We start from the raw sequence: 72,089 nt of genomic DNA, 5'->3' as shown, positions 1-72,089 counted from the left end.
TTGCCCTTCATTTTTTGAAGCAGTATCTTCTGCCACCCTTTTGCCAATGTGATTGCTTTGTAGAGTTGGCTAACTTTTATTTATACTTCTCAGCCCTGATGAGATTTTTTTCAATCTGGGAAATATTATCTTCAGTCTCGGGAAATTCTCAGCCCCTATACCCTCAAATATTTTGTCTGCATCTTCTTCTCTGTTTCCTTCTCTTGGGACCACTATTAAATTTATATTGGGGCATTTTGATCTGTCCTCCAGATCTCTTCACTTCTTTTGCATGTTTTTCATCCCTTTAGCTCCTTATGTCACATCTTGAAACATATCTTCAGCTCAGTCTTCCGGTTTCCTAATTCATTTTTTGCTGTGTACAATAGGCTATTTATCCCACTGTATGTTTTTAAATGTACCTGCAAAGCCTTTCCTCTAGGAGGTGGAATCTAACTCTTCTCCTCTTGAGTTAGGTCTAGTTTTGATGATGGATCTAATTAATTGAATATGGTGGAAGCGACAGTGTGTAAATTCCAAGACTTCATCATAAAAAACCTTATGCTTTCTTAATCCTTGCTGTCTCTACAATCACATACTATAGAAGAAGCCACTGCCATGTTGTATGACTACATCAAGCAGCACTATGGGAACTGAGGCCTTTGGCCAATAACCACATGAATGAACCATCCTAGAAGCAGATTCTTCGGCCCCAGTCAAGACTTCAGATGACTGCAGAGTTTGGCTCATGTATTAACTATAACCTCATGAGAGATCCTGTACTAAAATCAACCAGCTAAACTATGCCTGAATGATGACACAAAGAAACTATGAAATAATAAGTGTTTACTGTTTTAAGCTACTAATTTTTAGCATGATTTGTTAACTAAAACACCCATGGACTAAATTATTTTATTCTAATAACTATTTCTTCATTTATGAAGTTTCTAATCTTTTCCTAACCACCTGTTCTTTTTTCACTGTGTTCTGTTCTTATTTCATCATATCTGTGTCCTCCCTTATCTTTGAAAACATTTAGCTAATTTTTTGTTTTCTTTTTCTTTTTTTTTTTTAGATTGCTCTATTATCTCTTTTCCTTGGATGTTGGTTCATCCATTTTCTGAATTTGTTACTCATCTTTCATGGTGTTCAACTTCCTGGGCATTTTGTAATTTTTGTTTGTGAACTTATCTTTTAGGAAAATTGACTGATACGTGTGTGTGTGTGTGTGTGTGTGTGTATCAATATATACTCAGTATATGTTGATGCCTAGTACATATAGTACATAGCAGGTACTGTTCTCAACACTGAAAACACAAAAATGACCAAGGCCCCACAGGGTTCACTGGCTAATGGAATGACAGACATGTAGACACATAACTGTAATAATATACAGTATGTATATAGTTTATTTATATTACATATACACTCTAAAAACCCAAGGCAGTTTTAAGGAGGACTTGATACTAAGGCTCAGGCTTCTCACCTCAAAGTAATCTGCTCACTGGCCCTGGCCCTGAACACACAGGATGATACCAAGATCTTGTCATGCTGGGTGGCATTCCTCAGACTCTTAGCCATAAGCCTAGGTACAAAAGCAAGGTGTTTCTGCTGCCCCCTCCCACCTTTAATGGGGAGTGTGTTTTCAGGCCTTAGCTCTACACAGGTTGTATAACTGCAGCCCCAGGTTCTCCGGCTAATGGGATTCCAGTTGGAGCCTGTTGATTAGTCCACTTTCATTCCCACTCCCCACAAGCCTAACAGCTAAGGCCTCCAAATTCCAGTATGACCTTTTTGTTAAATTACTTTAGAGAAACCTCTCCATATCTGATAATGGAAATTTACTCTTGTTTAAGAATGGCTATGTGCTTGTAAAACTTTTCTCTTATCATTTGTGAGTATTCAAGGTAGAAAGGGGAGGCTGCAGCCTGTGGCCAATGTATTTGCCTTATACCAGAAGTCTTATTTGCTAACTTTCCACATTTATTTTTCCTCTCTCCCCAATCCCACCTTAAGCTTCTAAAAGTCAGGGACAAGCTCATGCTCCTTTTTCTTATTCTTCTTCTAACTGGAAGAGAATAATGCGTTCAACATGCAAGCTGCTCTAAATATTTTTGATTGACAGTTAAGGGGATGATATGATGGGCAATCTGGGAAGAAAAAGAAATAATATTTCATCAGGCCTTGTGACCCTTAGGTCTCAAGTTTGGAACCCTCTAAGTAGGTTGTTCTTAAGCTTTTCTGGATCATATACACTTTGAAAACCTAATTAGATCTCTGCAGAATAAAAAAAAATGTGCAACACACAAATTCATAAAATTCTGCATTCTATTTCAGGAATCTAAGCAGTTTTTTAAAAAATCTTAAAAAATAAAAATGTTTCTTCTTTTGGTGGTGTGAGTTATTTTTTTCCTGCTGCTTACCAAGGATGCTTTTTTAAATCATTAGGAATAACCCTGTCCAGTGTCTTCTCTGACAGTTGCGGAAGCTGAGGGCTTGCAAGCCTGTGTGGGGGCAGCCAGAGCAAATATTGGACTGACTGCTTGCTAGATGTAGCTTCAGGTCCAACTGCTTTCCATGATCTAGACTGCTTCTCCTCCTAATGTTAAGAACAGGTACACCACTATGTGGTAGCATCACAAAAAAAAGTTAGAATTGACTTTAATCTTGTCAACAAAGGATGATAATTTGTTACAAATATGGAACACATACTTCACTTGTTCTACAAATAATCTTTGTACCTGATCTTTTGTTGTGGATCAATAAAGTCAACTGGTAAAAAAGGGACCTGCCTCAGGCCCCTTAGCCAGCTGAGCTCATGCCATGCTCCCATCTGTTCAAGGTCAATCCAACCAACATTTATTGATGCCTAGTATATACCAGGCACTGCTCTCAACACTGAAAACACAAAAATGACCAAGGCCCCACAGGGTTCGCTGGCTAATGGGATGGCAGGTGTGTAGACACATAGCTGTAATGAAAGAGAAGTGCTGAACTAGAGGTCTGCACAAAATAGAGGCCCAAAGCAGGGGCTTTTAACTCAGTGCATTTGTGATGGGGAGGCAGGAGGGGTTGACTAGTGCTGCGGAGAAGGGAGTCAGTGGCAAAAGATGAGGCTAGAATAATTGATAGAGGCTAAATTCTAGAAAATTTGTTTTGCCATGTCAAGGACTTAAGATTGTATCCTGAAGGTAATGGAGGAGTACTGAAGAATTTTACATAGGAAAGGAACACACTCAGATTTCAACTTAAAAAGACTCTTCCAGAAAAGAAAATTACAGTTAGTTTGAAACAAGTAGAAATTGTTTCAATCACATCCTCAATGCACCCTAGAACAAATCTAGAGATTAACAAAAATTACAACACACCTTCCAAAAAATAGTCCCAGCTCCTTAAAAATGTCAAAATTCACTTATGAATAATTTTCAGTTAAAGAAGAAATAACAGTTCAATTCAGACTACATTGAAAATTTTATACATGAATTTAGGAGATGCTCTCAAATCCAGAGTCAGAGAAAAAACATACAGCCTTAAATGGTTTCATCAGTAATTTTAAAAAGATAAGAATAAACTAAAATTTCAAATCAAATAATTTAGAAAAAGTAAATAAGATGCGATTAACAAAAATAAAATGGAAGTGAATGTATTTTTAAAAGAAAAAGAATAGAACATAATTTTAAGACAAAAAATAAAAATTCAAAATTAGGAGTAAAAATGTATATAAATCTACAGACATGAAAATATTTTTACTTAAACCAGAATTTCATGTGCCACACTACAACAAATCTAAAACATCAAATCTCTGTAAAATAGATAATTTTCTAAGAAAATGTAGACTACCAAAATTATATCCAAAAGTTGAACAAGCAAATGCTATGGAAGAAATTGGAAAAGTTTGCCAAGAGATTAGAATCAGAAGGTTTTATGGGCAAATTCTTTCAAAATTTTAAGAAATCAACTATCCTTTTGTTACATAAAATGTTCCAGACCATATAATTTCTTTGAAGGTTCTCGTTTAATTTGCCAAGTTAGCCTAATGCCAATACAAAAATCTGACAGAGACAATAGGCAATACAATGTCAATACAAAAATCAGGCAAAGCACAATAAAGTCTTACAAAACTTCAGCCAATCTTATATTAGAATAGATAAAAAGATCAAAGTATATCAAGGGCAGGTTAAGTATGTTCATCATTCCCAATATAGCTGAATTTTTTTCCTGATATTTAGCCAATGCAGTAAGACAAGAAATATGAAATGTCAACATTGACAATAAGACCAAATGAACACTGTTTGCATAATCAACAACCCAGAAAGCTAAAATTAATAAACCATTGAAACTAATTACCCAGTAAACTAGACAATTACAAAATAAATATATCTAAAACAATAGCTTCTTAAATAACAACAATAGCCACCTAGTAAATATAACGGTTAAAGGGGTCCATTTCAAATAGCAACAAAAATATAAAGTACCTTAAAATAAATTTAACATACGGGCCTGCTATAAAGAAAACAACATGCTTTACAAAGATCCATAAAGAATATTTGAAACTAGAAATGCTATATCATGAGTATGGAAGATAAGATGTAATACTGAAAGCTGTAAATTCTCCCCAAGTTAATGGAGTTTTACTCAAAACCACAATGGGAATTTTTAGAATCTGAAAGAAACAAAAGATTCTGAATTTCAAAAATTCTTCTGAAAAATTTAAAATGAGAAGAACTTGAACTTCATCTGCCAGAACAAATTAGAAATCTAGCAAATAAAACGATGCAAAGTAAAACAGAACAGAAAGCACCAAAACAGACCCAATCAGATAACGATTTCATCTAATAAAATGTGACATTTCAAATCAACAGGAAAAGATAAAATTATTAAGAAGTGGTTTCAGGACAACTATGTAACTATTTGGAAGAAAATGTAAATTCAATCCTTACTTCACATGGCATGCCAAAATTTCAAATAAATTTAGAAAGTCAAATGTCCAAAATATAATAATAAAAGAACAAAAACATAGGTGAATATTGATCTGATGGTGAATATGAAAAAGTTTTCTATAAATAAAATTAGGAAGGATGGTAAGCAGACAGAAAGGGAAAGAGAGAAGAAATATTAATAGACTTAACTATAACAAAGTTACTTCTAGAAATAAACATGACATATACAAATGCCAAAGGCAAATACTAACTTGATAAAAAAAATTTGCAACATATAACAGTTAATATGCTGATAACCAGCTTTAGCAAATATATATATGAAAAATTAAAATATTGTTAAAAATAGACAAATGGCATGAACAAGCAATTCAAAAATGAAAACTGCAAATAATGTATAGTATTTGAAAAAAAAGTTTAGCTTCAATTATAACCAAAGAAATTCAAATTAAAACAAGGCACTACGTTTTGTTTAATTTCAAAAATTGAAATACCCAAGGCTGGTGAAGACATAGGACAATGACTTTTGATACAGTTGACCCTTGAACAACACAGGTTTGAAGCGCATGTATCCACTTATGCATGGATTTTTTCCAATATATATTGAAAATCCTTGGAAGATTTTTCAACTATTTAAAAGACTTGCAGAACTGCATAGACTAGAAATACCGAAAAAATTAAGAAAAAGGTATGTCATGAATGTATAAACCATATGTAGATACTAGTCTATTTTATAATTTACTACCATAAAGTATACATAAATCTATTACAAAAAGTTAGAATTTATCAAGACATATGCACACAAACACAGAACATATATGGTATCATTCATAGTCAAGAGATATGTAAACAAATGTAAAGATATAGTATTAAATCAGAGCTGCAAAAAATGAACTGCAGTACCTACTGTACTACTGTAGTCATTTCATAGATACCTCCTGTTGCTATTGTGGTGACTCAAGTGTTACAAGTATCCGCTTAAATCGCCGCCGTGTGATTCTAATCATCTTCGGGTGAGCAGTTCCTCTCTCCAGTAAATTGTGTATCATAGTGAAAAGTGATCTCTTGTGGTTCTCTCATACTTTTCATCGTGTTTAGTGCAACGCCATAAACCTCGAATAACACCATGGGATACACACGAAGTGCTGCTAGTGATGCTGGAAGTACTCCCAAGAAGCAGAGAAAAGTCGTGACATTACAGGAAAATTTGGATTGCTTTGCCGTAGACAAGGTCTGCAGCTGTATTTGCCTATTTCAGACAAACAATTCATCTTGTAAACAGATGATGTCATCTTACATTATCAGTAAATACAGCACAGTACTGCAAATATCTTTTCCTTCTGATTTTTTAAATAACATTTTCTTTTCCCTAGCTTACTTTATTGTAAGAATATAGTATATATACACATAACATAAAAATATGTGTTAATCAATCATTTATGTTATCAGTGGGGCTTCTGGTCAACAGCAGGCTGTTAATAGTTAGGTTTTCAAGGAGTCAAAAGTTATACCTGAATTTTTCAAGTGCACAGGCCATCAGTGCCCCTAACCCCCATATTTTTCAAGAATCAACTGTGTATATTCTGTTAGCCGAGCTTTATATTAATATAACACTTCTGAGAGGCAATTTAGTAATATGTATCAAAAGCCACACAAATATCCACCCTTTTGACCCAGGTTTTCTACCTCTCAAATTTTACGCTAAGAAAATGATCAAAGCTGCTTACAAAGATGTGCATACAAGAATATTCTTTGCAGTATTACGTCCATAAAGGAGAGTTTGAACCCTCTAAAATATATAATAGGGCCTTGATTATGTGACTTGCAACACATTCAGCTATACACTCATGAAAATTTTTATTGCAGATTCTCTAACAGCATAAGAAAATGTTCAAGATACTTAAAGAGAATGTTACAAAAGAGTATGCGTAATATAATCTTAATCGTGTTTTAAAATTTTACTCACAAAATTTGTTATTTAATGTCTGTCCTGTTCACTCTAATGGTCCTAGAAGGTTCTCATCTCTGGCTGCAAGTTAGAATAGTCAGGAATGCTTTTGCAAAATATCCCTGCCTGGGTCTCACCCAAAATTAAATTAAATCAGAATCTCTGTGGGTGGTTTGGTTTTAATTTCTCCAAGTGATTCTAATGTGCAGTCACTGTCAGAAACTTTCTGTTGTATAGAGCTGCGATTCTCAACGTGGTCCATTTTGCCCCCAGGGAACATCTGGCAGTATCTGGGGACACTATTCTTTGTCTCAACTTGGAGTAAGGGATGCTACTGGCATCTAGTGGGTAGAGACCAGTTTTATGGACTGAATTTGCCCCTCCTAAAATCCTTATGTTGAAGTCCCAATCCCCAGTAACTCAGAATGTAAATGTATTTGGAGATAAGGTCTTGAAAGAGGTGATTAAGTTAAAGTGAGGCCTTTAGAGTGGGGCCCTAATCCAATAAGGCCAGCACCCTTATAAGAAGAAGAAAGGAACCAGGGATGTGGTCGCACAGAGGAAAGGCCACGTGAGGACACAGCAATAAGGCTGCAGCCCACAAGCCAAGGAGAAAGGCCTCAGGAGAAATCAACCCTACTGGCACCTTGATCTTGGACTTACAGCCTTCAGAGCTTTGAGAAAATAAGTTTCCATGGCTTATGCCTCTCAGCCTGTGGCATTGTTAGGGCAGCCCTAGCAACTAATACAACAGGAATGCTGCTAAACATCATACAGTGCACAGAACATTCCCCACAACAAAGAATTATCTGACCCAAAATGTCCATAGTGCCAAGATTAAGAACTCCCTAGAGCCTAGGTCTGTGCTGTGTGTAGATAACCAATAAATATTTTCTTACCTAGGTGAATGACATATTTAATAGGTAGAAATCATCAGGACTTGGTCACCCATTGAATGTGACAAGAGAGGGAGAGGGAAGAGTCAGGAATGGCAGCCAGATTTCTGGTTGGGGTGACCAAGTGAAGGGAAAGAGCAGAATCCCGGAAAGTGGACAGGAGGGAGTGGGGGATAAGGTGGGAGCTGAGGGAGTGGGGGCATCCCGTGCAGGTGCTCAGTGGCTGAGCAGAAATAGGTTTCCGGAAATGAGAACTAGGCAATTGCTAGCATACAAGCCATAGTTCAGCAACCGCAGGGAGACAAGGCTGCCTGGAGGAGCATCTAGAATGAGCGAAGTGCCAGCTATGGAACCTTGATGACTGTAAATACTTAAAGAGTGGGCAGAGGAAAAGGAGGACAGAGGCACCACGGGGGCTTTAGTGCAAGAGCAGTTCATGGAAGCTGCAACGGTGAGTCCTACGGACCTATGTCACTGAGCTATCCTACCCAATTATCCAACCAAACACGAAGGTAGGTGTTGGGGAGATGTTTGTACATGTGGTTGGCCTCTATAATCAGATAACTTTAAGTAATGGAAATTAGTCTCAATAATGTGGGTAGATCTCATCCAATCAGTTGAAAGGCCTTAAAAACTAAACTGAGGTTCCCCTGAGAAAGAAGAAATACCACCTGTCAAGGGCAGCTTTAGCTCCTGCCTGAGAGTTTCCAACCCACCAGCCTGCCCCCCAGGGTTCTGACTTGCCAGCCCCTTGTTCTGTTTCTCTGAAGAACCCTGATGGATACAGAAGCCAAAGAGGGGCTCCAGGAGAAGGGAAGCTGATGGCTCCGTTCTGCACCCTCACACATTGGCTGCAGCACATATGACTGAAAAATAAAGGGTATTCCATACCCATGGCAAGAGCTCAGAAGAGAAATCAAGAAAAAAAGAGGAGAGGTCTAGGAGAGAGGGCAGAGGAAAGCTTCAAAACTGTGTGCCCACTGGGCACAGTGGCTCACACCTGTAATCCCAACACCTTAGGAGGCCAAGGCAGGAAGATCACTTGAACCCAGGAATTCACGACCAGCCTGGGCAATAAAGTAAGACCTTGTCTCTACAAAAAAATAGACAAAACTAGCCAGGTGTGGTGGTGAACACCTGTGGTCCCAGCTACTGGGGAGGCTGAGGTGGGAGGATTGCTTGAGCCCAGGAGATTCAAGGCCGCAGTGAGCCATGATCACACCACTATGCCCCAGCCTGGGTGATAGAACAAGACCCTTTCTCAAAAATAAATAAAGGAAACCGTGTGCCTACCTGTGGAAATGAGAAAGACAGGACAGGGCAACATGTAGAGACCAAGTCAGGAAACAGGCGACCAGCTGTCCCTCCCTACACCCATCACCACTTGAGCGCTCACCACACCCTGAGAGCTGTCAGCAGTTTACACGCACTAATTCTCATTACAGTCCTTCCAGGGGGGAGTTTTCATCTTTATTTTATACAGGTGGCAAGTGGACCACTGTGAGAGACCAAAGAATTACCCTAGACCTTTTGCTAGCATGTAGAAGAACCCAGAACCAAACTCAGGCTTCTCGGATTCCACACTTCTGCTATTCACCACAAAGCTGTTATTGTGCAAGCCGCTTGGTCTGGTGGAAACGTTAGGAGTGGAGAAATGGAGTTCTAAGGCCAACTCTGCCCTGACAGGCTGCCTGGTGTCCACGGGCAGGTAGCAGGTGGTAAGAGTCATCTGCTGTCATGGAACAGCCCAGGCTTCAGGGTCATACACCTAGAGCTGCATCTCAAGTCTACCATTTACTAGTTGGGTGCTCTTGGGCATATCTCTTACCCTTCCCAAAATTCAGCCTCCCCATCTCCAAAACAGCGATAAATTATATCTTTAAAAGATGGTATTTTTTTGAGACAGCATGCACAAGGCACAAAGCACATAGAAAGTGCCCAAGAATTGGGAATTCCAGTCCATTTTCAGTGTTTCACTGGTCCTTGGTTTTCTCACACATTCCACCTCCTGCAGGGTTGTTGGGCTGGTCCAATGAGATGATAAATGCAAATGTACTTGACAAATTCAAGGCATCATCACCATGGAAAGACAGGATACACACACTATATTTTATACAAAATTTAGCCACCAGTTGTACAACCCCGAGCAAGTCATAGAAACTTCCTGTGCCTCAGTTTCCCTGTGTGAAAACCAGGCAAAGTGAAAGCTGCTCCACCCACCCCCACACTTAGCCTTACGAGGACACATAAGTGCAATTTGTAATAATTATAAATTGAATTTCAGGCCATATGGTTATACTGGATTTCTAAACAGCCAGATGACATTCCTAGCCTCCTTCCCCAAAATCCTATCATGGAATATCATCCCCATCACTCGCTCTAACTTTGTGGAATTCTCTTTTGCTGTTTCAACCCCTGATTTGATTCACATCTCCTATCTTGCTCCCGCTGTCATTTTCTCTCCCAGACTCAACACGTGGCTGCACCGATATCCTCCCTCTGTTTCCTTTCTTGTTACTACATGTCCAGTAGCATTGCATAAAAGTGCTCAAAGGGAAGGGTCAAGCTCCGTTTCAAGTCTGAGGTCTGGGATTACATCAAATCCTTAACGTTTATCTGACCTCGCCATCAGCCAAATACTTCCCAATTTAAGTCTCAGTCACATCAAGAGAAGACTGAATAGTACGGGCTGCAGAGTGCCCTGCTTTCGCCTCCATTTTTCTTACTTAATTCCAAGGGTATGGCTCCCAAACCCACTTAGGCCCTGTAATGGTCACAAGCAGTGTGGCCATTGGCAACCAGGCAGCATTTCACCTGAGGCAGCTCAGGGGCTGCGGGGCTGCTGTCAGAGCAAACAGACAGCCTCCGTGGACTGGAGGGAGCAAGGCTCACACAAAGGGCTTTTTGTTTCAGTTAAATAAGAAGTCATTTTGAGCCCAATTTCCAAAGTGCCTCACTCTCCATGTGCCTTGGGCACACAGTGAACATTATTATTGTATGGCAGAACTCCCCTGTTCTACCTCACACAGCCCAAACTTAGAGGCAGGGGATATTGGCTTAGGAGGTGCCCCCTGGCAGCAGATGGGGTGTGCATCTGTTCTCTTGACCCTTGAGCAGAAATTTATCTTATTGCCACTAAATCAACAATGCATAAACAATAGGGTGCATCCCTAGTGCCTAGGACAGTGCCTGAAACCCCAGGGAAACATGATGAATATTTGTGCAGTGAATAAGAAAATGAATAAAAATAAAAGGAATAAAAAGTTCACGTGGGGGTTAGAAGGAAAAATAGTTTCAGATTTTGTTTTGTTTTGTTTTGCTTTGTATTTAAATGAAAGAGGAGAAGAAAGAACTATAATTTGAGTTCCAAATTAGAAGGCAACTAGACCCAGGAAAGAGTAAGTCATTTGTTTGACCATTTGGGGGCATAGCAGTCAGCCAGCAGGTACCCAAAACAGACAGTGCAAGGCACAACTCCAGAAATACTTCCAGGTCCGAGAAGTCTCTGTGACTTCTGCCCCCTCAGCCTCCACTCTTCACTTCTGCCTTGTTTTGCTCTCCCTGCTCTGCGTACACAACCTGAATGAGGTTACTTAGCCCTGACAGCTTTCTCTGGGGAGCAATTAGAGCCTTTAAGATCTTACCTATGCTTCACCAGAAGTCTTCTCATTAAATAGTTACTTCAAATGTTCCCAGGGCTGAAAACATTAAGATTTAAAGGGAACAATTGACTGCTTTTTTTCCATGCCATATCAGACTGTTGTTTAACATGGTGAGAGCTACCACTGAGGTTATTGAAGTAGAAAAAGGGGGTTATATGTTGCTGGAGAACAGAAAATTAGCAGGGAAGTTAAAAACAAGACAGGCTCTGGGACCAAGTAAGTCAAAGTGATGTCTTCAAGGAATCAGGCTTTGCAGAGGTCCTGCGGCCCAAAAGTCAGACCCTCAATACCCTCCAGGGATTCCAAAGCAACTCTGTTCTGCATCCCATCTCACAAAATAATTGGGAGCTACCAGCAAGATGCCTGCCACGAGGGGGCAGCTTCCTGGAGGGGGGCCCTTGGCCTGCCTTGAAGGATGGTGAGCCCAGCAAGGACAAAGTGTGGCAGGGTGAAGAGCAGTGTTTGAGACAGCAGGGCCCATCTGAGCCTGGAAGCTTGTTTTGAAGCAGAAGCTGAAGTTCTCCTTTCTGACCATGCCCCACCCTGCCGAGAGAACCTTGCCCTTCATGGGAAAGTGATTTGGGGAGCACCAAAGTCATCTGTGTCTTAGTTGTGTGGGGCATTGAGCTGCCTTGGAATTGTGACTCATCCACTCATGCATTGTGGTTTAACATAGGGTTCCAATGTATTAAAATTTATTCATAATTTCTAAATGGTATCAGGTCAGATTCGAAGATGAAAATAAACATCATCTCCTTCAAAGTTGAAGTCAATTAACCCAGGACAGGAAGAAGAATTCTAAGTGAGCAAAGAAAGAGGAACACATTTGTTTGGTGTCCAGCTCAGGATACATGGAAAACATTCCTTGGTTCCTTTTAGTGCGGATGGGCTTCTGTTTCCCAGAACTGCCCCAGAAAGAATTCTTCACTTTTCTAAGCTGCAAGTATACATAAGCATCAGGATAAGTCAGTAATTAAATCCCTACACAAAGCAAACTCAGATTTGTGTGTGTGTGTGTGTGTGCCTCATAATTTCCCATGTAGGCCTTGTTCTCTTGGCAGGGTGGAGCCCTGTTAAAAAGACCAAGCTGACATAAGCTTGCCTTCTAGCTTCCTGGGCTCCTTCTAGTTTCCTGGGAGCTGGACCCTATGCCCAGCACTCCCCCTTGCCATTCCCCAGTTGACATTGCCATGGTTGGTGATCACTTCATGACAGAAGCCACCTTCCTAGGCATCATTCTTTCCAGGGTCCCTGGAAGGTCATCTAGGCCTTTTGTTCTGAATAAGACTTCGAATTTTCATCAGACCTTCTGTACACATCTCCTACAGGGAACATTGGCTCTATCTTTGCCAATCCTTTCTATAATGGGGGAAAATCTCATGATAGCATTCTTGCCTCCCCAGTGTAGTCACAACTCAAACTGCCAGCCTCTCTTGTAGTTAGAATGCAGGCCTGTGACATAGTTCTGTCTTTGTACACACCTGCATAAGATTTTGCTTTAGAAATGAAGAAGTGAGCAGTGTAAGGAACTGGGCTTAGCAAGGGAATCCCTTCGCTGACACGGTAGCATCAGTTCTTGGGAAGCAGCTGTGCACAGGGTAGAAATGACAAGTTCCTATCATTGAGTTCTCAGTAGCTGCAATGGTGGTTTCATCTTCAGGCCAGTTCTACAGTGTGGTTGGGGCACTTTTTCTGGAAGCTTAACCTGGAATTTGCTTTCCCTGCCCCTCAACTCCTAATGATCCCAAATATTCAATAGATCCATTTTATTCTTGAAACAGGTGTTGCCGTTGTCTGTAACCAAGAATGTTGACAGTGGGCATTTCAGGAGCTGAGGGCATTTCAGGGGATCATTCTTCTCCTGGTCTTCAGTGACAGGGTGGGAGGCAAGGATCATCCCTTCCTGGGGATATAGAAAATTCGTTCATTCACTCAATGTATAGCAAACTTGTGAGTTAGGAGCAATCCTTTCTGAGAATCAGTGATGTCTGCGATGTAAATTCCTTTGACACCCACATAAAGCTACAGCACAGAGGAGCTTCAAAACACACAGACTTAAGCTTCCACACACACCCCTTTGCCCTCCTTCCCTGGCCCTCTCTTGATCTTTACTTCAGTCCTCTCCAGGCAACCAGATCTCTCAGACCTTCTCCTCCACTAACCTCAACCAAATTTCCAATCAACCTCTTTAAGGTTTAATGACCAAAATGGCTTGGAATGTTATCCTTTGCCAGAAGTATTTGTATGATACAGGAACTAGAGCCTTGGACTAAAAGGACGATGTCTCCTAGTGAAATTTCAGGCATCAGCCAGTCAATAAAGAAAATTTGTGTTTGATTTGCTTCAATTTTCATCTATTTGTTTGTTTTTACCAATGAGGATTTCCCTGGGAGACTACAAAGCTGTCATCTAGGAAGAAAGGACTCAACATTTATGGGCCATCTACATATATGCAGGTGGTGTGAAGGATGCTTTTTCCAACATGACCACACTTACCCTGGCCCTCACCATTCCAGCCACACTGGCCACCTCGCTGCTCCTCCAACATGACACATGCTCTCTGGCCTGGGCCTTTGCACTGACCAGTCCCTCTGCCTGCAGCACCCTTTCCCCAAAGATCTCCATGGCCCACTTCTTTATCTTCAGGTGTCTGCTCAAATGTCTGCAAGTAGACACACCTTCCCTGACCACCTGCCCTCCACCCATCATGCTTGGTATTCTCACTCCCCCAACTCTGCTTTATTAGTTCCCCACATCACTAATCGCCACATGGCATACTTACTTAGTAATTCACTGTCCAGCTGCTCCCAGCCCCAACCACCACCACTAGAAGATCAGTTCTAAACAGGCAGGGATTTTGTGTTTACTCACTGCTCCTCTCCCCAGCACCTAGATCAATTATCAACACAGAGTAAGTACTCAACAAAATCTGTTGACTAAATTAAATTCATACAGAATGATGCAAATATCATTCTAACTTTCAGAAAAATAGCGATGTTTAGAAAAATTAAATTGTTTAAGGTTCATTAATCCATTAAGCCTTGCACCCAAACCTGAATCTGTGCAGCAAGAAAGACCGAGCTTCCTCACCCCTTCCTCCCTAGGCAAGTTAATCAGAGGGAGTATTCAGGGTCATGCCCTCAGCTCCTCAGTGGCCATCCAACCCCTTCCTGATGGGTAACACTTGCATAGCTTAAGGTAACATCAGTTTCTACAACTGGTAAACCTTCATATATAAGTGGGTTAACCCAATAAAAGAGTGTGATACAGGTATGCTTGGTAGGAACATTCTCCTCCAAGTGGTGAATCAGGGACCCAGGCTCTTTCTGATTTATGGATCAACTACCTTCAACACATGGTTCTCAAGGTGGTCCTGGAAATCACTTCCATTCTAGCCATGGAATGAGCATGAAGATCACCTAAGGGGGTAGAGGAGAAACACTTCTACTCACATGACATTGGCCAGCTCTCAGTCACATGGCTACACCCAACTGCAAGGGAGTCTGGGAAATATAGTGTGGCCATGAGCCCAAGAAGAGGAGAAAAGAGGTGTGGTGATAAATAACCAGTCTCAGAGGATCCCCTGTCATCTTCTGTTAGTAACCTAGGTTTTAGAGTAGGCCAACTGCTGAATGGAAAGGTACCAGGAAAGTGTTTAACCACCTAGACCTGGAATTCAAGCAATATTGGGCTCATGTTCCAGGCTCACCACTGACTAGATACTTAACCTTAGTCTAGGTACTTACCTGTCTGAGTCTCAGTTTCCTCAGCTATAAAATAGGGACAGTACTAGTAACTACCTCATTGGGTTGTGGTGAGGAACAGCTGAGATCATGCCTGTTGGGTATGTAGCAGTCCTGACCGGAACTGTTATGAGGGAAAAGATGCTCCAAAAAGGGGTCCCAGCTTCCTCCCCCAGTGCTCTTACATCCCAGCAGGCCAGCAATTCAGAGAGCCACTCTGGGTCTCAAAGCTTAAATGAGACAAGGTTTGTCCCCACTTGACAAATGACCTGTGAGTCCTCTCTGTTGCATCCTATTGATGGTTTCTGACAAATCCCACAGTATCAGTTTGCATAAGTAAGTTTGAAATGCCCTTTCCATTAACGGAGGAGCTCTGCTATTAACTAATTACACTTTGGCTTTTCCTGTGTAAGCCACCGTGCCAGGGAGAAGAGGCCGAGTGTGAGGTGGCCTCTGGTGTGGCAAGAAGGTTTGTGCAGACTGGGATGGGCAGGGGCTGGGGTGAACATGGGGGCTGCTTCTTTCTGTCCTTTCCTTTCTATAAATCCAGTTATTGGGAGAGTGACCTTTGGAGGAGTGGCTCCCAATTTCCCACAGGAATGTTTTCAAAGGATTTGGGACAACTCCAGTTTTCAGAAAACTGCTGATGTTCAGAAAAAGACTAAACGCACTGCTCAAGGTTACCAGAGAGTACCTGAATCCATTGTGAGGTGGGGTCCTGACAGAAGAGCACTGTTCTCAGAAGCTACAGCCTCCAACGTGGTTCTGACCCCAGGGCAGACACCTGCCAGGTCAGTCCCAGGCCTGACGGGGGAGCAGTGGTCTGCCTATTCTGTCTTCTGCCATGCCTTCCTCCATGTTGGTCAAGAAAAAATTTTAAAAGCCTAGGTTTTAGAGTGAGTCAGATGTGGGTTCAAATCCCAGCTCTGCCACTTACCTCCAGCAAGTCATACCCCGACTTGGAGTCTCAGCATCCTTGAGTGTTAAATGAGACCGATCTCAAGGAGTTCCCCAGGATTAACTGTGGAAAAGGGTAGCTCAGAGAAGATACCAAGGAAACATTAGTAGGTAGGTGTTCCTACCCTACTCTCACCCTGAAATCACTCCCTTTTCTGTAAGCCTTGATGTCACCAAGCTGAAAATGCTTTTGAGGGATTGCCCCTCTCCAATGTATCCTTACTGTAACAATAGATGCACTGGGTAGCTGAGGAGTTTGCCATGCCTTGAATATTGAGATTTAGACATCTCTGTAACACTGACGGGTGGGCCCGACAGAAATCCATTTAATTGGTTCTGAAGAGCCTCTTGGGGGGCAACTTCAAGTGAGAGAAGGAGTCACAGATTATGAGCTTTATCCAATAGAAAGTTTTGGCATAGGAAAGGAATTGGGATTTTGAGTTAGGATCACTCAAATCTATTCCTATCCCAGCTGCATAGATCGGCATCTAGTTACTGGAAATAGAAAGTAAATAAATAAAAACAAAAAGAACTGAGCTCCACTTCCATTTAGGATGCCAAAAATTGCTGAAGTCTTGCTCCCACCCTAACAATGAGAATGAACCAGGTAAGCTACAATATCACAATTGTTTAAAAACTATCAGAGAGCTTCAGATGCAAAGAAGTGAAATGAATTAAATTTCAGAAAGTGAAGATTCCTTCCTAGCAAGAAGAGAGACATTTTCATCACTAGGAAGGAGCAGAGAAAGATGAATCTGCCATGGATAGGGGTAAGGAGAAACCACCAAACTTTTTTTTTAATTAATTTTGGTTTTTTAATTTATTTTATTTATTTATTTTTTTATTTTTTGAGACAGAGTCCTGCTCTGTCGCCCAGACCGGAGTGTAGTGGCACAATCTCGGCTCACTGCAACCTCTGCCTCCAGGTTCAAGCGATTATCTTTCTCAGCCTCCCAAGTAGCTGGGATTACAGGTGCCTGCCACCATGCCCAGCTAATTTTTGTATTTTTAGCAGAGAAAGGGTTTCACCATGTTGTCCAGGCTGGTCTCAAACTCCTGACCTCAGGTGATCTGCCTGCCTCGGCCTCCCAAAGTGCTGAGATTATAGACATGAGCCACCGCACCCAGACCCACCAAACTTTTCATAGAATTGCAGCAGTGAGTGGGTTGGCATGGCAGGTTAAGACCCTGGGGAGTGTGTGTCTGTACCAGTCCACAACCCTCGGCTGTTGTTCTTATCTAGTGCACAGGGCCAGTATGCTGTAGGGCTAGGGATGGTAGATTACCCTGAGATATCCAGGGCCTTCTCCACGTGCAACGCCGAAGCTGGGGTAGGGCAGGAGGTCCAAGAGAAATCCCTCTGAGGCACCCGTGGTCTCCACTGAGCACACTGCTACCGTCCTCCAAAGACGCAAGCAGAACCACTGGGTGGAGAACTCTCAAGAGTTAGACATTTGGGGGCAACGCTGGAGGGCAAAGAGAACACCCCAGTGGGAAAAAGAAGAATAAAAGCTGGCAGCTATGTTGTAAAGCATAAAGAATTTTCTAGAATCTCACCAGTGTTCAGATCCCAAACTCTGCTGAAGGGAAAGCCAGGACCCTTTCTTCAAATTGTTTGAAGCCAGTTGCAAAATAAGTCTAAGAAAAAAAGTGGAATGTTAACAAGGAAAATGTATTTTTTCTTCTTTTTTTTGAGATAGCAGCCAAGTACTTTCCAAAATCAACCCATGGATCCAGAAAGCTCAGTGAACCCAAATAGATAAATACAAGGAAAACCATACCTAGACATCACACACACACACACACACACACACACACACACACACACACACACACACAAACAATATGTATATTTCCAACTTCTGTAGAAAAAAAAGACTCACTGTTAAAAGCAAAAATGATAATATATTATGGAGTTTATAGCATAAATAGAAGTAAAATATATGAAAACAATAGCATAAAGGGCAAGAAGCAGGTGAATGTAATTATATTGCTGTTTCTTGCATTGCCATTCATTAGGAATGTATTTGAAAGTAAACTGTGATAATTTAAAATACACAGTCTAATTTCTAAAGAGCAAACACTATAAAAATAATACAAAAAGTATAGCTACAAAGTCAATAGAGAAGACAAAATAGAGTAATAAAAAAATACTTGATTTACCCTAAAAGAATACAGGAAAAAAATGAAGCAATGTACAATGAATGGATATGACAAATACCAGAATGATAAACTTAAACCCAATCATAAATGTTATTATAGTAAATGTAAATAGATTAAATACATCAACTGTTTAAGGCAGAAATTGTCAGATTGAATAGAAAAGCAAGACTTACCTATATGCAATTTAAAAGTAACATGTTAATTATTAATATAAAAACAGAGATAAAAGAAGATAGATTGGGCTGGGCGTGGTGACTCATGCCTGTAATCCCAGAACTTTGGGAGGCTGAGGCAGGTGGATCACTTGAGGTGAGGAGTTTGAGACCATCCTGGCCAACATGATGAAACCCCATCTCTACTAAAAATACAAAAAATTAGCTGGGCATGGTGGCGTGCACCTGTAGTCTCAGCTACTTGGGAAGGTGAGACAGGAGAATCACTTGAACCCAGCAGGCAGAAGTTGCGGTAAGCTGAGATCGCACCACTACACTCCTGCCTGGGCAACAGAGTGAAACTCTGTCTCAACAAAAAAAGATGAAGAAGAAGACGAAGAAGAAGCAGAAGAAGCAGAAGGAGGAGGAGGAGGAGAAGGAGGAGGAAGAAGAGAAGAAGGAGGAGAAAGATTGATTGAAAGGAAAATATTAGAAAAAGATGTTCCATGCAAACAATAAACATGAGAAAACTGGGGGCTATATTAAAATCAGACAAAGTGGATTTTAAGACAACAAATATTACCAGAGATAAGGTGAGTATTTTGTCATTTTTTAAAGATCAATTTATGTAGAAGACCTAATAATTATAAATGTATATATATATATTCATAACAAAGTTTCCAAATTCGAAAAGAAGATATTGACAGAACTAAAGAGAAAAATAGAGAAATTCACATTCATACTTGGAGACTATAACACCTCTCTCTCTCAGCAAATGATATAACAAATAAACCCCAAAAAAATCAGTAAGGATATAAAAGGATTGAAATACCACTTTTAACCAATTTGACATTTATAAGAAACTATAGCCAAAATCTGCAAATACTCATTATTTTCAATTGTACCTAAAATATTCACCAAGACAGATTACATGCTGAGCCACAAAACAAATCTAAAAAAAAAAAGGTTCAAAATCATATCAAAGGATCAAAACAATATTCTCTGATTGCAATAGAAATTAGATATCAATTATAATTAGATATCTAGAAAATCTTGTAATATTTCAAAATTTAAGTAACCACTTCTATATAACCCATCAGTCAAAGAAAAAAAAAACAAGGGAAATTAGAAAATATTTCCAACTGAAGAATAAAAAACATACAACATAAGAAAATTTGTAGGATGCAGATAAATCTGGACTTAGAGGAAAATTTAGGGCTTTAAATGTCTATATTAGAAAAAAGGACTGAATCAAAGACCTAAATTTCCACCTTAAGAAGCAAAAAAAGGTCAGGCATGATGGCTCATGCCTGTAATTCCAGGACTCTGGGAGGCTGAAGAGGGAGAATTTTTTGAGGCCAGGAGTTTGAGACCAGCCTAGCCAGCATAGTAAGACCCCATCTCAACTGAAAAATAAAAAATTATCTGGGTGTGATGGCACACACTTTTAGTCCTAGCTACTTGGGAGGTTAAGGCAGGAGGATCACTTGAGCTCAGGAGGTAGAGGCTGCAGTGAGCTGTGCTCATGCCCCTGCACTCTGATCTGAGTAACAGAGCAACAACTCAATTCAAAAAAAAAAACGAAGCAAGAAAAAAAGAACAAATTCAAGGCAACATTAAGTAGAAGGAAACAAATAATAAAATTTAATAGCAGAAATAAATACATCAGAAAATAGACAAAAAAGTTAAAAGTTGGATATTTGAAAAAATTAATAGAACTGATCAATTTGGCAAAATCGAGCAAGAGGAAAAAACACAAATCACCCAAAAGCTGGAGTAAAAGAAGAGACATCACTGCAAATTTTAAAGATATTAAAAGAATAATAAGAAGATTTTATAAACAAGTGGATGCCAAAATATCAACAATTTATACAAGATGGAAACATTTGTTGAAAAATAAAATGTACCAGAACTGAAGTAAGAAGAAATAAATCTAAATGGTCCTATGTCTGTTAAGAAATTAAACTCATAATAAACTACCTACCAAGAAAAACTATCCAGGCTCAGACGGCTTCACCAATAAATTACGTAAATATTTAAGGAAGAACTTATACCAATCTTAGATAAGCACTTTCAAAAGTTAGAAGAGGGAACATGTCACCAGTTGTTACATGACATTCATATAACTCTGATACCAAAACCTAACAAAAACATTGTGTAAGGAAATGATATCCATTCTTACCCCTTTTATTCAGTATTATACTAGAAGTCATAGCCAGTGAAATAAGGCAAAAAAAAAAAAAAAGAGAGAGAAAGAAATATAACACATGAATACCAGAAAATAATTTAAACCATTGTTATTTGCAGATAATATGATCGCATATGTAGAAAACCTTATGGAATCAATTTAGCAAGGCCAAAATTTTAAAAGTAATTTAATTTGTATGCAGTACCAATAAAAAAATGGACAATAATTTTTGTATCCCATCTACAATATCATCAAAAAACATTCAACATTTAGAAATAAAAATACTGAAAACTGTACAGGGCATAAAAATATTGCAGAAAAAAATTAAAGGTAAATAAATGTAGAGATATGTCATGCTTATGAAGTGGAAGACAAAATATTGTCAAATGCTCATTCTCTCAAAATGAATCTACATATTCAATATCATTAAGATCAAAATTTCATATGCCTTTTTGAAAAATTCACAAGCTGATTCTAACACTCATATGGGCAAAAAATATCAAAAACAATTTGAAAAAGAATAACAAAGTTGGAGGACTTCTACTACATGATTTTAAGGCTTACCATAAAGTTGTTGACACCAAAAGGAACAAAAGCAGTCTATCCCTACTGATTCTTACCAAAAATATAGATTAATGAGCAAAATAAATGTTTTCATTATTTTAAGCCAAATATGTGGGATAGTTTGTTATGCACCCGTAGTTACTGGAACATTGTCAAAAAAAAAAAAACCGTTCTGTGCAACAAAAGACACCCTTAAGAAATTGAATTGGCAATCCACAGACTGGAAACAAATATTTACAATACAAATATCTGACAAAGGACATGTATTCACCATACATAAAGAATGCCTACAAACCAAAAATTTCAAAACCAACACCGTTAAAAAAATAGGGAAAAGACTTTTTTAAAATATCACAAGATATACAGAGTCAATTAAATATGAACAGGTGCTCAAAATAATCATGAAAGTGCAAATCAAAATCATAATTGCAAACCTACTCACATAATTAAAATGAAAATCACTGACAATGCCAAATGTTGAAGTCAATACAGAGGACATAAAACCCTCTTATACTGCTTGGCGCAAATATAAAATGGTACAACCACTTTGGAGAACTGTTTGGCTGTTTCCTGTGAAGTTAAATAGACATCTACCCTATGACCCAGCAATTTCACTACTATTTACACATGAGAAATGAAAGCATCCTTCCAAAAAAGACTTGTAAGAGAATGTTCATAACAGCTTTATTCATGATAGTCAAAAACTGGAAACTACCCAGCTATGCAAATATAGGAGAACAGAAAAACAAATTATGGCACATCCATACTATGGAATACAATTTAACTGCATGTATTAAGAATAAACTATTGATTCATGCAAAAACTTGGACGCATTTTGAAAACATATTTCCAAGTTAAAGAAGCCAGACATTAAAAAGTATGTATGGTATGACTCCATTTAGGAGAAGTTAGAGAAAACTAAGATGATAAAAATTAGAAAGTGATTGACTCTGGGGAACAAAGGAATTGACTCTAAAGGGATATAAAAGAAATTTCTGGGATATTCTGTAACTTTTTTGATCACATGGGCATATACAATCATCAAAATCCATTGAACTAAACACTAAAGATCTGTGCATTGTATTGAATATAAATTATACTTAATTAAAAACTGGAAAGAGCTGTTTTTTTTCTAAGCTGTGTAACTCATTGGTGCTCCAGCAGCCCTGCTGTGGGACCCCCTTTAACAAATACCTCTAACAAAGATTACTAAGGCCTCCCTGTCCATCCCTCCCTCTGCTTTTCCACAGACCACCAGCCTCCAGCACAGCAGTACATGCGAGCACATGGACATGGAGCAGGGCACCAGGGAGAAGGGCAAGACACATGATGAATAGACAGAGCCCAGCAGCAGGTCCAAGTTTGTTTACATGTGATGCTACTCCGTGCATTCCAGAAGTACTAGTAAACATTGCAGTGGGGCTGAGGTCATGAATTCTGCAGGTAGGAGTAACAAGCCAGTGAAATGTGTGACTTCATTCATACCCTTACACCGGTGGGTCAGGTTATATGAGAAACCTGAAAAGGTTTAGAAACTCACTCCAATGAGATGACCCCTTACTGTATGTACTTCGTAAGCAACCATCCTCCCCACCTTACCTACTACCTCCTCTACCCAACTGAAAGTTCTAAAACTCATTTCCATCATGTCTTGCGTGAATTCACAACGTTATTTTCCAAAAGTATATATTCCATAACATTTATAGATACTGATTATTAAAATGCAAGTTCACCTAAATGCATTACTGAGTTCATTATATATTTACTCACATAGTAAATGTTTTAAAAGTAGAACTTCTATTGGAGATATCACAATTTCTTTTTTAATTTTTTTTTTTTTTTTTTTTTTTTTTTTTTTTGCGATGGAGTCTCCCTCTGTTGCCCAGGCTGGAATGCAGTGGCATGATCTCAGCTCACTGTAGCCTCTCCCTCCCAGGTTCAAGCAATTCTCCTGCCTCAGCCTCACAAGTATCTGGGACTACACACCACCACACCTGGCTAATTTTTGTATTTTTAGTAGAGATGTGGTTTCATCATGTTGGCCAGGCTGGTCTCGAACTCCTGGCCTCAAGTGATCCACTTGCTTTGGCCTCCCAAAGTTCTGGAATTACAGTCGTGAGCCACCACACCTGGCTGGAGATGTCAGAGTTATTTTTAATAAGTAATTTTCGGGGGGTTCCTTATACTTGGACAGATACATGGTGTCTGATAGACCTGGATTCAAATTCCGACTCTGCAACTTCCTAGTTACATGACCTTGGGAAAATTACTCAATTTCTTTGACCTTCAGCTTGTCATCTGAAGAAATAGAGATAATGATAGTCCCTACCTATAGCAACATAAGAGGATTAAATGAAATTAATGAAGGCTTTAACACAGTGTATGACACATAGTATGTGGTCAGTAAATACTAGCATTATTCAATAAAAACTGCAAGGTATACTTAAAAAAAAAGTCCAAGACCTAAGGACTAAATTCTGCTCCTGTGTCCCCACTTCTCCCCACATGATTTGAACATGTTCTTTAACTCTCTGGACCTCCATTTTCTCATATGCAAGATGAGAAGGTTGAGGCCAGCTGTATCAGTGGCTTCAACACCATTGAGTACCTTTCCTCTGGCATGGAACAAGATGCCCAAGGATGGAAATGTTTATCCTACCATCAACACAATCTAAACTGCAGCAAAATGCCAAAAAACACCAGGGCCAGGGTGACCACAGCTGCCACCCCCTGCCAGTGGCACAGGAAATAAAGAAATGACCCAGGAAAATATCTAGTAAACAGAGATCTTGGACGGTTGAGCTAAGGATAGTCTCTTCCCTTGAGACTGGCAAGTGAGTCAAAAGTTTGTTGGTTGTTTTGTCTTGTTTTGTTTTGTTCTAATCCAAGCAAAGAGGACCTCAGGGATAGGAGAGGAATGAGTCTTTCCAGTGTGCCTTTCCATTCCCATTACTACCTCCTAAGTCAGGCTTTCAGAATCTCTTCTTAGGACAATTGTGAGGGACTCCTAACTTGTCATGCTGCTTCAAGCAACCCTTCCTCTAGCCTATCCTAGATAGCACAGCCACAGCTGTCTACCCAACGCACAGCATGGATATGCTCTCTCATGCTCAAAATCCTTCCCCAGTGCGCATTAACACTAGACTCGTTCTTCCCTCCACCCAGAGTACCTTCCACATTCTGATCCTTGAAGCCCCAGATCAATTCCTACTGCTTCCAAGAAGCTCATCCTCATGAGTTCTTGGATGAAATAGGGAGTTCCCACTCACTGGAGAATTTCAAGAAGAATGACTCAAGCACATGCTCAGGAATCTTTACTGGTTCTCCATGTTCTATTGAATTAAAAAAAAAAAAAAACCTCAAACTGACAGTCAATACAATCTACAACATATACTCACCCAGATTCCCACCCTACTGTTCCACCCTACCTGGCCTAGTCCCCTGCTAATCCTGAGAACGTGCCCCTGTCTCTATCTTTATCCATATCCCTACCACCTGGTACTCCTGCCCTCCGATTGTCAAAACTTGACCCCTCCTTTGAGATTTATTTCAAATCCTAACTAAACTCTGCTGCTTTCCCTAATTCTATCCTCCTTCCAAGCCCTTTAACTCCTGTGTTTCTTGTTTTTCCCTAGGAATCAGAATCTCCTTGGCACTTCAGTCAAGGGTACACTTGGAGAACATAAGGCCATTGAGACAGGGACCGACCTATCTGTGCATTGTGACCCCTAGGTTAGCACTGTCACGCCATAGCATTTAGGAATTGTTGAGTGAGGGACTCTCGAAGGTCCATGTCTTGGCTGTTGTACAAAACACATGAGCATTGAATGGGAAGTTGGACAAAATAACGCCAACAGTCTCTTCCAGTTCTGGCCTTCCAGAAACCTGGATCAGCTCTACGACATCTTCTGAACTCTGCTTTTCCCAAATCCCTTTGGCCCCTTGCCACCCAATTCACATTTAGCTGTCTGGGTTTTTTGTTATTGTTTGTATTTAACGTTTTGCAAAGAAAATGCATTCACATAGTTCAAAATAATTTTGTAATTAAAAGGTACAAAGGACAAAAATCTCACCCCCACCCCATCACAAAACTGTTTAGTTAACACTTTTATTATCTTTTTATATCCTTCCAGATTTCCTTTACGCAAATACAAATATATGTTCTTACATTTTATTACACAAACTGTAGCTTGCATGAGGTTGTTTTTGTAATTGATTTGTGAGTTAAATTTGCTCACCAGCTGCAGTGAAATTGCTGTGTTGGGAGGGTCCTTCAAAGCTCCTTTATGCCCTACTATGCCTAGCTCAGGGCTAGGCACATAAAAATGCTTAAATAAGTGCTTCTTGGTTGGCTGCCCTTCCATAACCTTCTCCAGTCCTGCCTGGAGCTGAAAGCACGTGCCCTACTTACAGCTCCAACGTGTGAGGAGAGGCCCTGCACTCTCACTTCCTCAGACACATTTTTAGAGAATCATCTGAGCCCCGGGGGCAACGACGCAAGTTTCCATCTGTGGTATGCCAGGCCTCCCATCACCTCAGCCTTTCAACTTGGTGGGAGAGAAAATATCATGGGCTAGGAATCAGGAGACTTGGATTTCCTGCAGCTGTGTCCCCAACTTGCTGTGCAACCCTCAACAAGACACTCATCCTCTCCAAGCCTCGTTCTTCTCATCTTTAGAATGAGGAGATGGCCCAGGTGATCTTCCAGGGATCTGCCCACACCAGCACGGCCCTCAGCCAGTCCCTTCCAGCCTCAGCTGTGCAGACATTGTGTGCTACGGGGATGAGGGCCACTTTGCACCCAGGAAGGCACCTGCACTCCCCCTGGACCTGTGCCCATTAGCGTGTTGATCCCAGCTAAAATGGCACAGCTTTGCCACAGTCACACAACATTGCATGAGCATCTTGGGGCAACAATTCTTTCCCCTGGGGCCACAGGCCCGGGCCCCAGAGGCAGCTGCCTGCCCGAAGCAAGACTAAGCCTTTCCTGGTAAGTCAAGAGAAGCCTAAGTGAGGTCTCCTTGATGATCCAGATATGGATCCCATGACACCTAAGGACACATCTGGGGAGGCCAGACTACCCACCGATGTAGGCTTCAAGGCCAGCACTGCTCTCACTCACACCCTTGAAGCAGGTGGCACCAGAATGGGGAATTGTGTGGTTCCCAAGAGCCTCTGTGGGGGAATTCCTCTCCATTCCTCTCTGCCCGACTGCCCTCCTCACCTGCTTCCACCTACTGTTAGAACAGGAGAGATGTGACCTGGAAGGCACCTCCAAGACCATCTGGTCCACCCTCTCTGTCTACAGATTCAGAAACTGAGTCCAGAGAGAGGAAGTCACTCACTTGGGGCATGCAGCTGCCTGAGTGAGGAAACAGTCTTTAATGGCAAGCCACTCAACACATCTCAGAAAAGCCAGCCAGGGCTCCCTTCCCCCTTCTGGAGGCCGCATCCGCACGTCCACAGTGCAGCAGGTGCCCAGCCAAGACTCTCGACTCAGGGAACAGGGTGGGAAAGCTTCTCAGGGGGAGCAGCCAGGAACAACGGGTGGTTGACTCAGTTCTCTGCACCAGTGGCGAAGGCTGGCAGCCAGCCTGCCTCTGGGGGCTTAATGTGGGTATAAACTTCTTGCAACTGTTGTAAGCAGGACAGGCAGGGAAGAGATGAAGGTGGCAGCGTTGTCTTCAGCTGACCAGTGTTCAGGCTGGAACTGGGAGTCGAGCCTGAATTCAGACCACAAAAAAAAGCTATTGTTAGGAGCCCCATTCCCTATAGGGATAGAGATCAGGGCTTGCGGAATTTACTTCTATTGAGTGACCCCCACTTCTCTCTGCCTGTCTAAATCCTCTCTTCTTTGAAAAGCAGCTTAGGGCTGCCTCTTTCTTGAAGCCTTCCTTGCCTACGAACACCCCCATGTAGTCTCCATCCTCTGAACAGCTTGCAGCATTTCCTTCAGGAGGCATCAAGGAACTGGGCACCTGTCATGAGTTCTGGGCTGCCGCTTAGATTATGCATGTGCCTGAGGTCACAGGACCAAAGGCTGGGCGTCTTCAAGAGGAGCAGGATGTTCTACCTCTTTAGTGCCCTCCGCAGCCCGCGGCCCAGCAGAATACATAAAAGGTGTGCAATAACAACTAACTTGCCTGTTGACTGATTCCAGTTCCTCCCCCAAAAGGACAGCGAAGCCAACCACACACTCTTGAAATGCTTGTTTCTCCTGTCAGACATCCTTCATGTCCCCATGCCAGCACCCCCAGGCAGTTCCACGGGGAGAGGAGTGTAAGGTAGCAGAGTTGCCGACGGGGCTCCCGGAACTGGCATCAGGCTTGAGGGTCGTTTTGGTGGACTCCACACTGCCTCACGGACCAGGTGGAGCACAGCTGGCTAGGACCCGTAAGTCCTGCCTTGCATCCTCCCTCCCATCATTAAAGCAACACACACACACACACACATACACACTGTCCTCACGTTTTTCCCTCCTTGGCTGCCCCTGAAGCCTATTTCCACTCAACTCCTCCTCTATGGATATGTTCGGACATGTGTAATTTATCCCAGGGCCCTTTTGGACTGGAGTAAATCTCACACCCTAGTCTACACGCATCACCTGCCGCCCAACTCGTCCCCCAGGGACTCCCTCCAGCTCTGGGAAAGGCCAGGTGACAGCAGCTCTCACACCGGCTCTGGTGTGGAGAGGGGTCAGAGTAAGTAAAACCAGAAACAGAGAAATAGCAGCAGTAAAAGCAAACGCCACTGTGTTGCTGGACCTCACGGAAGCCCCTGCCCACATTTAGAAAGATCCTATAATTTCCAGACCGTTCTGGTCAATAATAATCCGAGAGAAACCTTAATGTTTGATTTCTTCCTCGTTGTGATTTGTGGCTTGTGGAGCTCAAGATCTTTGAGGCCAAAATGGTGTTTTTGTTCATTAGGCAAAGTTGCAGGCCCAGGCAGCAGCGGCTTTCTCCAGTCTGCCCCCGCCTGGCTCCAGCTGAGGCTCAGGAAACCTCCTTGGCAACAGCTAAGGGTCTCACAGTGACATTAACCCAGCCACATTCCACACATGTAATATTCCCGAGTAGTACTTAAGCTTGTAAATCCATTTTTTATGATGCAGAATTGTACAGCATGTGCAACGTGATGCGGATGTGTTAACATCACCGTGAGAAACTTAACTTTTGAATATCCTTGTTTTGGGAGGTACACATTTTACAACTTCAGCAACATGTTACCAAACATTTCTTACACAGTTACTTCCATACAAGGTTCAAGGTGGTTGGTTATATTTAAATATAGAATTTCCCCCTACCTGATCACACTGAACAAATTAAAAATGGCTCAATTATTTGCATCAAGTTCTGGGTTTCTTACCGTCGCCCTTGCTTCCCTATTGTAGCTTTGAAATTAGACTTTTAATTGTGCTTGTGAAACAAAAACACAGGAGGCCATTTTCATTGCAGAACAGAAAGTTACAGGCAAAGTTAAATGCACCTGCATTTCTTTCTTTGTTGGCTGGGGGTAGGGTAAGGAGGGAGGAGGAAGAGAAAGATTTCTATTTCAATGTCTCACTTCAGGTCAGAGATTAGAAGTTCCAAGCTCTGTGTGAACAGGGCACCTGCTCACCTTCTCTGGGCTGTGATTTCCTGCTCCAGCACCAGCATGCTTCAGCATTGACAGAGGAGAAAAACTTATCCAAGTGACTTGGGCAAATATATCTGATTATCACAAGCCCTATTCTCTTTATGTTGGCACTGATCGGGAAATGTAATTCACCACCCTCCAGTGCCATAGTCCATGGAGTGGAAAATTCTAAATTCAAACCTGTTCCAGGTCAAAGGTTCTTATGTCAAGGCAGAAGAATAGAGCACAGTTTAGCAACTGATTAGTTTCATTTATAAAGCTAATTGATTAGCTTTATTTGTTAATTGATTAGCTTTTATTTGTGTTAAACAATTTAGTCATGTGACAGGTGGATGTCCATTTCTACTCTTATTCTACTCTTCTCTTGATGGTCGGCTGGCTGACCAGTTCCCAAAACACACTCTTTGCTTCAGTCAGGATGGCAATCCCACACACTCACTGTCTCATTCTTCAACTACACCACCTCCCGCCTAAGCCTCGTTCTTCTTGGCCCTTCCCCAGGATTGCTCTCCAATCCCTTCCCTCCATCTTTCCATCCTTCCAAGCCTCATTCAGCCCCAGTTCCTCTCCGAAGCTTCCCCTGATACCTTCCACCCCTCACAGACCTCCCTGCTCTCTACACACCTGTAGTGCTCCCAGCATATGCCACCAGCTTTGCCTTGTGGAATGACTGTTTTCATCACCTGGCGACTTGTACCAGCTTGTCTCTCCACTCTTGTAAACCTGTGGGAGGGCCCCTATCTCATGTGTCTGTGCATTCCAAAGAATGCCTAAGAGAGTGTTGCATTTAGAGCTGACACTTAATAAATACTTGCCTGTTTGGGGAGGAAAATTGCAATCAAAATTTTAAATGCACTTGGCCTCTAACCTACCAGTCCCTCTTCCAGGCATCTAGCCTATGGAAACACTAGCCCACTTATATAAAGATGTATGTTTAAATGAGTTTATACATGGAAAAGGTTTAGAATAGGACCCCACCCACAGTAAGCACATTATTCAGGATTAATGGGAGTTGTTGCTACTGCTATTGTTGAGATGTTCACTGTAATATTGTTTATAATAGCAAAAATCTGGAGCGAACCCAAATGGCCAGAAGGAAGAGTATCGTTTTTGAAAATGATGCTGCATCAGTATAATTGTAGGTACATTTTAAAAAGAATTAAATTTATGTATACTGAAATGGGGAAATGTCCCCATTATTAATGTTTATCAAAAAAAGCAAACCACAGAACAACACTTATAGTATGATTTCATCTTTTTAAGAACTAGGTAGTAATATGTATATGCACTATACATATTCATGGCAGCAGCATAAAGTCATAACTAAGAGCACAGATTTAGGACTCAAAACACTTGGATATTGATCCTGGCTTCACTGCCTACTACCTACGTGAGCTCCAGAAAATTACTTAACATCTCAGTTTCCTTACCTCTCAAATGGGGAAAACAGTCATATTGCCTCAGAGGACTGGCACAGGGACTAAATGAGTTCATATATGTAAAGCACTTAGAATTGTGTCTGGCATGTCCAGATTCCCCAGTAAAGGTTAGTTCTTACCACTGTTATTATTTGAAAAGGAAAAAAGACTGAAAGGATACAAACCAAACTGTTAACAGTGGTTTCCTCTGGAAAGACAAATTAGGAGAAAAGGAAACCTTCTGGTTTGGTTTTGTTTTACCACAAGCAGGTATAACTTACATAATATAAAAATACCTCCTATTTGTCAGTAGCATGGCAGGTTTGATTCATAAGGACAAACTGCTACCTGAGATGTAATGTAAGACGTCAGGATGCAGGCCACAAGCCACGGCTTCCCCATTTCTAAATCCTGATTCTAACTCCAATCCACAGCCAGAAAATTAAAAAATAAAAGATGTTATCACCAGCTGCTGCCCCACGCATACTCTGCAACCCCACAACATGCTGAAAAATTGAGAACATCTGTTTTAAAAAATGAAAGCATCAATTACTATTTTAAACGGGAAGAAAGAGAACAGGAAGTAAATTTGGTGACAAGTGTATTTTTATTCATGCATCTTGACAGCCAAGGTAGGGTCTAGTGCTGCTTTAATAATCATCTTCCTGTGGTAGAAGATGGTTCAAAATACCATAACTTTCCTACTACTCCCTTTCATCTGGCAAAATCCTCGTCTTCCAAGACACCTTCCCAGACAACTCCAGTCTGCAGCATTCTCTCCCTACTCCCAACTCAGAGAGATGCTCTGCCCTCCCGCATCTGGGTGGCTCTCCTTCTGGTGACTCATGTCATGATTTAACATAAGCACCACCCAAGGCCCCAGAGTGTGGAGAACAGGAGCCTCTCTGCCTCAGGTTTCTGTGTCCTCCACCACATCTCATGACAACCCCGTCCCACTGGCTACAACAAAAAATCTAAAGTCCTTGGCCCGACACTCCAGGCCTCCCCACCATAGCCCCACACTCTCCACCGGGTGCTCTCTGTTTCTGGGGATGCAGTCAGACTGGCCGAGTCCCTGTCCACCACCTCCACCTTTTGCTCTCCATTGCTTACTTTTTTTTTTTTTTTTTTTCCTTTTTGAGATGGAGTCTCATTCTGTCACCAGGCTGGAGTGCAGTGACGTAATCTCGGCTCACTGCAACTCTCACCTCCCGGGATCAAGTGATTCTCCTGCCTCAGCCTCCCAAGTAGCTGGGACTACAGGTGCGTGCCACCACGCTCAGGTAATTTTTGTATTTTTTTAGTAGAGACGGGATTTCACCATGTTGGCCAGGACGATCTCAATCTCTTGACCTTGTGATCCACCTGCCTCGGCCTCCCAAAGTACTGGGATTACCGGTGTGAGCCACTGCACCTGGCATTCCATTGCTCACTTTTGTGGCCACTTTCCCCCTTATATTTGCCATCTCTATGCTGTTATCAGCATCTCCTCCCTTGCTTTTCACATACCCACCTCTCGCTATTCCTTCAGGCCAACTTATTATAATACCCCCAAGTCCTGGTCCCCAGCCAATACATAAGGATCTATTTCCCCCCCTCCCCTCTGCACCCCTCATCCTGTGCCTAGCAGAAAACCCAAATCACACAAGCCACCCTCTGAATGGGTAGAGCTTGTCTCTTCAACTGGATCGCAAATTCCTGGAAGGCAGGATACGTGTCAAACTTGCTTCTTTTCCTTTCTCAGATTGGGCATGAGTGGAGTGGAGCAAAGGCTTGGAGTTGAGGGAAGGCGGAATGAGAATCTTCCCCCAAAAGTTTAATGTGGACTTTCATTTAGTAGTTATATCTATCTGACAGCTCGCTAATTTCGTATGGCAACACTTTCTTATTTGTCTTTTCATTCATTTTTCTTGCTGGGAAAGAAAAAAAAAGATAGTTAAAAATTAAATCCAAAACTTTCAGCTCTGATAAGATGAATTTTCTCAAAAGCCAATAATTCCACATGGCTCATCTAAAATTAGAGAGAAGTGACCAGGATTTTTAGTTGATTGGCTTTATAGTAGATGCAAGATAGTCAAAATCTATTTAAATGACTTTCTTAGGGAATTGGAGCAGCAGGCAATGTATCAGATGCCAGAAGTCCATTTAAATATTACACTAAGGGAAGGGAATTAGTTTGGTCAAGCTGCTAAAATGAACAGGCAGGGACAGAAATGCCCTGGAGAAGTGCTGGGTATTTCATCTTGAATCTACTTGAAAGATAAACACATTTATTTAGTAAGTTTAGTACTTCGACTATTTTCTGGAATCGGTATTTGTACAAATCCAGGCCGAGCTGGCCAGCTGGAATTAAAAAATGACCAGGACTACAAAATTAATTTGACATTCCTCAATTTCCTTGTTTAGAAACACAAAACAAAGTCCTATTGAAATTGGAGATGTATACAATATTTCAGTCTACAACTTGGAAACTGCTGCTGCGCACCGGCAAACAGCAGCTCTCAGCTCCTCCAGCCCCAACGTGCTTGCCATGGCGGTCCAGGCTGCAGCTGTTTATGAGCTTAAAATGCAAACATGCTAACTTTTTTCTTCTGCAGGAAAAACATGTATTCCCACTGACACCTACTGCTGTCTTACAGATGGGCCTAACACTGAGATTTCAAACATTTTACAGGAAATACACGGACCCACACTCCCTGAGCAGGCCCCGTGCTACCCAGGCACTTTTTAAATTGCTTTTCCAGTAGGATCCCAGGAAAAGGTTCCGTTTTGCCACCACCTGCACAAGGCCAGGATATGACTGGTTTGACAATCTCTAACCTCTGCATTCCTGCAGGGGTCCTCCGGGTAACTCTGCCCCCCACCCAGTTAGTGACCCCTTATGGACTCTGGATTGGGTGTTTGGTAGCCTGAGTTTCCTGTGGCCAGCAGAGGCAGGAAGACCACACAGTATCAGACATAACATCTCACAAGATGAGGTGTGGCACAACATCCCAACTGTGCTGGAAACTGGGGCTGGCTGGTGAGGATGTCATTTAATGGATGAGCAACTCACCAGCCGGTTTCATTATTGAACGCCTGCCTCTGGCCCCTGAGTAACGGAGCTCTCGCTGGCAGGCCTGGCTCTTCCCCATAGTTCTCAAAGGTTATAGAACCCCCTTCTTCCCTTGTAAACTCTTTCAGCAATAGTCTGCCCTGCTCCCCCTATATTGTCAACACATCGTAGCTGAAGCCTCAGTGGAATACCCCATCCAATTTCCCATAAAATGGGACATGAAAATAAACACACATATTGTATGTTGGTTTACATTTCCTGCACAGACCCAGCAGGGGCGACAGGAAAGACATTAAGGAAACTATTTCTAAAGCAATGGGCTACATTTTAGCCAGAATACTCTCACTGACCCTAAAAAGAAAGCCATTCAGATGGCTAAAATCCCATATAATTCTTTGAAAACGCTCTTCAACATTCCCATTTTAATTTCCAAAATCAATATGGCTTGCTAGTGCCCCATGCTCCAAGACAACAATTCATATTGATGGGGAGGAAGGGATGAACATTTTTCTATTGAATGGAAAATTTGGTTATTTTTAAGGACATTATTCCAAGAGAGAAAAAGGTCTTAAGTCCACTGCACCTGACAGAGTATTCTTTTGTTCCTAGAAGGCTGGTTTCTCTTGACATCTTTGCCCTCATTAAAAAAGCATATCACAGTTGTCACCTTTATGTTTTCAGTCATGCAGTTTCAAGCCCCAAAACAGAATGTTGTCATTTATTTTTCTTCTGAAGAAATGGCACCCTGCTCACATGCATGCATGCTCAACGCCAAAAATCCGAGAGGACATTCCTGTAGCACCTCTCTAATTCAGAGCACCCGGCAAGTCTGAGTTAGCGAGTTATCTCAACCAGGGGATAGTAAAGGCTATTTTATGTCTTCCACGTATATTCACTAACTAGGTAATAATCACGTGCCATTAGCACATGAAAATTGTGTGTAAGTGGTGCTGCTAAAGAGCTAGAAAACAGTTTGTTCTCAGGTAGGTAAATGGTCCCTCCTGCAGTCCTGTTCACACTGTTAATTTGCTGAGCAAACCCTTTCCTCAAGGACTGTGCAAACACCGGTTTCGGGCTCCATGTTAAGGAAGCTCACAGGCAGTCCTCTGCCCCCTTGAGACGACAATTCATCTTCCACCACAACAAAGCCATTTTGCCACACCTAAGAACCAAAAAAAAAGAAGAAAGAAGCATTGCATGTAATATCATTGTCTCTATCAGCCATGGCCTTCCTTTGGTAGGGGCAAAATATTAGTCTCACACTCCAGCCGCAAGGAGAAACTTGACACATCCGAACATTAAACTTCCTTCCAACCCTGCCCCCCACATGCCTGCCTTGCTACCCTAATTCTTCCCCCTCTCCCACCCCCAAGTTTCTGCCTATGAGGAGAGAAGGGTGAGGAAGTGTGGATGCCTGCTTCAGGGTGCTATTTGGCGTTTCATCTATTCATGCTTCTCACTTAGCACCCACTTGCAATGGAGGGGCAAGATGAGCCTGGGACCACTACCTTTGAGGGTTGGCCAAGAGTGGGCGCCCTGGATCAACTCTTCTCTGGCCTCAAAGGGAAATTTCCTCTTTGCCTGCTCTTCCCTGAGGATCTGTGCTTGCTCTTGTTCCAAGAGAGAAACTTGACAGACCAAGATCAGAGTGTGGGGCTAAGGACTAAGAGGACTATTAGACTGCTTTGAGGCTGGCTTTGAACCGGAGGGTTAAGGGAATCCTGAGACCCATGCTGGTGCAGCAGATTCAGCGGGAAAAGGAGTTTCACATCGAGCATGGGGTCAAAGCCCTGTGGAAATCAGGAGGCCTTTGCCAAGAGCACATACTCTGCATGTCTTTCTTGAGCCTGATCTGGGATTGTGTATTTGGGATTTGACTCATCACAAATAACCTAATGAGTGAAGAAATGTCCAAAAGCAGGTAAGTGGAAATGTGGAACATAAGAAGCTGAGATAATCCACACACAAATGACAAGTCCCCAAATGACTATGGGTTGCCTACATGTACTCCTGACATTTTCGTAAACTAAGAAGAGTTAAAATTGACCCAAGACTTTTGCCCTTCCTACATTGCAGATAACACAACTGCAAATATCTAATGCCTTTAGTAGGGATGACTGAAGTTGACATTATAGATGTAGTAAGATCCATGCCCCAAGGATGTTAAGATTCACTGTCAGACAAATAATCTGTGTTAGCTCTGATAAGAAATCCACTAGAGTAATTGGTTCAAGGGTCATGCACCTCCCCACCCCTTTGAAGAGCAGAATCCTACTTCTGGAGACTGTGAGATGGGGGCTGAACTGGAGAACCTCAAACAGAAGTTTGAAGCTTCCTGGCCAGGCGCCATGGTTCACGTCTGTAATCCCAGCACTTTGGCAGGCCGAGGTGGGCAGATCACCTGAGGTCAGGAGTTCGAGACCAGCCTGGCCAACATGGCAAAAGCCCGTCTCTACCAAAAATACAAAACTTAGCCATGCATGGCAGTGGGTGCCTGTAATCCAAGCTACTCAGGAGGCTGAGGCAGGAGAATCCCCTGAACCCAGGAGATGGAGGTTGCAGTGAACCAAGATAGCACCACTGCACTCCATGCACTCCAGCCTGGGTGACAGCATGAGACTCTGGCTAAAAAAAACAAGAAAAAACAATAACAACAACAACAAAAAAAAAAAAGTTTGAAGTTTCCTGCTTTATTTAACGTTAATGCCAATTTTGCATTTGACTCCATCATGTAATGATGATCTTTCCATTAATTACATTTTCCTCAAAAATTCATAAGTAAAATAAATGCTCCGTGAAAGTTGCCATGTTTATCCTACAGCCCAGGGTTCACCCAGGACACCACCACCTCACTTGACACTCCCCAGTTTGAGAAGAAAAGCAACAAGGGAATGAAAGTACAATTCTGAGTCTTGGAAGGAGAAGTGAAAAGAATGCTTACCAAAGTAGGGGAAGACAGAAAAGAAGAATTTTTTGGTATTTTTCCCATAGTCATTTTCCATAACTGCTGAGTCACTGCTAGAAAATGATTAAAGTATTATGTTGGCTTGTCATGAACTTTTCCATCAAACTGTGTTCATTTGGCAGGTGAAAAGTTTTCTCTCCTAGGGACCATCAGAACTTGGCTTAGGAACAGGCTCTCCAAACACCTTGAGAACTTCATGCACATAAGCGCAACTCCTTGATCCTTTAATACATCTAAATTCTGATGAAGTCAATGAAGGTGTCAGAGCAAGACACAAAATCCTCAAGGGACTACCACCAACTTAGCTTCTCCAGTTCACATGGAGATGTTAATTCCACTTATCAAAGAGAAGTACAAAAAGGCACTCAATTATGAAAAGCAGAAACCAAAACGAATGATATTCTGAGTTGGCCTCAGCTGGGGTTTCCTGAATTTATCACCTTAGAAAGTTAAAAATTGGATCTGCCTCTTCCACCCAACATGGTAGTTGGTGGAAAGTAGTGTCTCAGAGCAAATCGCCAGAGTCATGGTGGCCTCTTCAAAGAGGAACAGCTACGCAAACCCCACCAATGCAAAAGGAGAAAGAGTAATCACTTGGAGAAGCAAGTTAATGAAATCATGTGTGTAAAGACAAGTAAAATTTTAATACTATTATTAGATAGTTTGATATATGATGAAATCAAGAGGGAAAGACTTAGAAATATGAAAGAAAGGGGAAGTCAGGAGGCCAGGGAGGACCTGGGAGGCCAGGGAGGAGGAGTAGGGAACGGTAGAAAGAAGGCAAAGCCCAGAAGAAAGAGAACAGAAAACACAGGAAGAGGAGAAGATAGAGGCCGATAACGGTGGCTCACGCCTGTAATCCCAGCACTTTGGGAGGCCCAGGTGGGCAGATCACGAGATCAGGAGATCGAGACCATCCTGGCTAACGGGGTGAAATCCCGTCTCTACTAAAAATACAAAAAATTAGCCAGGCATGGTGGCATGCACCTATAGTCCCCAGCTACTTGGGAGGCTGATGAAGGAGAACCACTTGAACCCAGGAGGCAGAGGTTGCAGTGAGCCGAGATTGTGCCACTGGGCAACAGAGCAAGACTCTGTCTCACCAAAAAAAAAAAAAAAATTAACAATTTTGGGGGGGAAAAAAAAAAAAACTAGTACTAGTATAAGCCCGAAACTTCAGAAGATGGACCTTCCACTTGAATTGTGGTTCAGTCCACCTTCTTGAAACAAAACAGTAATGATTTTGTTTCCATGGCCACATCTTCTGTCATGATTTGATTTGCGGGAAGAGTTTACAAAGATGTGATTGTACCTAGCAAAAAGTATTGTCAACAGATTTACTTATTAGAGTAAGGAGCATCATTTTCTCTATTTCATGCCAAAGTTAGGCATTGAAGCAAACCTCTCTCTCTCAAAAATACACACACGGACACACACACACACACAGGAGCACCTACACATACATCACTCTCACACCAGCCGGATATTCATGTTGATACCAAGTCCCAAAGCCTCTCTCACCTGAGTTTCCACCATCTTTCTTCCTTATAAGCTTCAAAGCTGCATATGTGATGTAGGAAACCAACTCTCACTTGCCATATCAAAACACAGCCAAGGCCAGGCACAGTGGCTCATGCCTGTAATACCAGCACTTTGGGAGGCCAAGGCAGGAGGATCAGGAGTTGAGGAGCTCAAGACCAGCCTGGGTAACACAGGGAAACCCAGTCTGTTCAAAATTTTTTAAATTAGCCAGTGATGGTGGCATATGCCTGTAGTCTTAGATACTTGGGAGGCTGAGGTGGGAGGATCATTTGAGCCTGTGAGGTCAAGGCTGCAGTGAGCCATGATTGCACTACTGCACTCCAGCTTGGGCAACAGAGCGAGACCCTGGATCAAAAAAAAAAAAAAAGTTTAATGGGGCCAATACATAGGCTTCTTTTAAAGAGCTTCTGGGCTGTTAGAATTTTAGGGTTCAAACAAAAACTACATTTGACTTACAGGGTCCTTCTTCTCCAGCCTCCTGGTAAAGGAGACAACAAAACAGCCAAAAGGTAGACAGACCCTGGAGAACAGGTGTAAAGAGCTGGGAAATCCTCTAGTCCTGACTAATTGAAAGTAGACCAGGGATCCCTGTGTTCTATGAACCCTCCACTGCAATTGGACAGTAGGCTCCCTGAAAAGGCTCAAGCACTGCTCAGATCATTCCAAATTACAAGGGGGAAAATCCCTTGAATGAAGAGCTCAGTGAGCAATCCCCATCTATTTTAAAGTATAAGGACACCACCAGAAACATGAAAATCTTCCTCCCACTCTTGTTCTTAGTCACTTGAGCCCACTACACTCATGTGCGTGGATGCAGAAAATAAAAATGGCCTGCAGTCCCTTGAAAAACTTTCCTTAATCTTGATGTTACTTTAAAGCCATCATAAATCATGCAACCTGCCAATCTTGTTGTGTTTTATAAACTGTGGGAGCAGTAAAGCATTTCTGGCCCAATGATCTCCTAGTAACAAATGCCAGTTCTAATGCCACTGCATTTTCTCAATACCACTTGACCTCTTAAACAAGGCCCTACAAATATATTAACTGTCATATTCTCAATTTTTTACAATGGGAAGTGATATTCTCTTATGACTAGCCTGATGGAGCCAAAGGCAGCGTCTTTCTGGACACTGAAAAAAATACCCAATTGTGGTACGTAGGCCTTTCCTGCCTGATAGCTACCACCCCTAACACTCCTGAGTTATCTCTTCCCTAGGGTCACACCCCACAGGCTCTCCAGGTTCCTGCTGAATCCCAGCCTGCCCGTGCTCCTCGATGGCATCCAAATCAGTGCCAAAACCAAGCCCTGAAGGGGGACACTCTGCATGGCCTTCAGGATCAATGGAAAAGGCAGAACCCAGGCGAGCCGAGGGCCTGGCTTGCCTTCAGGAAATTCCGGGCTGTCTGCAGCAGCTGTGCTTCGAGTAGTACAACAAATTCACTTACTGAATGACAACAGCTTTATTGGCAAGCCAATTCAATTAAAGCCCCTGCATCCAACAAAGTCTCCGGCAGCCCTCTCTGCATAAAGAACATGGAATCGTGCCTACATTTCCCTGAGTGCCCTCAGCCCTAGCTGTCCCTCTACATGAGAGGGAGAGGGATGAATGAAATAGACGCGGATGATGGTAATTAATGGCTGGCTGTCAGAGAGTCATTTTGGAGGCTCAGCCGTTGAAGGCTCCATATTAAAGGCCGGATCCCAGCACAAACTGACCAGGACAGGCTAGAACTCTCTCTCTAAATGGTAGGAGTGTCGTGGGCACCTGGGGCAAGAAGGGAGGGGGAAGCAGGAGATGGCGAAGGAGGTTTAGAGGGGAAGTAGAGAAGTAAAACAACAGGCTGCTTGCATTGATCAATGCTTTTTACACTATTGATATATAAATAATATGTTCATTTTTCATTTTTACAAAATATGTCCTTTAGGCTACCATTACGGCAAACTGACTTCAGAGTTCTGACATGAGCTTATTAGGGGGCGGAAAGGGAGGGCTAGCTGTAGAACTAGAAACAAAACACATTTTCTTATAAAATATACATAGCAGATCATTTTCACCTTCAGTAACAAAGATAAAATCAGGGAGTTTTTTGATCCCTGGCACAGTCTCGCCAGCCATTCTTTTGGTACTTGGAGAGGCCTTAAGGAAGAGGGGATGGAGGATGGATGGAGAGGGATGGAGGATGGGCACCAAAGGGAAGGACATGGATAACAAGTGGGCTCCAGCTGGCTCATTTCCATGAAGGTGGGCAGCCCTCACTCTGCCTGCCGCCAGTGCCACCAACAGAGCCAAGTGCAGGTTAACTACCTAGCGGGAGATAACTTGGGTATATTGCAGCTTAATTATTCCTGATAGTAACAGGTTACCATATGCACCATTTGGAGCATAAACATAGGCCACATACTGAGGGGCCAACCTGATCCTTCTCCAACAATTCAAGTCGGGTGAAAAGCTAGGCTCCCAGCTCGTTCTATTTGTGCAAGTCCTAGTCTTAGAGACCACAGGGCCTGAGCTTCCACCCATGAAATGTGGGGAATTCTGTGACTATACTAGAATGAACTTCTTATCTCACTCCCATAGAGGACAAATTCCAGAAATTCCATTCAGAAAATCTGCCTCTCTGCTCATGGCGATCCTCCAGAATGTTTGCCTAGAATCAAACTTCAGAATTAACAGTTCAGAGCAAATGCCAACTCCACCAGGAAGCTTTCCCAGATTCTCTCAATATGAATAAATTATTTCCCTGTTACATTCCTACAGAACCCTGCATGTGCCTGTATCACGGTCTTTAATTCATTTCTTTTACACCATAGTCTCCTCATGTGCCTTCCCTAATAGATAGAGGCTTCCTGGAGCTGGGGTGTGGGCTTTCTATAGAGCTAGTCCTCAATAAATCTAAGCAGAATTGAACTGAATGGCCCTTAGGAAATGGAAATAATTTGGCAATGCCTTAGTCTTGGAAAGTTGTATAGGGCCTTATTATGAACCTGCAGCCATCAAGATTTCACTGCCGCTTTCTTCATTGCAGCCACGAAATTAGTTGCCCACTTTAATTAGAACAGAGGCCAGATGTCTGGCCAGCCCTACTAGAACCGGAAGAGCTAGCAAGCTGGTGGAGTTTCCCAGCTGGGGGCCCAAGTGGCTGGCTTCATGTGGTTGGGTCACCTTCCCTTGCATACTTCCTTCCCTCTTGCTTGACTCCTTTCTCCCCTACCCCCATCCTGGGGACAGCTGTCCCTTTTATCACCAAAGCCCTTTCCTGACAACACATCTGTCCAGCACAATCTTTCACACTGTCCCATGATTCGGTTACCCAAGGCATTTGCATCTTTGATCACTGCAAGGGCATGAAACATTTGTGTCCATAAAGAGCCAGCAGAGACAGGGTATCCCCTTTCTGAAGCCTACCATCCACTAAGTAATGAAATCTAATATTTAAAGGGCATGACACCCGTTTATACTAGATTTCATTAATCAATGTTTCATGGAAGGGATAAATCCTTTATGCATGCCTTTTTCCTGATTTTTTCCCCCATTTAAAAAATGCAGTGCTGATTTTTCTTCCCTGCTATTAGCTCACATAGACCCACTACTGTGCACCCTTCTTCCCAGCCTCCCAAAACTCACCCTTTCACATTCACTCTGAGGTCATGAAGTTCAATGGAGAAGACAAAGGGGTAGAATGAGGGACAGAACAGTGTTCTAGTTAGTCTTAAGCATGTTTCATTAAATAAAACCTTCATAAACCTTAAAAAAAGAGAATGTCATTGTAATTACAAGCTCATATTTGGCATGCCAGTGGCCAATACATCCAGCGCCTCCAAAATATTAAGTAGAAGATCACAGCCTTCATTTGTACACTCACTAAGTGCTATATTACTGACATTAAAGAAGACAAGAATGGGCCGGGCGCGGTAGCTCATGCTTGTAATCCCAGCACTTTGGGAGGCTGAGGTGGGTGGATCACGAGGTCAGGAGTTCGAGACCAGCCTGGCCAACACAGTGAAATCCCGTCTCTACTGAAAATACAAAAAATTAGCCAGGCATGGTGGCGCGTGCCTGTAATCCCAGCTACTCAGGAGGCTGAAGCAGGGGAATCGCTTGAAACCGGGAGGCGAAGGTTCCAGTGAGCCTAGATCATGCCATTGTACTCCAGCCTGGGTGACAGAGCAAGACTCCATCTTGAGGAAAAAAAAAACAAAAAAAAACAAAAACAAAAAAAGACAAGAATGGTATTCTTATTACCACCACAAAAACCCACACCTTAGGTGAAGTTCAGGTAAATAGGATATCACAGATATCCTTCCTGGAGGATGTTGACCAAAGAATATTCCGATTACGTTATTTAACACCTTCGCACATAGGCTCTTGTGCACCTGCATATGGCAGTGAAATTGCAATAAAGCAATAACAACCAGCACCAAAGCAAGTAAGTATGTTGCAAAGGACAGAAGAGTCATAACAACACCACAAGACCTCTGAATGAATCACAGGTACTTTTAAGGTGTCTGAACGCCTATGACTGTGGTAATACTCATAATGCTACATGTTCTCCTCAACTTATGGAATAGTGAAGACCCAATAAATTGTTAAATAATGCCCCATTTTCCCACTGTAATTGTTCTATAAAGCCCCTTTTCCCCACTAGTTTCAAATGCAATGCCTACTGTTGAGCAAATATCCTGGTTCCTGAATGACACTTTTTAAAAAATGCAACAAATAATACAAATATGGAAAAACGATATGCACAAATATGCCCATCGCAATATGACTTGTAACAGTGGGAAACTGAAAGCAATCAAAATGATTACAGTAGGTAAATGGTTAAGTAAATTATGATACACAGCCATGGACCTTCATGTAGCCATTAGGAGGATAAAGACTACACAGTAACATGGAAAAATGCAAAATGACACATGCTAAGTGGGAAAAGAAACTGGAAATAGTATGACACTGTGGTTACAACTAGATAAAAGCATACTTATTTTTTAAAAAGGCTGGAATGAAATAAACAAAAATAATAATCGTGTGAGGGATCATGAGTGATATTATCCCTTATCTTTACTTCTTGAAATATCCATAATGCTCTGTCTTTATGATGCAAAAGAAATGGAAACCTAGCAACTCTTTAAAGAACTATTATTTTTTAAGTAGGCATAATTTTGAAATAAAGAACAGTAATATGCAAAATATTCTAACTATAGTAAACCCAAATTAAGATGTTTCATGTGGAGACAGCTACCCTGGCAGGATGAGTATCTCCCCACACTACTGCTTGCAGAGCTAATGCACATCCCAGGTAGCTTTCCATTGACACAGAGTTATAGGCCTCTTTCTAGATATTTTCATTTCACCTGAACAGTTTATTTCAGTATCACTGGATGGGAGAAAGCAGCAGTGGCAGCAGGGAAACAGGGCTGGAATGTCAAGCGCCTGCTTCAATATAAAGGCCGGTTGTCCAATAGGCTGGCTGGTGACTTGGCAGCTGCAATGAGGCTGTTCATGGGTGGACCCTGGAATGGCCACAGGGAGAGAGATACGGAGCCAGGAAGAATGAGCCTACCAGTTTAGAAAAACTCATATCTTGGCTCTGCTACAGAAGATCCCAGGATACTAAAACAACTTGCAGCTTTGACCTGAGATCCGCTGTGTATGATCTTTGAAGAGTTAAGAAGAATGAGAACAGAAGACCCAGGACATTGGTGGGGGTCCATTTTATTTTCTTTTTTCTTTTTTTTTTTTTTTTTTTTTTTTTTTTTTTGAGACGGAGTCTCACTCTGTTGCCAGGCTGGAGTGCAGTGGCATGATCTCGGCTCACTGCAAGCTCTGCCTCCTGGGTTTAAGCAATTCTCCTGCCTCAGCCTCCTGAGTAGTTGGGACTACAGGCGCCCGCCACCACGCCCAGCTAATTTTTTGTATTTTTAGTACAGACGGGGTTTCACCATTTTGGCCAGGATTGTCTCGATTTCTTGTCCTCATGATCCGACCACTTCAGCCCTCCAAAGTGCTGGGATTACAGGCGTGAGCCACCCCGCCTGGCCAATTTTATTTTCTTCTTCCAAATGTTACCTCCCATGCATACTTCTTGGCCAGTGGATCATGCATACTTCTTGGCCAGAATCCATTCCCAAATGAGCACCTCTGTGTCTCACAGAAAAGAGTGTACCTAAAATTTAGTTCATGGCAGCTGGAAATAATTTACAAGTATTTGCTGACAATAAATAACTTCCTAAATTATACAAGGAGACCTTCAATAACCAAAAGTTATCTGCATGATATCCCACTCACATAGGTACACTATTTTCACTTCACATTAAATTTGTACAGGTAGCACATTTCTTGTATCACGAAACCACCTCTTCTATAGTCTTCGGTGAGTAGAACTTATGTTCCCACATAAGCTATAAATGCTAATAATTTTTTAAGACAATGGTCTCCTCCTAGGAATTGGCTTTTTACCATGACACTTTTGATGACTTTATCAACCCTGGTGTATTAAAATATTCAAATTCAAATTCATAAGCATAAACTATCTAACACTGGTCTGTGAGTCTACTCCTAAGACTAGCTCTTTAAGCTGTTACAGCCACTTTTATATGCAACCTGAGTACAAGACAATATCATATTCAGCTTGGAAGCCAGACCTTATAAAGTGTGAAATCTTTTAACACACCATAGGAGTGTGCAGAACAATTATAATAAGTATTGCACATATTTTAAAATATGACTCTTTTGCTGACGTCTTCCTCATCTCAGTGTTTTTGGTCTCACTTCTGTGGTCTGTACAGTAAGTTGTTTCAGCCATGTTCTTCCCAGGGAAACGATAGGAAGAATGAGCTCTTCTCCCAGGTGAAAGTCCTCGTCAGCACCTGAATCATGGAGAAGTAGACGTAGGATAGCAAGAAAAGGCAAGAAGTGTCTCCTTGGAACAGTGATTTATTTTGTCTTTAATAAGCGGCAACACAGTACCCATACTTTTGCTTGGCATGAGCAGAGTTTAGGAAGTTACTTTCATTTCTGAAACAGGCACACAGGTGCCTTCTCACTCCGCACTCACTCCTGCATCCCCTAATCTGTAACTTCCCCCTTGGACTCTCAGGTTTTTGCAAGTCTGCCTGAAACAGCTTTTTAAATCTACTGTTAAATCAAGTCCTACCCTTCGCTACAGAAATCTCAGCCCACCCAGAGTCAAGGAAGAGGGTTATTGCAGAAAGGAGGCATTAAGTTGGAAGGATACTTGGGGAGCCTCTAGCCTAGTGGTCGTCAAACCTGAGTGTGTCTCTGAATCAACGAAGGAGAAGATGCCCCAGCCCATAGACTCTGATTCAGTGGATCTGGGGAGCAGCCTGGGAATATATATACACACACAGGACATTCACACTCACACACACACACACACACACACACACTCACATGTAATTTTGTCACAGGTGGCCCAAGCACAGCACTTTGAGAAACACTGCTGTAGTTCAATATCCTCTGAGGGTCAACGCAGTTGCCAAGACACATGAACCATTGGCAGTAGAGTTAGGAGTAGCATTCAAGTCTGTAGACTCTTGCCACATCCTGCTGCCCCAGGGAGCTACAGGAAAAGCAATTACAACGGGAGCCTGGGCAGGAGTGGGGGTGGGCACTACTCTCCCCAGTGGATCCCAAAATGTTCAGTGGCATTTGAAGCCTAGAGGAGCTACTTAGTGGAGTTGGTAAGAAGTCTTAATTCCACCTTTAACCATGCCCGTGGCTGATCTTGCTCACAGAAGCCACAGCAACAAAACTCTTTTCTAACCACCTGCATTTGATCCACTATCTACACAGAATTGGGAAGCTGGGGCTGGCTTGGAGAATCGAAAATGCAGTCCCAGCTTCACAGGTGCCAGCCATGTGTGAGCACGCCACTCACCCTCCCTTAGGCTTCTGTCTGTTCATCTGCAAATGAGTCTAATACCTACCCTGCCTGTTTTTCTGATTTGTTGTGAGGATCAAATGAGATCATAGGATGTTCTTTGAAAATTAAAACCTTCCAGAAGTGTCAGTTCTTGTCTAGTATGCACAGACTCCTTATGAATCTTGGGCAAACATAGAATGAATCCTCTTCTAAAACAAGAATTACGCAGAACAGAGTGTCTCAAAACTACCATCCTTGCTCATATTTTCTAGGAAGCCTATAGCCATTCTACACAGTGTTAATGCAGACCTGTGCTAAGCAGACCAGAAACAATGAAGGCTTTAGGAGGCATTTCAGGACACGTTCAGACTTGGACCCAGCGGCTCCGTTGACTCCCCACACCCAAGACCCACAGCCACAGGACACGGGCTTCTCTGGTCCACTTAGCCCTCGTCAGCGCCAACAGTACTAACGATTCCAGGGTCCTTCGATGGCCCTCCCGCCCAGCCATCTAAACACATGATGCTGAAGGCACTTCCTGTGCCTCCTCACCAGCCCTCACAAGCGCATTCCACGCAGGATTCCAAATAATCAATTTTCTGCCTGTATTTGCATGTTTAGAATGAGAAAAACTTTTCAGACCTTTGTTTTTTATTCCAGATGGAATCTGTTTATAGAAAAACCAGAGCTCCCTTCAGGGGCCACGGAGGGGTGGAGGAAGGTTGGCAGAGGGGACTTCTGGGAAGGCTTTGGGGCCCCAACTTCCTCTTCAAATAGAGCAGCTGCACTTCTACCTAATTGGGCTTCCACAGAAGGCCTCATTTTGCTGATTTTTTTTTTTTTTTTAATGCGTGAAAACTAGTCATCTAATCCGCAGCTTTGTAGGTGAAGAGATCGCACTGGAGAAACGTTAACTGATTTTCCAACTTCCTCCTTCAGCCACTTGTAGAAGAAAGATGGAAGATCCTGTCTCTATAGAAGGCCTTCCTGCCAGGGTCCTCGGTCTCAGCCTAGGCGCCTACTTCGGGCAACCCCTGGGAGGGGCTTCTCCTGCCCTGTCCCCCACCTAGAAGCTCACAGTAGTGATCACGTCCTGTCCCACTTCATCAGCGCCTCCCTGGGGCCTCTCCTGGGCTCTCCAACTAATACCTGGGTCGCATCCCCAGGGTTCCTGGCCTCCTCAGGCTGCTTGTTTGGTCCTCTGGTTTCCAGATAGCATCAAGTTTACAGAATCAGCTCCACTCCAAGAGTTCTTTCAAAGGACAGTTCTCAAAAGAAACATATTAATGCCTCTGAAGTGGCACCAGGAAGCAAGTCTGAGTAATGCACCCTAGTTGTCACCCCTGGTTGCCCCTCAGGGCCCAGGCCTGCTGACTCTCCCTAGCTCAGGATGTGTTTGCAGGTCTCCAAGGCTGTCCTCCCAGAAGTTGTAAGGGGAAACTTTGTGCTCTTTCTGGACAATGTCCAAACCCATAGCTGAAGGCCCTCGCAAAGCTTCAGGTTGTTCTTCATAGGCTCCTACCATAGGGTCCAGAGATGCAGATGGAGACTGACTTCCCAGCTATCTACAGACATGATACTGGTGTTTTAAGAGAGGACACTGGGTGGACCTTAAACAATGACTTGGATGTCACACAGGGAGGAGTAGTATTTAAATATAAAAAAATTCCAGAAATTTCTTCTTCCTTTGCTACAGGCTGTCTCTGTGGTCTACTCTCTCCTCACCCCACCTCCCAGCCAGAAGAGGAGTACACAAGAGAAGGCCAGGGGTCTGCAGACTGAGCCTTTTTCCACAGGACAAACCGCATCTCTCAAATACCTGATAAAAAGTCTCCAGGTGTCACCAGCATCTGTGGTCTCCCTGGTACTTAAGTAGCAAACCCAAGGACTTGGCTCACAAAGAGGGGATCCAGAGATAACAGGGTGGTGTTCACCCCACAGTGTAATGTCCCAGCATCTGCCACGTGTTAACAGATGCTTTGTTTTTGACAGGGATCCTTGAACCAGGGTTCCTTGGAGAGAATGGCTGATTCCAGCTCTGGGGGTAAAATAGAGCAATGTAATCCTAGGACATCGTGAACCAAAAAGTAAGAATGTAATCAAAGATTAATAGATAGGATGAGGCAAGGAGAGGAAATGAAGAAAAAGAAAAGGAAAGAGAGGGGAAGGAAAGGAAAGGGAGTGGTTACAAAGGACTTTTGATACCAATTAGTAAATACGCACATAGCATATGGAGTGTTTATTAGATAACATAATAATATCTATGGAAAATTTATGAGACATGATAATAGTATTATGGCTATGTACAAAAATGTCCTCATTCCTAGAAAATATAGCCTGAACTCATGTGTATGTGTGGTGTGTGATGTGTTGGTGGGGTGCATGTGTGTGTGTGTGTGTGTGTGTGTGTGTGTGTGTGTGTGTGCATAGACAGGAGAGAAGGAGAGGTAGAGATTGAGAAAGAGGTAAAGCAAATGTAGCAAAATGTTTATTGGTGAATGTTGGCGAGTGCTGTACAAGTGTCCATTGCACTAGTCTTCCAACTTTTCCTTCGGTTTGAAATTTCTCTGAATAAATACTGGAGGGGTAGGAGAAGAGGTTTTGTACGGGGGCAAATGTACCTTGATGGGAATAAAGCTTAAGTGTCACCACCCCTCTCTAGATGGGGCCCTTTCAAGGCCTGGTTAATGAGGGTCATCAGTTTAAAGAATAGGTGAGATAAATTACTGCACCAGAAAACTCAGAACTTTGTGAAATCTTACAGCTCACATATGAAGGAAACTTAAGAGACGTCCCAAATTTGTCAACAATCCTAAAACTTCACATGATAGTACCAATAACAAGCAACAAAGCTAACCTTTTCTTAATTATTAATAACAAAAAATAAATTTTCATCAATCATGTTAGGGAAAGACTAAATTAGGTTTCTAGCCTCTTTGTAGGAAAGATTTCCAAATTGTTGTCATATGAAGAGGTGAGCAAAGAGTGCAGAGCTATAAAATATAGAAGGAAAAGTATTATAGAAATATGTCAAGCAATTAATGAGTAAAAATATTGCATTAGTTTTCTAGATTTTGTCATGTTTGTGGCATTTATCAGTGTTTTAATAACTGTATAACTTGTTATTTATTTCCTCCTCTATAAGAATTCACTTTCATAGCCTCCTTCACCCAAATGTGTATGCATTACTTCCCAAACACACTGATCACATAAATACATACACACATACATACATACATACATACAGCTTTTTGCTCTACAGCAACATCTTTTGTGCTTAGGGTTTTTTGGAACACATTTTGGAAAACAGTGCCCCAGGACAAAGTAGTCTCTTCTTATCCACCCATGGTAACGTGCACTTTAGCATTTGACCTCCAGGAAGATGTTTATTTGAAGACCTTATTTAAAGCAAATAAACCATATATTTGCTTTAAATTGATGACAGTCTTATATTTACAAACATTCTGCTTTATACAGCCACATTCATTAACCCAACTGAGTCTTGAACAGCCCCGTTAGGGAGACAGGCCAGATCAGAAAGGTTAGCCCCAGGTCCCACTTAGCAAACACCCACCCCCTCTAGCCTCTGTTCGGTGCTGTAACTTCAGTGTTCCACGTGAGTAAACTGAGGCATGGTGGTGGAGAGTAACTTTTCTTAGAACGAGGTATAGGATCTGGGCTTCCATTTCAGGAGTTACTGTTCAATTGTTAAGTGATTTTAAAAGATTCGATGTCTGTGGACTGCCTGTCCTTTCATATCTTGTGCTCTGAGTAATCAGCTCTACCTGGAAGAGAGAAACAGAAGCCTGGTACTCACAGAGGGGCGGGAGAGAGAGTGAGTATGAAAGTTCACCCCTCTCCTTCTCCCCAAAGTGAAAACAGCTTCTCTTTGCCCCAAATGAAAAGAGTCAGACCTTGACACCTTAAATTACAGATAAGTTCCAAAACCAAAGAGGTAGCTCTAAACACTGACACCAATTTTCAGGGAGAAAGGCAGCCACCCCCGGGCCCCTCCTCCTAACTAACCATCCCTTATCAGTAGATCAGGGGCCAGACATGGTCTTCCGGACCATGAAAGATCTGGAAAGACAGAGCCACATCAGAGTGCTGGCTTTGCACTAAATCCTCATGCTTCTATGTGGAATTCAGCAGGAAGAAGGGAAGCCCTTCTTATTTACTATAACAAAATAGTAAACACTTCCTCTAACACTGGGATAGGAAGGTTTCATCAATTCATCGTGGCAAGGGGTACAGATTATTGTTGTACTTTGACTCATTCCAATAAGCGAGTAGCCGAAGCTGACCCCTGACCCCTGTGGTTGGGGGTCATCCTCACTTCCCCACCTCTCACCCCACCATTACCCCAACACTCAGGACCAGCTGCACGGAGCCCCCACAGAATGAGAGGGAGGTGGGGAAGAAGAAACGACAAGGTTGGGGATAGCGAATACATGGGTTGGTGAGATGATCACCCTCAGATTCTAAAATAGGCCAAAATGTAAGAAACAATAGTAATTATACAGGCGATACATTAATTTATTTTCATTACACTATTTAAACAATATGGAAGTTTATTTAGTTAAAATCGGAGTTCGCTCTTCACTTCCTTTCCTACCATAACTGTGAATACCTCAGAGGGTGTCCTTTCAGAATTTCCATCTGCATGGCATGCAGATATATGCATGTAAACAATTTTGACCTAGATGAGTTTGAAAGTCCCTGCCCCCAAGATCATGGCTGGAAAAAAATGACAAGGGAACATTTCTAGAAAAGATAGAAAATGTCAGAGACCAGAGACACTGCTTCATCCCTAGTCATGGTGCCAAGGGACTTACTTTACATCAAATTCCCTGGAACCAGACTCTGTGTCAGAGATTGTGGTACAGAGCAATTTGGGAAACACTCAGGAACAACCCCTGTCAGGGAAAAGGGAAAGCAGGAGGAGGCAGGTGAGGGAGTTGAAGTGTGGTGCGGTTGTAACAGAGGCTTCCTCCTTCCCTTGGGGAGCTCTGGAGGTGGGATGCCCTTCTGAGCTGTTCCAAGTTACAGCAAGGGAGCCCAGCTTTTCTATTCCTAAGTCAACTAATTGGCTGCAGGGTCCCCTGGAAGAATGGGAGTAAGATTGGGTAAGGCCACTGCCTTCTGCCAGGGCTGGTTCTAGAGAAAGACCAGCTGTGGACCATCAGCAGCTGATTCTCCCTGGGCAGCTAGCACAATGGATGCCTTGGTCTTGAAGCGGGGATCTGGGATGCCCACCACAGCCTCTACCACTGAATCCTCAGATGTTTCAAAACATTTTCTCAGAAAATAGCATCTCTTCTAGAAAGAATGAGGAGTAAATGGGGTAGGAAGGAAACTTGTTAAGTGAACAGATAAGAGGATGTCACCACCCCAGTGTTGACACAGCTCCTGGATCTGAATGCCAAGGCTAATACCAAATGTTCCCACAACTTCCTAGAATGTTGCACTATGCCATATCCTGGACAACGCCAGCCTCAGAACCACAATTACAATCGCCAATAAGACAATAAGAAATGACCTTCCTTTCCCTCCTCTTTGGCCCAGGTTGTTGAGTTCTACTGGACAAATTCTACCCGTGTGTTTGGAAAGAAAAAAACAAAAACTTTCTTTTCTTTATAAACAATAATACAGCAATGGAAAGCTTTCTTGGAAACCTCATTGTTGCATCAGGCACAAACCTCCCAAGGTACATGCTCTCAGCCCTGTGCCACAGCCAGCAGCCACACAGACCCGGAGCTCCTGGTGCCCTGCTCACCTGGCTCTTTTCTTTCCTTCTGGACTCAGCAAGAATGCCCAGCTCCAGCCAAGAGCTGAGATCCCAAGTGTCTGGGGTCAACATTGGTAGTCTTTGAGTGACATGTTCAAAGTATCACATCAATTTTATTTTCCTGCAAACAATCATAATGAACATCCACTGAACCTTCCTAAACCAGGCCTAGGCCAGCGTGCTTCCCTAGGAAACCTTCCCAAGTTCCTTCATGGAGGATTTCTATCCAGCAAGAAGTGTCCAAAATTGTCCTTACTAATCTCAAAATAACACCATCATTATCAGTACTCATGGTGAAAATGGCCAATAAACGTACCTCAGGGTCTTGGGCTCCTGCTCTGCAAAATGGGATGCTGCCTGCCTGCACTAAACTTTGCAGAGCAGGTCAGAGAATAGACAGTGCCTCCTGCAGCACTTGGGAACACAATCTTTGTAAACAAAAAGTAGAACTAACTGACCAACCTAGCAGCATGACCTTGTCCATCTATTCTAGAATATGAGAGGAGATTTCAACTGTGATGGTGCAACTAGCACAGAATAAATTATTGTATGTGTTAACTCAAACACAGGGGCCTTTTTCCTGGTAGCTTCATATAAATACAAAACTGCTTTTGAGGCTCTAGGAAAAGATGGTCAGGGAAGGGTTGTTATTTAGGGGATTTATCTTTAAACACCTTTTTTCCACACTTTTTAACAAAGATTGGTAATGCTTGGCCAATTTTCCACTTGCCAGTGACTTACAGGAAAATACTACAGAAAAACAAGGACCAAAGGGTCCCAAACACCTCTGCGCCTATTTCTCCTGCAGAAATCTTGCATTCAAAGGGGGGATACAGTATATGTCCTACATCACAGTAGCTAACACCTGCAGAGCACTGACCCGGACCAGGAACTATAATGAAGCCCTTCACATGATTAAGTCACTTCATCCTTACAATTACCCCAGTTTACTATTGTTATTCTCAATTTACAGATGAGAAAACTGAGGCCCAGAGTGCTAACCGACCTGCAATCAGCGACCCAGGAGTCTGTGTACTTAATCATGATGCTATCCTGCTTCCAGAATGGAAAAACCTGACAAGGAGTGCTTTTACTTTGAATCCTTTAGTTGTCTTTATTTTCCAAATTCTCTTTGAGACAGGTAGAACCAGAGCTGCCCAATCCATGAAAACACTGGACCTCCATGACTTAACTGAGTCACAAAATTAATCAGTGATGGAAGACAGAATGGAACCCAATCCAACACGTAGCACAGATCCTTACAGTTCAGCCAAGCAGACAGAAAACTCAGACTGAAGACAGACATCTGCTCCTGATCAGAAGGCAAGCAGACCCACATGCTGGACAAGGGTGAGAGGTGATTGCTAAGCTCAGCCAACAGTAGCCCTAAAGCATATCACATCCTCCCTCTATTTCATCCTGGGCAAGGGTTTGAACCTGTCTGGGCCACCTTCTAGGAGCAATGACAGGAGTCAATACATTTCAAAAACAAAACAATAATAGACATTTGCACTACCCTTAATCATTTCCAAAACATTCCAAATGCATCATCTCATTTAGTTCTTCTAACAGCCCTGTGAAGAAAGTTTTATGGTATTCATTTTAAAGATATAGAAACTGAGGCTCACAAAAGTTCTGATTGATCCAGACTCACATAGCTCGGTCTTCATGCTTGATCCCACGCTGTCTCCACTATGTCCTTTCAACTGTTTTCTGGTTCAAGATCCAGCGGTTGAAGGTCAAGTTCAAAGAGAAGGCTGGGGAAATCTAGACCTAGACCATCAAACCAGAAACTGCTCATCCCCAGTACTTCAAATATATTATTACCAAACGCAAGAGACTGTTGGTTTTTATTATTTAACCAAACAGGATCTGTTCCATGCACATTCCCACTGCTAATCAGACATGGTGAATCACAAAAAGACATTGTTTTCCACATTTTTATCTGTTTGCCTGATTCCTGGCCCACTGGTTAAAACTCTGAGAGACCCTATGATGCCAGTGGTCAACTTGTGCAATCCAAGTATTATGTGATCAAAACACTGAACTGCCCTAATACAGTGTTTTTATTTGTTTGATTTTTTTACTAAAACACCACTGACCCCCAAAAGATAATGGCTTTTTCTTTTTTTTTTTTTTCGAGATGTCACCCAGGCTGGAGTGCAGTGGCGTGATCTCGGCTCACTGCAACCTCCATCTCCTGGGTTCAAGCAATTCTCCTGCCTCAGCCTCCTAAGTAGCTGGGATTACAGGCTCCTGCCACCACATCCGGCAAAATTTTGTATTTTTACTAGAGATGGGGTTTCATCATGTTGGCCAGGCTGGTCTCAAACTCCTGACCTCAAGTGATCTGCCTGCCTTGGCCTCCCAAAGTGCTAGGATTTTACAGGCGTGAGCCACCGTGCCAATATATTTTATGTTAGTAAGTCATTTATTTCTCCCAACAACCCTATGAGATAGTCACTATTGTTATTTTATTGTTTATCTTACAGATAAAAAAAATTAAGACACAGAAAGGCTCAGGGACCTGCTTATCAGTGTCAGAGCCATGATTCAGGTACGGGCATCTGATTCAGGACTCTGCTCCTAACTGCGGACTCCAGAGAGCTTAGTAAGAACTTCTCGAGCAGCAGTTCTCTAGGATTTGACTGGAGGGTTTGAGGATAGGAGTTTTGCTGTTTTGTAGGGTTAATTTTTTTTTTTTTTTTTTAACAAGGTCTCACTCTGTCGCCCAGGCTTGAGTGCAGTGGCTCAATCTCGGCTCACTACAACTTCTGCCTCCCAGGCCCAAGCAGTCCTCCTACATCAGCTTCCCAAGTAGCTGAGGCAGTGGGGACCACAGGCGTGCACCACCACACCTGGCTAATTTGTGTATTTTTTGTAGAAACAGGGTCTCACCATGTTGCCCAGGCTAGTCTCAAACTCCTGACCTCAAGAGATCCTCCAGCCTCAGCCCCTCAAAGTGCTGGGATTATAGGCCTAAGCCACTGCACCCAGACTTGTGAGGTTAATGTTTTAAGTTTCACTTTCTGTTTATCAATGAAGTTTATCACCATATCTTATCACTACAGTTTTATTCTTTTGGCTCATAAAGAGATTCCTCCGTCTCATTAAAATACAGATCTTGGAAGGGCAATGTCTAGAACCATTATCAGTAAATATCTTAGTTCTCAAGTAATGAATTAGCAGAAAATGGAAATGAGCCTCTGTAGAGACTTGGCAATACCCGAAATGACAAAATGAAGGGAAAGGATAGGGAGATGGAAGGTTCCCAAAACCAAATGCCACCTTTCCCCTCTCCCCTAGCTCTTTATGGCACAGTGCACACCTGTATTAATGACTACTCTGCTTACCAAACAGAAATCTATGGAAGACATAAAGATGGATGGGTTAGTCTAGAGATGCACAGCCTGGCTCTCAACTCCTCCAGGCCAGGCCAGCTGCTGTTCTCCTCACCTTTTGGCCCCTACAAGATTACCCCTACTTCTGATATAAAGACATGTCATCGTGTCTCAAGCGGCAGCTCTCCCAATCTTAGCCAGGCTCAATCTTGCAACCTTTCCCTTAGCCAGACCCAGCCTCCCAGAGACTCTGAGAGAGGACCCCCACTTCTCCCTCAGCAGCCACTGCCATTTACCCAATACTTATTTCCTACTTCTTGGTAGTTTATTGTATCAGGCTATCTTACTTCCATCTGTCTGAGTCATCAAGTACTATTTTGAACAAGGCAAAGTAGTAATTCATATATCAGTAGGTAGGTAAACATGGAAATCACACCAACAACAAAGCCAGAAGCAATAATGTTAACAGTAACCACAACAGTGACCATGTGTGGAATGCTCCTGTATGCCCTGTGCTTTACATATCTGATTTCATGTCACTCTCTCAACACACCTTCGAGGTAAGTATGTTTTACAGATGGGGAACTGAGGCTCTGGAATTTAAGTAACATGCCCACCTCAACCAGAAAGTAGTAAGGCCCAGCTCCATCTGTGGGGCTGTCTTTCTGCAAAGTTCAGGCTTTTAATCCACCAGACTCTAGCCTAGACTCTTTAATCCACTCTACAACCAGGCAGGCTTTGGTTAAAGGAATTGATGTATTTCTTTGTTTTCCCCAGAATACTTGCTAAATTGATGCACTGCTATTGTTAAGAGTTCAGTCAACTACAAAGTTTGAAAGGAGAATCCTCACAAGGCTTCCCTCATTTCAAACACTAGCGCAAGTTTGAGGGTATCCATGCCATCCTCATGACACATCAGCTGGCTACTAATTTGGGGGATTCACACAAATACCCTCAGGTTTGATAATTCACTAGAATGATTCAGAGAACTCTGGAAGGCGCTATGCTTGTGATTTTATTATAGGAAAAGGATACACATTTAAATCTGCAAAGAGAAGAGACACGTAGGGCGGAATCCAGGAGGGGTCTAAAGGCAAAGCCTCTGAGTTTCCTCTCCCCATAGAGTCGTGGATGGTGTTGCCTCCTCCTGGCCACAATGTGAGACAATGCACACAGAGTATTGTCAACAAAGGATGCTCACCCAAGCCTTTAGTGTCCAGAGTTTTCCTTGGGGCTTAGTCACATAACGTCCACATGGTGGACTTTCTGTCTCCAGCCCTCAGTGGAGGCTCAGGCCAATACCTTATGCCTCTAGTTCCCATGGAGGTTAGAACTGATATGGTGTGTCCCAAAGCCCCCATTATGAAACACACTGTTGGACTGTCCAGTTGCCAAAGCCCCCAGACAAACAAAGACATCAGGCTGGACACTTCAGGGGCCTAGAGATTGCCTCCCAGGAGCCAAGGGCAAAGGCCAGACCCCTCTTTTGGTCAATTCTTCAGTACACAACTGTATATATAACACCAAAGTGCCACGACACAGATAAAAATAGAAAAAGATAGAGGAGCAAGAGAATTAGAGAGAGAAAAAGAGATAATATCCACAATTTGAATTTTAGAGTGGAAATAAACTTCAAAAGAGCACGTGCCCTAGTACCTGGGTTCAAGCACATAACATATGACACTGTACTGAGAGGGTCTAGAAAGGTTGTCCAAGATCCCACAGAGGTAGACTGGAAAAAAGTCTGTGATCCTGATTTTCGTTTTGTTTTTGTTTTTTTTGAGATGGAGTCTCTGTCGCCCAGGCTGGAGTGCAGTGGTGCAATCTCAGCTCACTGCAACCTCCGCCTCCCAGGTTCAAGCAATTCTCCTGCCTCAGCACCCCCTAGTAGCTGGGATTACAGGCGCACACCGCCACGCCCGACTATTTTTTGTATTTTTAGTAGAGAGGGGGTTTCACCATGTTTGCCAAGCTGGTCTCGAACTCCTGACCTCAGATGATCCACCCGCCTCTGCCTCCCAAAGAGCTAGGATTACAGACCTGAGCCACCGCACCCAACCTGATCCTTGATTTCTACTAAAAATATCCATTCCGCTCTATCGTGATGCCACATATTCTCCCCTCCAAATCTCACTTGCCTATCCAAAATGTCGCATCAGTAGCCTGGGGTTTGCTGACACACACATCTCTCAATACACAGCATGTTCAATAGGCCCTCCTTTCCTGTGCCCCCTTTGAAGATTCCAGGCAGGATCTTATAGTGAGTGGTCTACTATCATCCAGTTTCTCAACTACTGAAGCCTGCGGGCTCACATCAAGAGCTCTGGGGATCCAATCCACTCCAGAGCATCTGGGGAAAAGCCACCTGCTCCTGGATTCTAGGTGTGGTTCCAGAAGGGACCACCATCTCTGCTAAGACACACACCATCCCTGCCAGGAGCATCTGTGCAGGGCCAGGACAACACCATGACAAGAGGAAGACTCAAGTCCTTACTCTGCCCCAACAAGCTCTTCCAGGTCTCCGGGTTTCCCTTTTATTCTTTGTGAAATGAAAGGCTTAGCTTAGAATCTTGATGCTCCAAGTGGGGTCCAATGACCAGCACAGGGCATTACCAGGGTGCTTTCTGGAAATGCAGACTTTCCAGCCCCACCTCAAGACTACCACATTTAGATCTGCATTTTGACAAGAACTCCAAGTGATTCCTGTGAGCATGAAAGTTTAAGAGACACCAACTTACAGCATCATCTCTAGGTCCTTCCCAAGACCTACATGCTGTGATTCTTGAAAGGCTCAATTTCCAAACCTCTGGATTGAGACGTCTTTTAGAACTGGGGGAAGCCAAGCTTCTAATCAGGAGTGGTCAGAAAGTGGAGTCACAGAAGGCGTCTGTGAAACCCAAAGCCCTTGGACAGGCAATGCTGGGACCGGGAAGCGGGTGGAGGAGAGCGGTTCATTTTTTCCATAGGCATGCTGTGTGTGCCAGCTGAGGTCTTTAATGTAAACCCTCCTGTGCTCCGACCTAAACAATGAGTGTAATTATGGGCTGTCTTACCCCCTTCAGACACAGGGCTTGGGGTCGGCCCTCCACAGGGTCCTGCAGGAGGTCTTGTTTCTGAGTCAGGGGGGCCTCTGGTTAACCAGAGCAGACCCGACTCTGCGGGGCAAAGTTGACATACCAGCATAATTACACGTAGGTTGACCATATTTACTGCAACTCTGTCGTTCTAGAATTTCAAACGAAGGCTGAACCCTAGGAAAACACACCACTAAGAAGAAGCAGATTGTCCTGAGTGATTTATTGAAGAACAAAAGTGAGGGAAAGAAAGAGAAGAGAATTATCAGAGACTCACACATACTTCCCTTTCCTCCTGTCTGGCCTAAGGAGAACAACCAGTGACCACCGTGTTCCCTCCCTCCCCAACGGAAAGGCCTCAAAACACTGACATTTTGCTTTTTCAGAGACACGTCTTCATGCGGCCACATCAGATCCCACAAATCCATTTAGACTCACTGGAAGAAAGCAGGCGGCGGCAGGGTCAGGGGGAGAGAGCTCTCCTCTTCCCTTCTGACTCACTTCACTCACTCCCCACTGCCCCCTCCATGACATGCACCTACATTTCATACAGATATTTTCCAAATGAACAGAAACCTAACCAAGGCTGGAATCTGGCTTTAGAGAAGCCAGAAGAACAGGTCAGGTATGTTACTATTCTTTTACTTTGGGAGGTGACTGGTAGGAAGGCTCTGAGTAAGAGCCAGAACTCTTTGGCCTCAGGTTTTTCCCATGTAAATTCATCACTGTGATGGAAAGCAGTGGCATTTCCAATGCGCAGCTGAGAACTTGCATTGACCCAGCAATTACAGGAAAGGGGCAGTTAGAAATCAGCAGAGTTAGGAAACAGCCCCTCACCCAAGAATTAAAACTTGCATACATATGATTTAGGTATTCCCAATAGATCAGGGCTAGAGGGATCTCAGAGTATTTGCTTGTAGTTGCCAACCCTGTCCCCACCCCAAAACACACACACACACACACACACACACTCTCTCTCTTACAATTATAGCTCCCTAGCCAAGGAAGACTTATCAATGCCTACCATATGCCTAACAAAGAGAAATAGGAGATAGGCTTCCCATCCTTAGAGAGTTTATGACATCTCCGAAGAGACAAGATCAAGTGCGAAAGACAGATTGGAACACTACAAGAAGGAACCTAGCAAAGCTCCGAATTGCTTCTTGGGCAGAACCAAGTACCTGATAGACCATTGGGTACTGGGGTCACCTGGTAGGAAGCAGAGAGAGAATCATTTACCATGGAGTTACATGGTAGTTACCAGAAATTTGTTTTGTTTTCTTTTTTAAGTTGTTGTTAAAAATATTTTTCTTAGATATACTTACTGGCAGGGGAGGTACCATGACCACAAAGGTGGTTTTCCGAGGATGAGGCTTATCCATTTCACACCGGATGTGCTGACCCCCTGCAATTTCCCCAAATGTGGGAAACCTGACTGCATAATTTGTGGTAGTGGGGAACTGCATTCATGCTTTAAAAATAATAATAATAAAAATTTGTTTTAGAAAGTGCCCAAACCTTCGTCCTTTCCTATCAAGAAGGAGAGGACTTCCCTGCCAGAGTTCCAAGGCAGGGTCATGAGATTCCTAATTCAAAGTCTCGTCAGGGTGGTCATCTGCTCTGCTCGTTGCCTAGTACTCAGAGAGATACATACTCCAGGGCCAGGTGGTGCCACGCAGATGACAAAATAACAAGTGATTGGGCTAATTAGCCTATTTACAATCATAAAATTGTGAAAGAACCTTTTGCAAAACTACAGATGTTTTTAGTGTTCAGAAAGTCTGAAAAAGAACACAGAATTGGGATAGGATTTGGGTCCTACCAGATGTTCACAGAGGGAAAGTCCTGCTAAATGGAAAATTCCAAATGTGGCCAGTTAGAAACTCTGTGGGCTGAAAGCCCCTCTACAATCCTGGATAGTTCCTAGTGACATCACTTGAGGTCTCCAAGCCTGAGCAAAGACAGGATCTGAGCCTAGATGCCCTAAGATGGGATGGGGCACCCTGGAAAGAACAAGGAGTGGAACTGTTCAGAAGTTCACCAGAGACTTATGTCAGCATCTTGACTCAGGCCAGGTGTATGATATCCCAGACAAAGAAGGGAGGTATAGAATAGAAGAAAAGCAATAGAAAATGTCCTAGACATTTACCAAACTGTGTACAAGAAGAGCAGCCTCCTCTTTCGTGGGCATCTTGCCCCCTAACTCTGATTTTGCAGTTCTAGCACACAAAAAATCATAGTTACCCATCCTTCTGCCAGAGAAAAGGGCTCATGAACTGAACTGGACAGTTTCCCCCTCCCTCTGATTGGCCCAAGGATTGGCATGAGACTGAACAGGGAAACTAGGATTTTCCCCAACAGGAAAAAAAAAAAAAAAAAGCACTTTATGCTCTGATCACATGAACCAATAAACACCCAGCCCTCCTTTCTTCTTAAGCTGGTCCCAGTGATAATTCTACCACGTACAACCAGTGGATTTGTGACTAATAAAGGAAATATGTGGAATTCTCACCAGTTGTCTTCTGGTTTGTATCAGACTCCTACCCTGTGGCTAGGTCCTAGAGGACACCCTCTGGCTCATAGCTAGAGGACACCCTCATAGCTCAAGGGTGATGAAACAGGAAAGTTGCAGAGTGGAGGGGGCAGGTTCCTGCTAGTGGTGACAGTGACATTGTCTAAGGCGTCGTGACATTAGGCACTGCGCTAATGTGCCACCCAGCAAGGCTGGTGTTCTGCTCAGGGGCACTCTGTGAACAGAGCTGATGAGAACAGACTCTCTCTATGAGCCCCTCCAACTAAAAGCTGCCCCTACCACTCCCAGCCACCTGCTTTCCAGCAGAGCTGGCAGGAGAAGCTACAACCCACCACCCTTACACACCTCCGGCAAGCAATGAAAAGGGAGTCCAAGGTATCTGTCCGTCGAGAACATGAGAAACCTGCATTTTAATCCCACTTTTTACCAGAGATGGGAACTTGGTTAAGTAACAAAATCATTTGGACCTCTCTTTACTCATCTTTACAATGGGGATAGTGAAAGAACCTGGCTCCTCAGACTGTTGTAAGAATTAAGTGTGATAATGTATCAAAAGCATTCAGCACCATACCAGGCACGGTTGGGATTGTCATCATTATTACTGTGGCCAGTAGTATGAGGAAGTGCTCTGAAAATTGTACTCTGTGAAATAAGTCAGGATCTGACATTGTAAAATCAAAAAGGGCATTCTCCCTGGGAAATAGCTAGCAGCTCCTAGTGGCAAATTCCAGACTTGGGTCTATTTTTTGCCTTTATGTACTTTCTCATTTATGTTTTGATTTATGAAAACGCATCCATCATTTTCTAAGGAAAGCCTCCAGGCACATGAACAAAAATGATAAAAATGCACAACAGAAACAAATAAAACCATTCGGCATGGCTAACAAGTCAGGCATTTGGCCCCAGCGGGGTAGATAAATCTAGAGCTGGGCTCAGCACTGGGACCCAAAGGTCAACAGGCTGGGACTTTGCTGAAGAAATAAAAGAAAGGGGATTCTGGAGCTTCAGCTAACAGCCTACCTCAGATCTTCTGAGAGCCTAGGAGTGAATCTTCCAGAGGCAGCCCCTGAAAGGGTCTCCAAGAGGCCAGTCCAGAAACCTGTGCACAGCTGCCCTCTCTGCTCCTTCACTAGTCAGTGGGAGAACCAGCAGACTTCTCCAGCCACGCCAGGCACCCCATTTACCCCCATGAGGGAAAGGCCATCTTGGGGAAAGACACTCAGTTAAGAGAACTGGGGCTCCCTAGGAAACCTGTCAGTCATCCTTCTGTCTTTATCCCCTTACTCCAGAGGCATTGCTATGAGGGGACCCCCTACCCAAAGAATTTGCTTCAAAACTCAGCATTTCTAGCTTCCAATACAGATACCTCATTTTTGCTCGAGGCTGGGAACATGTGAGAGGAAAAGTGAGCAGGAATCCCAGCAGAATCAGGGAGGGATCCATAGGGGGTGAGATGGGTTAGGGCCCTCACTAGCAGAGCACAGGTGTCTTTGTAGAACCATGCTAGCCCACAATGGTTAACAGGGTCCACGATGGTTAACAAGGCATCTTGCAGAGTCTTTCCAGGGTGACATTCTAGGGGATGACACTCTAGAGGTGTGGCATTGGAACGGCTCTGCAAGATGCCTTTCTGCCCAGAGTCTGAGGGGATTCTCAATTATAGACTGTTCTGGCCATAATCCACCAAACAAGGGGGTAATTCATAGGCTGCAAACAGGCCAAAAAGGTGGCCCAGTGTGAACATTAGGGCCCCACGTGCCCAGTAGGGCTGCCCAAAACTAGATAACACCTGGCAGAGCCAATCAGATCTTCTATTAGGACATCTGACTGAGACATGGGGAGCTGTCGTCAAAGAGTAATGGTACATGTGACAGAACAGAAAAGAGTAGCCAGCACTCCAACTCCCCAACACCAGAGTGGACAAAAATAGACTTACTTTTGTGGGGCAAAGCCCCTGTTAATAACAAGTATTCATAATAACAGTGTCCATGGAGCCACAGTTGACAACAATACTCATTGAGCATAACTTTTTGCCTGGCACTGTTAGGTCCTTGTGCACAGGATCTCACCGAACCTTGACAAGGAACCCCACATGGTCAGTGCTATTATTGTCACCACTGTATAGATGGTAGGAAACTGAGGCTAGAAAGGTGACACAGTGGTAAAGGGCAGAGTTGCAATTTGAACCCAGCAGTTTGATTATGGAACATGGGGTTTTATTTACTAGATTACACAAACTCCTGTCAAATCCTATATGGCCATGGATGATACTCCAGTTCTCGGTGAAGCCCAGCTGTGACTGCTGAGAAGATTTACTGTTCCTCCCCACCTCCCAGGGTGTCCTTCCAATAATCCCCCATCACCTAAAGCAATGGGATTATGCCATAGTCCCATTAAACTGCAAGCATCTAACTAACACAGGGACACAAGTGTTCCAGAGAAGTGGCTAGTAACAGCAAAGAATGACAGACCCTCCAAATGAGGTTTGGTGGCCCCCTTTTACCCTTCTGAATCTTAAAGGAAGAAACACAAGCTGAGACATTCTGGACAGGTGGCTAGTGCTGGTGAAGTTGACCTCTTCATTTCCATCTTCAGGTCATTACAAGGGCCTTCCCTGAAGCCAACTAAATCCTTGGACAGAGAGGACCTGAGGCTGGTATTGCCCTGTGCTGCACAGTAGACAGCTCTTCTCCTGAGGAAGGGCTGCTGGCAAGGAGGGGCCAGTGACCCAGGCCCAGTTAGTCAGACCCTCCCTAGTACAGTCTGCTGATGTCATTGAAGAAGGCCATGTCTTCTCATCTCAGCTGCTGGCCTATGGGCCTGGGGCTGCCTGCCTCATGGAAAGTGATAGGGGAGAGGGAGATAGAACAATCTGGGCCAGGCGCGGTGACTCACGCCTGTAATCCCAGCACTTTGAGAAGCTGAGGCAGATGGATCACTTGAGGTCAGGAGTTCGAGACCAGCCTGACCAACATGGTGAAACCCCATCTCTACTACAAACACCAAAATTTGCCGGGCATGGTGGCGCATGCCTATAATCCAGCTACTAGGGAGGCTGAGGCAGGAGAATCACTTGAACCTGGCAGTCAGAAGTTGCAATGAGCTGAGATCGTGCCACTGCACTCCAGCCTGGGCCACAGAGTGAGACTCCATCTCAAAAAGAAAAGAAAAGAAGAGGAGAGGAGAAGAGAGGAGAGGAGAGGAGAGAAGAGAGAAGAGAGAAAAGGAAAGGGAAAAGGAAAGGAAAGGAAAGGAAAAGAAAGGAAAAGAAAGGAAAGGAAAGGAAAGGAAAGGAAAGGAAAGGAAAGGAAAGGAAAGGAAAGGAAAGGGGATAGCTGTGGTGGCCCTCGTGCAGGACAGGAGATGAGGCAGTTGTGTGGCCAACCTGTGAAAGGAAAACACTTCCCACCTACTCCAAGGTGACTCAAGGTGGAGGTGCCAAAATTAGGGGAAAAGGCTTCCAGCCAAGCACAGGGGAAGGGTATGAAAGAACTTTCTAATAGCCTCAAAGCAAGATCACACGAAGATTCTGCAAGACTACAAGACATTTTTCTTTTCTTCTTTTTTTTTTTTTTTTTTTTTTTGGAGACAGGGTCTCACTCTGTCACACAGACTGGAGTACAGTGGCACGATCACAGCTCCCTATAGCCTCAACCTCCCGACCTCAAGCAATCCTGCCAGCTCAGCCTCCCAAGCAGCTAGGACCACAATATATGTGCCATTATGCCTAATTTTTCTATTTCTCGTAGAGTCAGAATGTCCCCACATTGCCCAGGCCAGTCTGGAACTCCTGATCTCAAGTGATCCACCCACCTTGGCCTCCCAAAGTGCTGGAATTACAGGCGTGAGCCACATAGCCCAGCCACAACATTTTTCCAGAAGATAAATGGACTAACCTCATATTGATCCTGGGACTATGAAAATAGGGCAGCCGGCAAGACTTGAGCCAAATATATAGACCCTACTTCTTAAATGAAAACCTCCAAAAAGTCCAAATTTAGTATTTTTCATGCTCATGCGAAGGACAAGCTTCCTCCTCCATTGAAAGGAAAGGAAGGGAGAAGATTTACTACAGGGTGGCCAGAGCTTTTCCCTGGAATGGCCCAAAGTTGCTTCTCTGTCCCCAGACAACTTGGGTTTGGGCTCTAGGGGACCATATATAATATTTTCTAGGTCCCTGTGAGCACACCCTTGATGTACTGGAGACGGGAGGTCAGATTTGATTTATATTCACAGGCAAAATTGAAGTTAGAACTCACCCCAACTCAGCGGAAAGGAGACTGCGGGATAGTGAGGACTCAAGGAGTAACTGTGAGGCAGCTTAAGTGAACTTCACTCAGGACACAGTAGGTCTTCTTGTTCTAAGTAAATATCTTAACAGTTTCCAGTTTTACAAATTTAAAAACAGCTAAAAATATGCACACTTATATTTTCTAGTTTTTGCAGATGATGCTGAGGCAAGTTAAGAGGGAACATGCTAACCACCAAAACCATCCTCATTTTCATGACTAGGTGGACAGGGAGGAACCGAGGCTTGTACTGCCCTGTGCTGCATAGTAGATAGCTCCTCTCCTGAGGAAGGGCTGCTAGCAGGGAGGGGCCAATGACCCAGGCCCAGTTAGCCAGACCCTCCCTGGTATAGTCTGCTGATGTCATTGAAAAAGGACATGACTTCTTATCTCAGCTGCTGGCCTGTGAGCTGGGGCTTCCTGCCTCATGGAAGGTGAGAGAGGGAGAGGGAGATAGAACCCTGACAGCCTGGGCCGGGCACAGTGGCTCACACCTGTAATCCCAGCACTTTGGGAAGCCAAGGTGGGTGGATCACCTGAGGTCAGGAGTTCAAGACCAGCCTGGCCAACATGGTGAAACCCCGTCTCTGCTAAAAATACAAAAATTAGCCGGGCCTAGTGGCACACGCCTGTAATCCAGCTACTCGGGAGGCTGAGGCAGGAAAATCCCATGAACCCAGGAGGTGGAGGTTGCAGTGAGCCAAGATTGCACCACTGAACTGGGCAACAGAGCGAGACTCCGTCTCAAAAAAAAAAAAAAAAAAAAAAAACCCTGACAACCTGGTGCCAACCCCTGGATCCAGCTGTTCCTGTATCCCATATTCCTCTGCACTTCCCAGTTACATGAGCCAATTATTCCCTTTTTGTTTATTATTAGTTTGAGTTGAGTGTCTGTCACTTGTAACTTAAATAAGCCTGCCTACAAATTCTAGCCAAGGCATTCATCTTCTGGCAAGCCTCTATAAAGAACCTGTAGGTGCTGCTTTTGAACACGAAACTCCCTGCTTCATTTGATCACTGACTACCAGAGAATGCAAACTCTTGGACAACATGAGCACAGCAAGTATTTTATCCTCAGTCCCTCCCCTTCCTCTGACTGTCAGCCTTCTTGATCTGGCCTGTCAGCCTTCAAACCCAATGCCAGTCCCATCCCCACTTCCCCCTGACTCCACCATCATTACCATTGTCTCCCTTCTTCGTCTTTGTCAAAGTACCTCACCAGTGAAAGAAAAGTGACCTCTGCTTCAAAAATGAATAACTGCCACGAATGTGGAGAGCCACAGCAAAGGAAACCATGCCTCCTTTGATAAATACCATGCAGCTGCTGGTTGGTGACGATGGTCTCGCCCTGGTGGAGCATTCTAGGGTCAGATGTTTACAGAGAAAAGGCAGGCAGGTGCCAGTGCTTGAACATCAGGCCAAATCCCAGGCTTCCCCAGCCATCACTCATTCTCATGCACAAAGTAGAGGCCCTGCAATTGCTTCCTAAGACTCAGTTTCCTTATAGGTAAGCTGGAAAACATTTAGTATTAACAACCACCAGAGCTATGTCAAAGGAGAATCATCCAAAACATTGCTGAGCCTTGACGAAGATGAACAGCACTCAGGGGAAGAATTCTAGGTGGATATTTGGGTAATAGGAACCCTGAAAACAGCAATGATCCAGTAGGTGACATGTAGGGCGTGCCCCTCGCCTTCCTGGACTGGTGCTCAGCATTCCACTTGTATGATCTCATTTAATCCCCACAACACACCCATGCGGTGGGAAGTAATTATCATCTCCAATTTACAGAGGAGGCTCCTGAGTCTTCAAGGGAATGTGAGACTTGTCCACAGTCACTCAGTAGTGCAGCCACAGTGACCTTGAAGTCAGGCCCGGTGTCTGGCCTTTGTGACCATGCCATCCCAGGGATGTAAAAGAACTCAACAGTTGCTCAGAATACCCCTTTTACCATCTCAACGACATGGGCAATCAGGACTGCCTTGCTTCCTGCCGGGTTCCTGAGTGAATCAGTGGGCATGACTTTGAGAAACAGAAAGCTCTATAAAAATCTTGGGTGTTATTACTGTCTAGGCAGTGCAGTCAGAGGTGATGTTGATGGTGGTAGCCTGTTTTACTCATCTCACTCTCAGAGGATGCTAATCACGTGGGTGGGAAATTTCATTAAACAACTGTCTCCTGGAGGCAGATGTTCATCCCAGAGCAGATTGGCATTCAGTCCCTTCTCCCCAGCTGGCCTGAAGAGCACTGGCAGTGCAGGCCAGTGCTCCAGAGGTGCTGGGATGGAAGGTCCTGAGGTTAATCCTCTTCCAGCATTCACTATCCATGCACCCTCTAAGTTTCGCTTTCTCATCTGTGAATTTTCTCATCTGAGGAAGGGCTGCCAGCAGGAAGGGGCCAGTGATCCAAGCCCAGTTAGCCAAATCCTCCCGGTACAGTCTGCTGAAGTCATTGAAAAACGCCATGTCTTCTCATCTCAGCTGCTGGCCTGTGAGCCTGGGGCTGCCTGCCTCGTGGAAAGTGAGAGAGAGAGAGAGAGAGAGAGATAGAACTTTGGCAATCTGGGTTGGGCTAGGTTATAATAATACCTGACTGTGAACTGGGAGCCATAATAATACCTACTGTGGGTTTTCTAGGAGGTGAGAAGTTTGTCTTCTACTTTTTTTTGAAACTACAAAATACTTTAGACATCCAAAATGTAAGTATTAATATATAACCCACCAGCAGCTTAAGAGATAAAATGTTGTAACTGACGCACTCCTGCCCCAGTTCCATTCCTCTCCTTTCCTTACCAGAGGCAACCATTCCCCCAAGTTTGATATAGATCAAGACTTGGAAAACTTTCTGAAAAGGGCCAGATGGTAAGTAGTTGCACCTTTGCAGGCCACACGGTCTGTGGCAAGTATTCAACCCTGTCCTTGGAGTACAAAGGCACCCATAGTTGATAAGTGAAAGAACAAGTATGGTGGTGTTCCAGCAAATTTTATTTATGCACACTGGAATTTGAATTTCATATAATTTTCAGTTGTCACCAAAGAGTGTCCTTCTTTTGATTTTTTTTCAACTATTTAAAATTGTAAAACCCATTCTTAGCTCACAAGCCACACAAAAGCAGGTGGTGGGCTGGACTTGGCCATGGGCATAATTTGCCAACGTTGGTATATATCATTCCCATGCATATTTTAATACTGAAACATAATATGTGTATATCCATATACAGCATTGTTTAGTGGGTCTTAAAATTTCATATAAATGGTATTATATGGTACTTTCACTTCTACAGCTGATCACTCTTTTTCAACATCATATTTGCTGAGATTTAGGTGAGTTATTACATGTAACTTCAGTTAATTCATCTTAACTGCTGTATAGGAATTCACTATATGACTTTACCACAACTTATATGTAGGACTATTTATAGGATTTTACTATATGAATTCACTGCAACTTATTTATCCCTTCTCCTCTCAGTGGGCATTCAAGTTGTTCTACAGTTTTACAAATAAGGCTGCAAGAAGCACCTTCTGCATGTCTCCTTGTGCATATGCACCAAAGCTGCTGTAGGATTGCTCTTCCTAGTAGAATTCCATGGTCACAGGAATGTTTGCTGATCACATAAAGCCAGGAAGGAAAGGGCTCATACCCAGCACCTTGTGTATCAATCACTGGCAGCTCCTGTTCCTCTGGAGCCCCCTCAAGCACCGGACAGAGGAATGAGCACATACAAGTGCTTAATACACACTTTTTCACTTAATTCATAAAGACAGTAGGGCAGGGGGCAGGGGCAAGAGGAGGGAGAGCATTAGGACAAATACCTAATGCATGTGGGGCTTAAAAACTAGATGACAGGTTGGTACGTACAGCAAACCACCATGGTACGTGTATACCTATGTAAAAAACCTGCACGTTCTGCACATGTATCCCAGAAGTTAAAGTAAAATTTAACAACTAAATAAATAATAAAAATTAAAAATTTAAAAAGACCATCATGGAAAAAAATCTGTGGGACAAACAGTGGGACCTGTGAGTGATTAGGGAGAGAAAAACTCAGTTAGATGAAAATCTCCAAGAATGGCTTTTTTAAAAAAGCAACATAGGGCTTGAAGTTGGGAGGGATGGATGGAAAACAAATGCTTCTGATGAAGGCACTGACCTAAGTGGGCTCTGAGGTGGAAATGAACATGCCATGTGCAAGGAAATCCAGGAGACCAAGTAGGCTGGAACATTTGCAAAGTTCTTTTCGCAGGCGTTGAATGCCAGGCAGGGGGCATGCGGCTTGACTTGCTGGTCAGTGGGAGCCCAGGAAAGGCCAGCCTAGGATGGCCAGGGCTACCCACTGAGTATGTTAACTCAGCTGGTCCTGTGTGGTGGAAGCTTGGGAGCAGAGCCTGAAATCACACACACCATGAAAATGGTATGTTGGTGTTGTGGCTCTTCCAAGGCTGAGCCAAGCCTGATACAGCTTGGCCTTTTTTATACCGTACCTTTAAATCAATTTAACATTTGTGGCTCAGGCAGAAGTGGATATACTATTAGTCATTCAGCTAAGGCTGTGGAGGCTCACATTTCCCACTGTACACATAAGACAAACAATTATTGTTATTAAGGGAGAAAACTATGTTTGACATGAAATCAGAGAAAAAGAAAGAAGAGCAAAGAAAATCAACAGCATCTCTCCATTCTTTCATTCAACATATGCATATTTATTAATCCCCTTTTGTGTGTGCCAGGTACAGCAGGGCCACGGGAATGTATAAAGCATGGCATGTACCATCCACCCAATGGGTTGAGAGAGCTACTGTTGTTTTCCAATAGTAATACAAAGCAGCATAGGGTAAGTGTCAGAACTAATCTATTGAACAATTAACATAATAGAAGTTCAAGGGAATAAAGAAAGGCTAAGGAAAGCCTGGAAGAGGCACTTCCAGTTGGCTTTTTGAAGGACTTAGAGGCAGAGAGGGAGCAGGAAGGAACCTCCAACAGACTGGGACAAGCAGACATATGGCGGTGAAAATGAGCAAGACATATTTGGGCAGAGTGAGGCCCAGAACGGCATGCTCCTACACTCACTGTAACACAGCAGCACCCAGTGCTCCTGATTTGGGGATGCAGGCTGCCCCACACGTCAATATTCTCTCTTCCCCTAGCATCCTGGTGATACACCCTGTCCCCATCTTCCTCTCCCTCTTCCCAGACTCCTGTGGAGCCAGGCACCCGGGATATGTTGGCTCTGTGGCTTGCTGGTCTTGTTACCTCAAGCAGATTGTGTAACCGCTCTGAAATTTCATTTATTTGACGGGTAAATGGAGTTGATCATGCCTCCACTCACCCAGCTGTTGTAAATATTGAAGGGATCAGCCACATTGGGTCACTCTGTAAGTAGGAAAGGATCCTTCCTGCAGACCTGCGCCACCATCATGTCTACTGTGAAGTTTCTATATAAACATCTGGAGTACAGCCAGATGCAAAATCTGAAAGGATACCATCAAGCCATAAGCAAGAACACTTCATTTAAAATGGAAGCTCCAGCCATGGGTACTCTGACTTCTGCGATCCTGGCCCTCATCACCACATCCCCCCCAAGCCATGCAGACAAAAAGACTAGATAGGGCTGATGGATGGACATCCAGAGAGTTCATGGCAATTGTTAAGGTTATGTCCAGAACTACCGCCATGCTGCTTTGCGTTTGGGCAGGACACCTTCTCTCTCTGGGTTAAATGTGAATGGCTCAGAAATACATGCTAGAAGTTCTCTCCAGGACCTTTCCCGGGTGGGGGTTAGAATCCTGGATGACGGTGTCTTCAAAATGGAATTTCCACACCCTGAGTGCTGCACATGATGAACCACTGGGGTGTGGGGAGAAAGTATTAGAGCTTCTACCTTCAATTTTTCTAATATACAATTACATTCATTTTCAGTTGCCACCAAAATAAATTACCACAAACGTAGCAGCTTAAAACAGTCCAAACATATCTCAGTTTCTGGGCCAGGTGAACTCAGTTGGATCCTCTGTTTAGTGTCTCAAAAGCCAAAATCAGGGTATCTGCAAGGCCTCACTTCCTCCTAAAGGTTCTGGGGAAGAATGCTCTTCTAGCTTGTCCAGGTTGCTGGCTGAATTTGGTTTCTTGTGGCTAGAGGACTGTTGTCTTTTCCTTGTGGCTGGCAGTCTTTGTTCCCAAAGGTTGCCTGTGTCCCTTCTCGTGCTTCCCAGGTGGGCTCCCCAGAAACAGTAGGTCGGGTCTTTCTCACACTTCCAATCTCTCCGACGACCTCTTTTGTCACATCTCTTTGACTCCAGCCAGAGAAAGCTCTCTGCATTTGAAGTCTCATGGGATTAGATTAGACACCTGGATAGTCCAGGGTACTCCAATTTAAGGTCTTTAACCTTAATCACGTCTGCAAAGTCCCTTTTGCCATAGAAGGTGACACGTTCAGTTTCCAGGGATTCAAGCATAGTCACCTTTGGAGGGCATTCTGTCTACCACAATCCTCAAGGAAAAGGCTTTACACTCAATGACCGCTGCTGCTGTGGGACACAGGGTCAAGGTTACATATGATATCTGAGATGTCTTGAGGGAAAGGTGGGAATCTCACGACAAGGAGCAGTTGACAGTGACACCCTCACTTGCTGGTTTGCTTTTAGCACATAGTGACAGATGAAAACCTGTGCCTTCACAGTGGCCAGGAATCAGAAATGAGAGTCCAGTTCCCTTCCTCCATTCAGATTTATATGTCTCATATATCTTTCTCAGCTATAATCGCCCAAGTATTGAAAATCAGAGCCAGGCTTTTGACTCACTGTGCCACAAAGTATTATACCAAGATTTTTAAAAATAATCATGCCTATCCAATCCCATTGCTCTCACTAGAAATTTGATTAATAATAATATATTTTAATGAGAACAAAAAGGGTTTCAGATAGTTAATAGACAAAATCTTTTTTTTTTTTTTTGAGACAAAGTTTCACTCTTGTTGCCCAGGCTGGACTGCAATGGCGCAATCTCGGCTCCCTGCAACCTCTGCTTCCTGGGTTCAAGCGATTCTCCTGCCTCAGCCTCCCGAGTACCTCGGATTACAGGTGTCCGCCACCATACCCAGCTAATTTTTTGTATATTTAGTAGAGATGAGGTTTCACCATGTTGACCAGGCTGGTCTTGAAATTCTGACCTCAGGTGATCCACCCGCCTCGGCCTCCCAAAGTGCTGGGATTACAGGCATGAGCCACCGTGCCCGGCCCTATTTTTAAATATTTATTTCATCCGTATCAATTTTTAAATTTGTGTTTAGATATATGTTTTTAAAAATACAGAACATATTAGTACAAAAGTATGTGTACAAAAGTTATAAGTATATATGTGTTAGATGTGCATT

The 72,089-nt window shown here is 43.2% G+C and overlaps 1 long non-coding RNA gene and 1 other non-coding gene across 2 annotated transcripts; one reads left to right on the top strand and one right to left on the bottom strand.

The window, feature by feature from the left end:
- Positions 1-33,829: 33,829 nt before the first annotated feature.
- LOC109025685 (uncharacterized) lies at positions 33,830-57,651 on the bottom strand. Its single transcript, XR_002004608.4, has 4 exons — positions 57,559-57,651; positions 53,134-53,252; positions 44,547-44,675; positions 33,830-34,462 (listed from the first exon to the last, which is right to left on the bottom strand). It is a non-coding gene; the product is annotated as an uncharacterized lncRNA (long non-coding RNA).
- A 1,560-nt stretch (positions 57,652-59,211) lies between these two features.
- Positions 59,212-59,370, top strand: LOC115933659 (U1 spliceosomal RNA). Its single transcript, XR_004069523.1, has one exon. It is a non-coding gene; the product is annotated as a U1 spliceosomal RNA (small nuclear RNA).
- The last annotated feature ends 12,719 nt before the right edge of the window (positions 59,371-72,089 follow it).

Source organism: Gorilla gorilla, chromosome 12 (assembly GCF_029281585.2).
Source record: "Gorilla gorilla gorilla isolate KB3781 chromosome 12, NHGRI_mGorGor1-v2.1_pri, whole genome shotgun sequence".
Classification (NCBI taxonomy): Eukaryota; Metazoa; Chordata; class Mammalia; order Primates; family Hominidae; genus Gorilla; species Gorilla gorilla.
This window is presented reverse-complemented; position numbering and strand designations above follow the sequence as displayed.